Genomic DNA, 72,089 nt, shown 5'->3' on the forward strand with positions numbered 1-72,089 from the left:
ACAATTGCGAGGCTAAGAGATTGGCAGAACCTCCCTCGATACCATGCCCACCTTAGCCATCTCAATAGCATCATCAAAAGCACCCCTATACTCCCCTTTGTCAACAGCATGCTCCAACCCTTCTAATTCTAACACTCTATTCCCACTGCAAATAGGCTCAAGGATAGGAAAAACATCTGAAAACTTTCCCTAAACATTTTCGATCATATTATCAAAAACAACATTAACAATGTCTACTGCTGCAGGAGAATGGATTTGAGAAACATCCTTCACAGCCCCAACCTTGTTACCTTCCGAAACAGACGGACCATTCGTTCCTAAATACTTTCCAAGATATAACGCCTTTGTGCTCTCAGCCTTCCTCCTATTACCAATTCCCACTTCGGAATCATAATATTGTTCTATGCTATCCGACGAAAAAGCTGACTCACTCCCTAATTCGTCGTCTAACAATGCATCTGAGCAACCATCCTCCGATTCAGAAGAAACCACAGACTTTAAAGTTTTGGATGATGAAGGGCCTAAACGATAAGCACCAAAATTATCCTCCCTATGAATAAGAGGGAACACCTTATCATCAATGATAGCCTGATAAACATCCGGGACAACAAAAGAAGTTGACACTTTCACCAAAATTCTCGCCACGTCCAGAAAATCTCCTTTTGACGTGTGTTTGTCTATACACACAAAGGACCCCAAAGAATCAGTCAGCCCCACAAAGAAGTCAGAGGACCAAGCATGCACCGATAATCCGTAGATATGCAACCACACCACCCTACTATCGTCTACCATAGTATCTTCCCATTTCTTAATTTCGGAGAATCAAGTCTTCCACCATGTTTCACCTTCTCCAATAAGATCTTCAATATAACCCTCCTCCATCTCCTCAAGCAAGCAAAGATTTCCTCCCATGGGGGTGACTTTAATCGTAAAGAAACCTTCCATCTCAAAGTGGGTCTATATTTTATACGTCGAACCCGACATTATAACCTTCCTTATATAAGCTTTACTAAGCCTCAATATATCTTCAACCTTAGAATTGAAACAAATAGACCTAACGTTCTCCTCCATATTTGATCTCACCTGACCCTTTTCCTTATGAAAAAACTCCGCAAAACTCCCATTATCCCTCCTTGTCACCTCCCTTCCCACGTTTTGATTGACAAACACTTCAGCTTTCTCTTTACCCTTGAAATCTCCATCCCGTTTTCTCTCAATCAAAAAATTATTCCTCTGATACCACGGTATATTAGCATGGATCTTCTTACCTACAATGATGACGTTATCCAATCGCACCGTCAACATTCTCTCATCACTCACTTCTACGAATCTAGCGAATCCAAATCTCTTGCCAATGTTGTTCCTCCTTGCAGCAATTGTGACCTCTACCACCTAGCCTATACATCCAAACATGTCAAACAAATCCTTAGACTTTATGTATTCAGGGAATTCAGAAAAGTATATAGAAGTCACAACACCCTCCTTCATCTCCTTAAGGTTAAAATTCCTCCCACCAAACGGGAACGTGTCCTATCGTGGTTTCCAGCTATTGAAAGCTCTTCTACTCCGAACCTTTGTACACCCTCCTCCCCTAGAAACATTCTGTGAATCTCTCATGGATAGAATCGAAAAGCAAAACCAGCCCTAGAAGTACTCTCCAACCTCTTCCAACGACAACAGAAGAAAAATCCAGAGAAGAAAACTAGAACCAACTACGACCGTGCAAGAACGAGAACAAAACCAGCGAATCCTGTAAATCCCTAAATCGGTATCTAACCACACCTCCTCAACAAGGCCCCTGAGTCCTAAAGCCAGGAATTTAAACCAAAATTGAGAAGATGGAAGTTACCTTTCTAGGAACCTATACAAGATCCACAATTTTGCAAAGAGTTTGTTGATTCATTCCGTGGGTTCACTGCGTTCTTCAGATTCGTCAGTTCTTCCCTAATAATCCGAATGAGATGAGAAGGGAAAAACTTCCACTACAACTCTAACCATCATAAATGTTAAGAATGAATTGATGAAATAGAATATGTTTTTCATATTCATTAACTCAACACCGAAAATATTGAATAGGTCTCTTCCTACCCAACCATTATTTCACTAGGAGTATTTTCTTAGCAATTTGATGATAATTGATAATTTATCATAAATAAACAGACAAGGACTCCAATAAACCTTAAACTAACCCTCTCTTTCCGCAATTATTGACTCTCTTTCCAATTTGTTATTTACTTTCTAACAGGAATGGAGGAAATGGAATTGATGGGAGAAGCAAATGTGTCTCGCCGGAGCAGAGCGGAGGGGAAGAAAAGTTGAATCAACTATGCCTCGTTCCTAATATTTTAGCATTTTTGACAGGTCTTTTCTTATTATACCACCCTAAAGTTGTGTATTCATTTTTTTATTCAAGTTTGTTTTTATTAATTATAAACTTTAACCTTTAGATTTCTTAACTTGACCCTTAAAATCACAAAAAATAAATATTTTTATAAGAAGATGTCATAGCTTGAATATAAAGTTATATTTTAACTACAATGCTAAATAATGCTAACTTGTAATATAAGAGTGCATTTTAAAAACTAAATGTAAAAATTTTATTTACAAAATTATGTATTATTTTTATTAAAACGAATTATTATAATGTTTAATTGTTTAAACATATATAAAAATTGAAACTTTATCTTGAAAATACTGGTCTTTTGCCTTAATAAAGTCATATTTACATTTTTTTCAAAAGTTGCATGATTTTCTGTGCACTATGTGTTATTAGTATTTTTATCAAACATTTATGCAAGAGTTTGACAAAAAAATCTCTTTGAAAAGTATACGAGAGTGTCTATTGATGTAATATCTCAACAAAAATATTTTGTAAGAACACTTTATCCGTCAATCAATGAAAATTAGAGAGTTGGGTATAAAATATTAATTTTACCATGGAGGGGAATATAGTACTTTTCAATGAAGCCACATGGTATTTTAAGACCAAGGAATATGCAATTAGGTTTAACAATGTGAGTAAGTATTCAAACCAAGATTTTGGAACTAAGGATATTAGTTGAATTCTCTAGACCAAGTAAAAGGGTGAAATGGTCTTTTAGGCCTTAAGATAAAACTGGTCCTTAAGAGAGAATCAAAATTTTTCCAACTTCCTAGTGAACAAGTAGGCACGTTGAAAGAAAAGGGAAAAGTAAGGAGATTTTCTCAAATTCATCATCCGCCTCTTACTCACAAGGCTAATTCTTGATGAACAATAATGGAGTTCTAGTTCATTCCATTCTCTAGCTCAAGAAAGTAAGAACTCTTAGTTCATACTCCTTCTCCTCTTCTTTAAACTTTATTCCTTTATTTTTCAATTCTTGCATGATCAATCCATCTAGTTGAAGACAAAGCTTTTGGCCTCAAATGTTGATGGAAATTAATGAGAACTTGAAATAGGAGTTACATGTGACTAGAAAGAAGGAAAATGGATTCTTCATCATCGAGTTCATCGCCTCCAATTTATGATTTGAGGTGGTTTACTTCCTGCGTAAGATTTGATTATCTTATTATTAAACCCTAATTAATGAACTATCCATTGCATGTTAGAATCTTAGGTTTCATTATGAGTATACGATATTTACACTATAATTGATGTACTAACAAACTTGTGATCATGTGTAATAGATTAATTGAGGGTTAGGAATGTGAGTGAGGTATTGAGTGTTGTGATTTGTTAAAAAGTTGCAGGATGATACAAAACACGTATAGATAGTTCTGGTTCGCTAGGGGTCGTAGGAAGTGCTACAGTGCGACCGTAGTAACATTTGGTTGTTTATACAAGGAGGCTTTGCATTCATGTTGGGGAGCTGTGCTAGACTTCGACAGTAGTGGACACTACAACCATCCTGCAGCACACCCGTAGAGCATAGGAAATCCCTAAAATTCATGTTGTAAGCTCTAATGGATATTATCCTCGATCCATTTGAAGGAAAATTGTGATACAATACGCAACAAATTTTTTTCCTTTAGTGATCCTTATGAATGAGCATGATTAGTGATAGAAACGGTTACCTCTTGTGGCGATTAATACCTTTGATGCATAATTGAATGAGTGATCACGAGCGTTAATGAAGAACAACGCCTCTACTCAGTCCATACGAACATATGCCTTCAATCTCAATGCTAGCTGATACAAATTAAAGCTTTGAGTGAGAGAGAAGGAAAATATGGCTAGGGTTTCACCGACCAAATTTTCATCAAATCAAAATGCTTATACATAAGGGTTCTATTTAAAGAACCACTTGTGTGGGATGCAAGCTAAAAAGCCCACTTAAGTGCACGCGCACCATACCTTATGGTGTACCGTATATCACTTAAGCGTGTGGTGCCTTACCATATTTCATATTCTAATTAACCGCACCATACCATATGGTGTTCTACGATTCAATTAGGTGCACCGTACCTTAAGGTATTCCTTATTTACCTTGTCTCTCATGAAGCTGCCCTTATGTGTGTAACCCTGTAGGTTATCGCGATGTTGACAATTATATTAAATCACACATATTTTCCTTATGAATGAGCATGATTAGTGATAGAAACGGTTACCTCTTGTGGCGATTAATACCTTTGATGCATAATTGAATGAGTGATCACGAGCGTTAATGAAGAACAACGCCTCTACTCAGTCCATACGAACAGATGCCTTCAATCTCAATGCTAGCTGATACGAATTAAAGCTTTGAGTGAGAGAGAAGGAAAATATGGCTAGGGTTTCACCGACCAAATTTTCATCAAATCAAAATGCTTATACATAAGGGTTCTATTTATAGAACCACTTGTGTGGGATGCAAGCTAAAAAGCCCACTTAAGTGCACGCGCACCATACCTTATGGTGTACCGTATATCACTTAAGCGTGTGGTGCCTTACCATATTTCATATTCTAATTAACCGCACCATACCATATGGTGTTCTACGATTCAAATAGGTGCACCGTACCTTAAGGTATTCCTTATTTACCTTGTCTCTCATGAAGCTGCCCTTATGTGTGTAACCCTGTAGGTTATCGCGATGTTGACAATTATATTAAATCACACATCTAACATAATAACATGGTTTGACCTCTGTCTAAGTAGGTCAAATCTTTGGATGTGGCTATGTCCAATCTCTCATTTTTGTTTCTTTGCATTCCTTTATATTTCATGGTTTGTCAGCTCCCCACTTCCCGCCATCTACCTTCAACTAGTGTTCTTTTGTCTTCTCTATGTTGTTGCCATCATGCTCACATTTTTATCAACTATCTAGCCATTAATATAACATACCACCATTCATCCCTAATGTGCCCTTTTATGTTTTAAAAATTACAAAGCAAAAAGGTTATTTTTGTCTATTCATAAACCAATCAATTTTATACATTCCATATCAAACTAGTTACTGCCATGTGTCCTCACCTTTATACACTTTATACTAGATTTTTCTGTTTCGTTTTCTCTCACTCACCAATACCATACTTCAAGACTCAAATTCTAGAAACCCTTTCTCTCTTCTCTCTCTCTCTCACGCTTTCTATCCCCAAATTTCCTCAAACCCTAATCTGCCGCCGCCCTCTTTCATCTCATCAACCCCTAAATCTATCGCCGCCCTCTTTCCCACTCACAACAACATACCTTTTCTTTTCTCCTTCTTCATGTTTTTTACTTCCTCTCCCTCCCAACAACTTTGTCTCTCTCGGAACAACTCTCTCTCTGAAAATACAGAAGCAAACTCACCCACTTACTTCTACATCTTGCCTTTGAACCCGGGTATTTATCAGTTTCATTTTCGTCCCTTCCAAAGCCAAGTTAATTTTTGTGTTGGAGAAAATATTTATTGAGTATTCCATTTTTGTTTTCATGTTGCTTCATGGTCTTTGCTTTGTAATGACTTTTTCGTTTTCGTTTGCTTCATGTACTTTGCTTTGTAATGAGTTTTTCGTTTTCGTTTGCTTCATGTACTTTGCTTTGCTTCATCTTTATTCTACTTTTTTCATTATTCATCAATGGGAATACACTTGAGAAAGGTATGTTGAATCTATTTTAAGTAATCATGTGTTTCTGCATTTCGTGTAATCCATTTTAATTTTTGATTTTTCAATTTTTTCCAAAACTCATTGTTACTGCTTTGATTTTTGACAGTTCAAACATCCAAACTCATTCCTCTCTCTTGTCATGTTCAAAATTTATTTCCTACGGGACATAAAGAGGTAATGATAATTTATTCTTTATACTTCTCATGAACTCCATTTTTTATTTTTCTAATTTGTAGTTTCTTTGTTATAAATAGATTTACACACTTTAATTTCTAGAAAAGTATGTTCATGTTTCAGATTTGATTTCATTAAAGTCTGATGTTCTTTGTTTCTCTGCTATATATAGTTGGTAATAAGAGGATAAAGTTATTACCTCATTTTCAAGGTGTATGCTTGATTTTCCTATATTTGGATGTGTTTGAGTAAAATTGATCAAAGGGTTGGAAAATGAATGTTCATGATAATTTAGATCATTATTACTACTGAGGAATGTTCAGGTGAAAATTGTTTGTCAGGTGTAGTATAAACAATATCATAAAGTTGTTGTTCTTATACTTTCTATTGCTGGATTACAATTTTTTTCTTCTGTTGAATGTTGTAGGTCACTTTTTACGTTTAATTTATTAGAGAGTATTCAGACTCTTTTAGAACAAATGCGAGTGGATGAAATCAGGATTTTAGGTTGCAACACTCTGTTCGCATGTGTATCAAAACTAATTGTCCTAGACTATATTTGAAGAAGAAGGAACCTTCTGCAAGTTATTATTATGTGTACTGACCAGAGTGGAAAAATATATGAAAGTGAGAGTTATGGAAAAAGAAGGGAGAAGCTTCAAGAAATAGTGCACCTACTTAAAAACTCTCACTTTCATGTCAATAAATTTTAATTTTCATTTCTATTTGAGGTATTCCTTAATGGGAATGTAGTATACCTTTTTCTTTGTTTGAGTTGATCTATTAGGTCATTTTTCCTGATATGGTTTCTTGATGTTCACAGTATGATTTTTAATTCTTCTCTTATGATTTTTAATGCCACTGCATTTCAATGTTGAAATCATCTCATCCAAAAACTTTGGGTGGTTGTTTTATTAATTTAATAATTATAGTTTTACTTATACATGTAAATGAATTCCTTGTTGAACAAGTTGGAAATGTTGGAAAAAAAGTTGTTTACTCATATACTTATCCAAAAATATTATCACCAAGTACTCTAAGGAAAAAAAGAGTTCATTCTCACTATCAACACAATAATAATACGGATGAGAAATTACCAGAAAATACAATAATAAAATGCTTCGTATAATAGGTCACTATCTTTACATTAGCTATTTTATTATAATAAACAACTGTCTGTAAGTCCATATTTTCAACTATCAATTTTTTTATCTCATGATTTTTTTTCATATTTACAATTGCATTTAAATACATTATATACATTATCCAATAAATTTACCTACATTTAAATATATTATATACATTATCAAATAAATTTATAAATTTGGTGGCTCATATAATAATTAAAGCAATTGAATTTTAGTGGCCCAACTATATAAATTTCTTTTGTTTTTATACCCTCTTAAAAGTTTTTGTGCCTTCTCATTTCACTTATTATTTTGATGAAGTACGATTTGTAAATTTATCGATTAATACTCAATTCTCTAAATATTTTTATTATTTACTTTTATTCATATCATTCAAATAATGCTATACTAATTTTTGTATACCCATGCGGACGCACGGGTATGTTATTAGTTATTGTCAAAAAGACTACGCAATTTAAATATTGCTCACAATTTCCCTTCATTAGGATCTAGAGAAAAAGAGTGGACTTTCCCTGAAAAAACATCTTATCAGAGCAAATGATTGAAGGAGAAACCTTACATAATATAATCATGTCTGCTAGGGAGATTATCATGCACAAGAAGGTTTTAGGTTCCTGACACCTTAGAAGCACTTATAAAAGAAAAGACATCACGTCAAATCAAGATACACATTTTTTCTTATCTCACTAATGATAGTGTCACTAAGTTGGACGTCAGATTGTTTACAGGTTCAACGAGCGCTTGACGTTGGACTTAACATTGGAATACAATCCAAATTCCCTGGAGTCACCCCCTTATCCGACGTATCTCGCACATGTGGGAGTAACTTCAATCCACATAAGATCATAAACTAATCACTACAAACTTATTTCTTCTTTCACAATGAAAAAGGAATAAGTTTAAAAATGAAATTGTTTTAATATCTATACACATTAGCGCAGAGTTTGAACATGATTAAGGTAAAAATAATGCTCAAAATATCTTAAATTATAACGATAAATATAAAATATCAATTTGTAATTAAATTTTAGCGATACATAACTATATGTTTTCACTTTTAAACAAACTTTCAATCCAATAAAACAAACTTCACACATGACATATTTTCTTTATTTTAAGTAGAACTATAATGCATATTAAAACTAAATTTCTCCCTCAAACTAACACTGGATCTACAAGCAATAGTTAATGAATGTTTTCACATCTTTCCAGGCCCCATCAATTTTCTTTCGACCTTCTTGAATGGCAGCTTCTCTTAAAACTTTATGTTTCTTCATATAGCATTCCAAGAATGAAGAAATATGATCTCTTTTTTGTTCAAAATATATATAAAAAAATAATTTTTGTAGTTGTTTACATTGTATGAATTAAAAAAAATATTTGTTAATAGAAACTTATTCGAACTTTTATATATGTACCTCATTGGATACAATGTCGTCCATTAGTCTGCCAATGACAATAGATGCATCATGCATTGACAATTTTTGCCTCATTTGCTACCCACTTCAAAATGTTCTCTATGACTATTTCTCTCCCATACCCATGAAACAAGTTATCAAAAACACATAACCTGATGTTTCTTTTGATAGTTGCATGTACTCATCTAATGTTGGTTTATAATTATCGTCTAACCATCATTAATAACATTACCGATTTCAGTATTGGTGCTCTTCCTTTCAGGTACTTGGGTGTGCCTCTGTCTAACAAAAAGCTCAATAATAACCAATGTCTCGTCCTTGTGTAGAAGATAGGAGCAAGGATTAATCACTGGAGCGCGCACCTTCTTAACTATGTTAGTCGGCTCCAGCTAATAAACAGTGTGATTTTCAGCATCACTAACTTCTGGCTGTAGTGCATTCCATTGCCCAAAGGAATTATCAAGAGGGTTGAAGGCTTATGTAGAACCTTCTTATGGACTAGCAAGGGGGTGTTATCCCGAAAAGCTCTGATTGCTTGGAGTAAGGTGTGCGAGTCTAAAAGCAAAGGGGGTTTGAATGTGGTTAACTTGGCCAGTTGGAATAAGGCTTGCATCCTTAAGTTGTTGTGGAATCTGTGTAGGAAATCTGATAGTTTGTGGGTTAGGTGGGTCCACGCCTACTATGTAAAAACTGATTAAGTGATGAATGTCCCCATTAAAGAATCTTGTATGTGGATCCTGAGGGAAATTTTGAGAGCAAGGCATGTGGCTAATGGTTGGAATCACTGGCAGCAGATGGTTAATTAAGGTATGTTCAAAACTAAAAAGATTTACTACAACCTTGATGACGAGAAACCAAAAGTGTCATGGAGGAAGTTGTTGTATGACAATGAAGCTTCTCCAAGAGCTCTGTTTATTTTGTGGATGTCTTATAATAGACGTCTTGCCAGTAAAGATAGGTTGAGAAATCTCGGTTTCATTCAAGAGGATAAGTGTGAATTCTGTCTAGGTAAAGAGAACTTGCAGCACCTGTTTTTTGAGTGCAGCATTATGAAAATGATTTGGCTTGGTGTGTTGAATTGGTTGGATATTTCTCACTCCCCCTTGGTTGGGATCAAGAGGTGGATTGGATGATTGAGAATACTACTAAAGGTTGGTGCACTGTTTTGTTGAAAACTGCTTTTACAGAAACGCTTTACAAGTGCTGGTTGTATAGGAACTCTAGAGTGGATAGAGAGAAGAATATAGTGGATACAGATGACAGGAATATAGAAAAGGATATTATAGATGGAATAGTCCGTAGAGTTTGGAGGAAACCTAAGTTGCGGAAGCATGTTGGTCCGTATTTGATCTAGTTTCCATGGGTTTTTTTGCTGGACCCTCGGGGTCGCGTTGTACTTGATTGTTTTTTGGAAATATATATATATATATATATATATATATATATATATATATATATATATATATATATATATATATATATATATATATATATATATATATATATATATAATATCTTATTTCTAAATAAAAATTATTGTTTAACCATCTAGCTTCGGTCAATATAAGCTTGAATAAATTTCTTGAACTGCCACCAGAATATAATATATAAGTAAATATCTTCTTGTATTATAAAAAATAATATGTAATTGTCTTTATGTTTTGAGATAAAAATATATTAGCATTAATTATCAATAAATGTTAATATAATATTTTTTTATTGAAATCACCTTTTTTTTTAGATGTCAATAACATACCCTAATGAATGAAAACTTATTTAACATAAAATCTGATAAGTATATAATACAATAATAATAAAAAAGAATAATGAGAAAAAGACAAGAATACATACTTCTTTTGCATCGTAGTTTAAGGCATATTGTTTTCCTCTCATCTTCATTTCTTGATTGATTTCTTCAAAATGATCTAAAATTATTCTATAGAGAAACTTCATATAAGTTGGAAGATTATTGTTATACCCCAAAATTTGCCCGCATCTTTTTTCAAGAAAAATCCAATCTGGAAATTAAGAGTCTCATATAATCATGGATTTTTATTTCAACAAATATCCTGACATATGAAATACTTAGTTTTTAGAATTTTTCTTATACAATAATTTGGCTTGCAGTTGAATTTATTCTTACGCAAACGCCAAATACTGTTTATTACTTCACACATGCTATTTATTTATTTACAGATAAATAGTACTGACACAATTGGTACAGAGTTAAATCTTTTTGCAGGCGCAGAATCAGGAAACTCAGACTGTACTGGTAACAAGCAGATTATTATTATCTTTTGTTTCCCACTAATTTTTTGTACTATATTCCATTATTTTCAAAAATCTTTTCAAATCTCTTTTTTCAAAAATCAAATCCTAACTTTATTCTCTACATCTCTCTTTTTCCCAACACTATCATACACTTTCTTTCAAATCTCACTTCCACTCAAATTCTCCTTTTGTACAGAATCACATCATTCCCCAATGTCTCTATCCTTCTTTCCACTCTATAAATACCTCTCATTTTCTCATAAAAATCTCACATCAAATTCTAATTCATCTCTCAAATTTCTACTTCATAATCCATCCTTTCTTCTTTCCCGACAAATTGGCGAAGCGGTAGGAAACGTGTTTTCTTATGGTCATCACCATTGCTACGGTGATCATGTCTTTCTTCTGTCTACATAGCCCGGAACACTGTGGACCTGGGATGCTTATGCTCCCAATCATCTACATGTTACTATTTGTAGCATGGGTTATCAATCGTCATTCTTAAAATTTGCCGTATTTCTTATTTCTTAAATGTACCGTTTATTCGTCGTACTGTTCAATATAGTATGTAATATTTGTACTGTCAGTATTAAATGTTGTACTATTTGTCATAATATTGCTTAATTACTCAGATAATATTTTATGTGTTTTCTGCCAGTCAAATATTCATTTTTCTGTGCATTAAATGATTTTCAGGGTTATTATCGGTAATTTTGCTCGCGTACAGTAAATATTAGTTATTTATTATGTCTGTGTTTTTTTTAACAAGTCATGTAAATAAACTTTAATCTTTCACATAAAACAAAAACAAAAAAAAATAAAATTAACTTTGACTGTTGATTTTTCACTCTAATTACTACGTCAATACCTGAACAGCCAGTTGACAGCCAAACTGCTGGCAGTACAATTCTCAGTGTTTTGTACCATGAATCAAATCAATCTTTTACAATTCAAAATTCCAAGATTTTTGTTCTAGAAGTCTTCTGAATATCACGCGATTAACAGAGACTCAACACTGCACAAAAATCAGGTACGCTTAACTGTCTCCTACACAAACAATCCCTGACTAGGGTTTTCTTGTTTTTACAGGAGAAACAAGCTTTTGAGACCTCAAATGGATTTCATGCACATCCATATATCTCAAAGTACCATCATACAAATTTTCAAACTTCAATTCACTCAGACGCACCGTCAGCAGCTTAAACAGTCAACAGACGACCCGTTTGACCAAAAAGTCAACAGACAGTCAAAAATGAATTTTTTTTGTCAAAGTCCATATTTTGTCAAAGGATTCATCATTTGATCATTGGATGATCATAATTCATCAAGGAAAGATCAAAAATCAACAAAACCCTAAGATTCAAAATTAGGGTTTTTGCCTGAAAAGTCAACTCAACTTTGACTGATCATAACTCTCTCATCCTTCATCCAAAAAATTCAAACCAAAGCTCATTTTGAAGGAAATTCAATTATCTTTCAAATGCAATTGATCCCATGGTCATTGCATTCACCATTTGAAAAATATGACCAAAGACATTACAGGTCATTTTCAAAGTCAACAAAAAGACACTTTTTTCAAAAGGACACACAAGGAGCATCAAAAATCATTTTGACATGAGACCAAAGACATTGGTTAGAGGACTCTTTGAGGTTTCCAAAAAGTGCAAGAACTCCTTCATATGACAAAAATTGAGGGATTTACACCTTGTTGAAGTTGGCTAAATTTGGGAAAATGCATGAAATCAACATGGCTCAAAAATGTATTTTTTCCAAATGGGGCCAAGTTTTCATGGTTCAAACATCATTTCCATAATATTATGGGCCTCCCACGACCAAGACAAGGCCCACACCTTTTTTTATCCATTTTTTGCTTAATTTTATCTTATTTTAAGATTAAATTAAAATAAAAATGAATGGATAATGGGTAGCTTACAATCCAAGCATGACTCACCCAAGGAATCTCTGATTTTCTGCAGAGAATTGAAGAGCAAGGCAAGATCATTGAAGAGAAGAAGACTTGGTCAATAATTCAAAGATTTTTAATATAAAAAAATCAAGAATTCCACAAAGGCAACTAGATGCTTCTTGGCTTCAATTCTAAGCACAACATAGTCTATATAAAGGCTATAACACTTCACAATCAAAAGAGACAGAAATCAGAGCCTCTTATGCTTGTACCATGCTTGTAACCACTTAAACTTTTCAAAGAAATTTCAAATTCGAATTTTTAATTTCAGTCAATTTCAATACAAACTAAGCATTCAAACATCATCTCTGAGCTTCACTGAAACTATTCCAATCAATTGCAAGTCTTAAACCTCACTGAATCGAGCTACACAGGTCACGATTTGCTCAAACTAAAACTGACTTGTATCTCATAACACAAGCATATCTAGCACGATGTAGACATATATTTGAACTTGGTGTGGTGTGTAGATCATTTCTGGAACTTTAATTGAGTTTTAGACGCTTACACACGAAGTTACCATTCTAGGGTTCATAATCTCAAAATTAGGGCTTTCTGAAATAGGCAAAATTAGAGGATCTAAGTGGTACCATTGAGTTCGTATGGATCAGACGAGTTGAATGGATAGGTCGCGCCAAATTTATTTTTAGGTTTACCTCTATTCGTTATTTTGCAGGTCTGAAGCTCATCAATTACAGCGCTCTTTTCATAAAAGCGCTGTAAAAGGTCCTAGCGAGAGGTTGAAGATGATGAGGTGTCCCTACCTCATTGGACAGCCAGCGCGCGCGTTCTTTTGAATTTTCCACTAATCCAGTGCTTTGCAGGTGTATTGATGGCCATGTGTCTCAATATCTGAGCCTTCAGATTCACTTTCCAGCTCATCCAACGCACCTGACACGCCAGTCCATACCATGGACTCTCCAATCAACCACATCTGATTAGTATCCTTTTATTTTCTATTTTATTTTAATTTTCTTTGCAAAATTAATTAAAAATAGTTTTAAAAATCCAAAAAATACACAAAAAATATTTTTAGACTTCTAAAATAATATATTATTTTCTGAAATAAAAATATTTTATTTTTCTTCAAAATTTCAATATTTTGCATAATTAATTAGTATATATTTATACATTTGCTTTTTTAATTATTCTAACCAATCAAAAATCATAAAAAAAAAATTGTTCTTTATATAAAATATTGTTTATATATTATAAACTAATTTTGTACATATTTTGAATAATTTTCTCTTTGAGTTTTAATTATTTATGTAATTATTTGCATAATTATGTATTAATTAGCTTAATCAATATCAAATCAATTTCAAAAATTCCAAAAAAATTAGTTTTGTTTTAAAATTAATTGACAAATATTTTGTACATATTTTAAACTTAATTTCTAGGTTTAAATCTATTTTCATCTTTTTTCTTCATTTTAATTTAATTAATCATGCATTAATTATAATTAAAATCAATCATAAAAAAATCCAAAAACATGCCTTTTATTTTTCTTGCAATTTAAATTCCTAGATAAATGTATAGGATGTCAAATTCATGTAAATAGGCTAGTTTACATTTCCTGCACAATCGATGTAATAACGTAGATTTACTTTCCGCACTTTACATTTCCGCATTTTAATTTCCAGCAAATATAAACTGCGTGTATGTCAAAGATAAAATTGAACCGTTAGATCACTAACTTCAAAGATAAAATATCTGAATACAAACACAATCACACTTGCACCTTTTAAGGTAATCCCTTCTCATTCTTTTCAAAATCAAAGTCAAAATTCCACTGTTTCGAGTACAAAATCGAACCTTTTGTTTGTATCCGGTGAAAGGATAGATTTTTAAAGGAAATAAGGATAAAGACCTTACAACTCAGGGTAGACCTCCTAGTTTGCTTGCTCAAATCAAAACAAACAAAATTCTCATACACTGTTGTTTTTCAAAACAAAACTTTCCAAAAAGACAATGCTTTGTATACATCCAAACACGGATCATTACAAAGTTAACGTTCTTTTCAAAACATCTTTCGAAAGATAAACAAACATTTTGTATACATCCACACAAGGATCATTACAAAATTCAATTTACAAAGGTATTTGAAACCACATATGAGCATTCTAAAGCAATTGAAAAGTAATCGAAAAACAAGTGAGCTAAGCAAACTTAAGAGCCCATGGATAACCATGGATACAAAGGGTGCTAACACCTTCCCTTTGTATAACCTACCCCCTTACCCAGAATTTCTTAAAGGTCTTTTTTCTGTTTCTTTTATAAACCTTTCCTTAATTGGATAAAATAAAAGGTCGGTGGCGACTCTGTGAATTTTCAAAAATGCGAAAGCATAAGCGATAAAAAAGAGTCAGTTCACGTATCTCTCCCGCTCAGAGGTATGGCCCGAGAAAAAACGGAGGTCCACCATTATCTTAGCAGTTCCACCTGAAAAACAATTTCATATGGTATGTCCACTAAACTTATTATTATACAGGTTCATTATCACTTAATCGAAACATAAGCCAACATGCATTGTTCAAGAATAATGAAAAGGTTGCGCAATGCCAACCAGCTAGCATAAGAAAAAGAAATGTTTCTACTGAATTTTAGAAACTTTGGTTTATACTTTGGTTTATACTGATGTCCCTTGAAAACGATCAAGGAGTATATTAGGCTTCCGAAATGTCATTAAACACTAATTTGTCTTAGAACCTTTTTAGTTGAACTTGACTTGTGGCCTATTAAGTGGCTAGCTTTGAAATTGATCGAAGTTAGTTATCCTCGAGGAATATTTTGATCGGCCGCTCGAGCGCCGTATTGAGATGTTACTTCCAAGGATCATAGAACCCGAATACTATTCTAAGAGAGGTTTTAACCAACTCAACTTCAGTGGGGAGGGTATCACCTATCAGCTCCATGCAAGCCTTTAAACCTAAGGTTATTGATTGATTTGTTTTTGTGTGCCACATGTTTGCATCATAAGCATATCATTTTCTAACAAAACACTTCAAGGATCAAAGAGTTTACCTTTGTTTTTGCAGGTAATGGCTCCCGCCACCCGAGATTACATCCGAATCAACATCTCAACGGTACCATCTGAACTAAAAGACTTAGTGTCAGAATTCCCCAGGAATGTTCAATTCACCGAAAGGCATGGTCACCTACTCCATTTGGTTACCTCAAAATTTGAAGAAGATATGATACGGGTCCTGTTCCAGTTCTTTGACCCTGAACATCATTGCTTTACCTTTCCTGATTACCAGTTGGTACCCACTTTGGAAGAATTCTCTGAACTAATGGGATTGCCTGTTCGAAATCAATTACCTTTCACTGGTTTAGAAAGGATTCCAAAACCTGAAGTCATTGCTGCTGCTTTACATCTGCGAAAATCAAAAATCGAGTCCAATTGGGAAACAAAGAGTGGAGTTAAGGGTTTGCTTGCCAAGTTCTTGTTGGAAAAGGCTCGACTACTACTAGAAAACAAAAGTTATCCAGCTTTTGAGGAGGTTATGGCCCTTTTGATCTATGGGTTGGTTTTATTCCCAAATCCCGACCAGTTCATAAGTGTACACATCATCAACCTTTTCCTAATCCGTAACCCGGTACCAACATTACTGGGAGACATTTTACATTCTCTACACACTCGTACCATGAAGAAACGAGGAACTCTCATGTGCTGTATACCACTACTGGCTAGGTGGTTTACATTTCATCTTCCCCGATCAGTGTTGAGAAATGAACAAAGAATGCAATGGTCTCGCAGGATTATGTCTTTGTCTCATTCAGATATCCGGTGGAACAACTTCTTTCAAAGAGACATTACTATCATTGATCATTGTGGAGAGTACCCTAATGTGCCACTCCTTGGCATCAAAGGAGGCATCACTTACAATCCCTCTTTGGCTCTACGCCAGTTCGGATATGCAAGGAGCAACGGTCCTCATGACATGATTATCCGTGGCATTGTGTTTGATTACGAGAATGATTCTCATAGACACCGACGAAGGTTCATACGGGCATGGGACAGTGTCTATAGAATAGAAAGCAAAACTTTGGGGCAATGGAATTCTATCCCTATGGAACCTTACCTCAGATGGGTCCGCACTCATGCTCAGAAACTCATTATGCCATATCCCGCTATTCTACCTGTGACTATTGAACCAGAGGTCGAAGGATACGAACCCCAAGTTATTCTACACCCGGATATGCCAACTGACCTAGAAGAGTTGCAAAAATCTTGGGTTCAACTCAAAGAGGAAAGAGACACCTTCAAAGCACACTGTCAGGACTATGAGAGAAGGATATTGGAGCTCACCGGACAGCTTCAAGAAGAACAGCAGATCAACACATTCCTGGGGGCAAAGAGAAAGCGTCCAAGGGAGACCTGAAGGATCATTTATTTTATTTCTGTCTTGTAAGCCCAAATGAGGCAAAGAAAAAAAAAGAAAAAATTGATTAACTAACGTTTGTTTCTTCTTTAACAAATCTAAACTCTAAGATCCTTGAAACATTGCACACACATTTCATTTCATGCATTGCATACATTGCATTCATATACATTGCATATACATTTCATACATTTGCATATACATTGCATCCGTACATACACATTGCATAATCAGGTTCACATGACGGATTTCTCATCTCCTCGCTGTTTATTTCAGTCAGAAGAGATGGAATCTGAGACAAGCATCAAGAACCTCGAAGCACAGAATGCCCAAGTTCAAGTGGCAATTCTGGAACTGGCAAAGGGGCAACAAGAACTGAAAGCCCTGATAATCAAGAAGAAAAAGAAGCCCAAAGGATCTGTAGGCTTGAGTCACCTGAAAAGGAAGATCAAAATCCCAGTCAAAAAGTTCGAAAAGCCACCGATCCCTGAAACAGTCGGTGATGGTGAACAAGAAGACAATCAAAGCAACCAGGGTTCTGCTAAACCCTCTCTCTCTTCAAATGAAGAAGATGATCATTCTGGGGAAGAACCGGGTGATGACAAATACCAACAGCTGGAAGACCGTATGAAAGCTATGGAGATACATAAAGTACCTGGTTTAGATTTCAATGATCTGGGGCTCATCTTGGATGTTGTTATCCCTCCAAAATTCAAAGTTCCTGTCTTTGCAAAATATGATGGAGTTTCTTGCCCGAAACTACATCTGAGATCCTATGTGAGGAAGATACAACCTCATACAACAGATAACAAATTGTGGATTCACTTCTTCCAAGAAAGTCTGTCGGGTACACAACTCGAATGGTACTACCAGCTGGAAAATACCAAGGTTCATACTTGGGAAGAATTAGCTGCTGCTTTTTACAAACAGTACCAATACAATGCTGATCTTGCACCAACCCGTAATCAACTAAGGGGCATGTCTATGGGACCAAAAGAAAGTTTCAAAGGATATGCACAAAAGTGGAGAGATATGGCTGGAAGGGTTCAACCACCCTTATCTGATCGCGAATTAGTCGACATGTTCATGGGCACTTTAATTGGCCCTTTCTATAGCCATTTGCTGGGAAGCTCATCATCAGGTTTCACTGACTTGATACTGACCGGAGAACGTGTCGAAAGTGGCATTCAAAATGGAAAAATTCAAATAGGTTCCTCCTCTGGTACTACAAAAAGGCCCATCAGCGGGAGAAATGAGGTCAATGCAACGCAAATTCAGAAAAGTTGCAAAAGTGAGCAGCATCAATCTGTAGGGGCAGTTCTGATCTCCGCATCTGCACCTCAAAAAGATCAACAACCAAAATATACGCATCGACCAGATGCACCAAGAAGAAATTTCACCAGAATCAACATGCCAATCTCTCAGGCATTGCAGCACTTGCTAAAAGCAGATCTGATCACATTAAAAGGTCCTCCGAAGAATGTCAACACTTCCTCTCCGAATTATCGCCCTGATGCGACATGTGCCTATCACTCAAACTGTCCAGGACATGACGCAGATCACTGCTGGGCCTTGAAAAATAAAATACAAGATATGATAGATGCTGGGGAAATTGAGTTCGATCCTCCAGAAACTCCAAATGTCATCACTGCACCTATGCCAAAGCATGACAAAACTGTTAACGCTATCCTGGACACTGTTTACATCTATGATGTGAACGAATTATCAACTCCACTCCGCGAAGTCAAAGGAAAGCTAATCCGAGCTGGTTACTTCCCAGGATGTGACCCCGACTGCTTTTACTGCTCCTGCCTGCCCAATGGTTGTGAAAATCTGAGGATGGGAATTCAAAAATGGATGGATCGCCGTATCATTATGTTTGAAAGGCTCCCTTCTATGGACGTGCTGTACGAAGTCTTTACAAACGGGATGAGAATAGAGGATGCCTCAATGATCTCCAGCTTACCATTCAAAATCTCTGCCAAGGCTCCATTCAAAATTTCTGCTACACTCAAAGTGGCATCAGTAGTCATTGCTAGTCCAACTCCATTTCCATACTCCTCAGACAAAGCTGTCCCATGGGGATACGACACTAATGTTTACGTTCATGGAGTTAAGCAGGGTACCTCGACTGAAGAGACCGCAAAGTTAACTACTCCAACTGTGGGTAATATTGTGGGTACCAGCAAGATCACGAGAAGTGGAAGAATCTTTTCACCAGAAATTTCTCCAAATGTAGCTGCTGGTCCAGTCCGAGTCCTAGTTCCTAATCAAGATAACAGCACTCGAGGCAAAGAGCCACAAGTTGAACAAGTTCAAACCCCGGTGGAGATCACTGTTGAGGATCCATCAAAGCAAGAAATGGAGGAAATATTGAAAGTCATCTGCAAGAGTGATTACAATATTGTTGAGCAACTGGGGCACACCGCTTCAAAAATCTCAATGCTATCTCTGCTAAAATATTCAGAAGCTCATGCCAAAGCTCTGATGAAGTTCCTTAAAGCTGCGCATGTGCCTCAGGAGATATCAGTCGACCAATTTGAGAATTGTGTTGCCAATCTAACCGTGAACAATGGTCTCGGTTTCTCTGATATGGATCTAACCCCTGCTGGGAAAAATCACAACAAGGCCCTACATATCTCCATTGAATGTAATGGCACCACTCTATCTCATGTGCTAGTAGATAACGGTTATTCTTTGAACGTGTTACCGAAAACAGTACTAGAAAAGCTTGACTTCGAAGGAATTATGTTACAACCAAGCGATGTTGTGGTAAGAGCCTTTGACGGGTCAACAAGAACGGTATATGGAAAAGTGAATCTCCCAATCAGAGTGGGTTCTCAAATCTTCGATTCTATCTTTTACGTAATGGAAATTCACCCAGCCTACTCCTGTTTACTTGGACGTCCTTGGATACAGGGGGCAAACGCTGTAACTTCTACCCTGCATCAGAAGTTAAAATATCCAGTAAAAGGAAAGATTGTCACAGTCTATGGCGAAGAGGAATATGTGGTTAGTCACCTAAGCAATTCCAAATATGTTGAGTTGGAGGACGAATTCATCGAAACTCCATGTCAATCATTTGAGATGGTCTCCCCAGATGTCTCTACCACCAAGCATATTCCTGCTACTCCAACTACAACTATGGCTTCTCTCAAAGATGCCAAAGCCAGGATTGAACAGGGTGATTGCACAGTATAGGGACAACTTCCCGATATACCCTACAAGTCTGACAAGCTAGGCCTGGGCTATGATAGTGAAAATCAAAAGAATGATCAAGGTCCTCGTTCTGGAGGATTAATGTCACACTTCGTCAGCCAAGAAGTAAATGCTATTGAAGATGAAGGAGTGTTCTTGAACCATATCATTCAGCCATATCCAGAGGAGATTCCACCCATTTCCATGGGAATGTGGGATGCTGTGGGAGAACCAAGTGAAGGGTATAATTATCAGTATACCACACCTCAGAATTCTTATATTGCTTTGGAAGACATTACCCCGACTGGATGGGGTGATCAAATTGAAAATGACGAAAGTTTCACAAGTCCCGTCACTGAGCAATATCAAAATACACCCAAAGAAGTATGGGACACGCTAGGAGAACCCAGCGGCAAATATGACTATATGGTGAAATATTCCGCTCCTCCGAGCTCACAAATTGCTATGAAGGACATTGTCCCAACTGGATGAGATGAACAGTACGATGACAATTTCGCTCTTGAAGAAGCCAGGGAAATACCAAATAACGAGGGTTGCTTTCTATCAGCATACACTCCTCATCAGGATGCACAATTCTCTATCCAAAACATCATCCCGACTGCATGGGACGGCCTTATCGAGCATCTCGCTCAGCCAACAGAGATATCTCAGCCTGGGCTCTCGTATCCAGCAGAGTATATCCCTTATCCCGAAGGATCACCGGCTCATTTTCCCACTAATGAAATCAATGTTGTGGAAGATGAAGAAGACAACTGCAACTGGAACAGCTGGATACTCCCTGCTCACAACAGTGGATTGAACAACTGAAAAGCTGAGAATGTGATCTCCTTTGACCAGGAGTAAATGCCATTTCCTATTTTCTTTGTGTATATTGTGCAAAGATAAAAATGGTTCCTGAACAATCGAACCATGAGCTTGAAAGCCGTGTGCCTTAGCACACTGGTCCTTCTATAAGGGCTTATCATATCATGATCATGTGCATTCAATAAAATCATGGGACGCTTGCATATTTAAATTTTGTGATCCTTTTTCTTTCTTTCTTCGTTTTCAAATAGATATGTTTTTTCTTCACACACACTCACATAACTAACATGCAGATTCACATACACTCTGGATCCAGTCAACAACGATTCTGCTATTGCCCGTCATGACTTTGAAAGTCCGATCTACCAAACTGAGGACGAAAGTGAGGAAGATTGTGAAGTGCCAAGAGAAATTGCAAGGCTGCTAGAACAAGAAGACAAGGCCATACAGCCTCACGAGGAGCCAATTGAGGTCATCAACTTGGGCAGCAACGAAGAAAAGAAATAAGTCAAAATAGGGGCTGACTTAGAACACAGCATCAAGCAAAGACTGATTTAAATGCTGCGAGACTACGTCGAGATATTCGCCTGGTCCTATGAAGATATGCCAGGCCTTGACACGGACATTGTAGTTCATCGCCTGCCAATCAAAGAAGGTAGCACTCCAGTCAAACAGAAACTACAAAGGAGTAGGCCTGATATGTCAAAAAAGATCAAAGACGAGGTTGAAAAACAGTTCAATGCCGGATTCCTAAAAGTTGTAAGTTATCCTCCTTGGATAGCTAACATCGTGCCTGTACCTAAAAAAGACGGGAAAGTCAGAATGTGCGTGGACTACAGAGATCTGAACCGGGCAAGCCCCAAAGATGATTTCCCTTTACCACACATCGATGTACTGGTTGACAATACCGCACAATGCAAGGTATTCTCCTTTATGGACGGATTCTCAGGGTACAATCAAATCAAGATGGCACCCGAAGACATGGAAAAAACAACCTTCACAACACCCTGGGGAACCTTTTGTTACAAAGTAATGCCCTTTGGTCTGAAAAACGCAAGAGCAACCTATCAACGTGCAATGGTAGCGCTATTTCATGATATGATTCATCAAGAAATAGAGGTGTATGTCGATGACATGATTGCAAAATCCAACACCGAGGAAGAACATCTGGGTCATTTACACAAGTTGTTTGACAGACTCAAGAAATACAAGTTGCGACTGAACCCAAATAAGTGTACCTTTGGAGTAAGATCCGGCAAACTCTTAGGTTTCATCGTCAGCAGCAAAGGTATTGAGGTTGATCTCGCCAAGGTTAAAGCCATTCAAGAAATGCCTATACCTTGTACCGAGAAACAAGTCAGAGGATTCTTGGGACGTCTAAATTACATCGCCCGATTTATTGCCCACATGACTACTACTTGTGTGCCGATCTTCAAACTGTTGAAGAAAGATCAAGTGGAAAGGTGGAATGACAAATGCCAGTTATCCTTTGACAAAATCAAAGAATATCTCCAAAAACCTCCAATCTTGTTGCCACCTGTGGAAGGAAGACCTCTGATAATGTACCTAACTGTGTTAGAAGACTCAATGGGGTGTGTACTAGGACAACATGACGAATCCGGCCGAAAGGAGCACGCAATCTACTATCTTAGCAAAAAGTTTGCCGATTGTGAAACAAGATACTCACTACTCGAAAAAACTTGTTGTGCCTTAGCTTGGGCGGCTCGCCGACTAAGACAGTACATGCTAAATCACACCACTTTCCTAATCTCCAAGATGGATCCCATCAAATACGTGTTCGAAAAACCTGCTCTCTCTGGAAGAATAGCGAGATGGCAAATGATCTTAACAGAATATGACATTCAATACACTTCACAAAAAGCAATCAAAGGAAGTGTGGTAGCTGATCATCTGGCTCATCAAGCAGTGGATGATTATCAAGCATTGAACTTTGACTTCCCAGACGAGGACATTATGCTAGTCAATGACTACAAACAACCAGGACCAGAAGAAGGACCCGAGCCAGGATCCCGGTGGACTATGGTTTTTGACGGAGCTTCTAATGCACTTGGAAATGGCATCGGAGCTGTGATCATTTCCCCCGCAGGAGGTTATACACCATTCACTGCCAGATTATGCTTCAATTGCACTAACAATATAGCCGAATACGAAGCATGTATTCTGGGTCTCAAAGCTGCAATCGATCTAAGAATCAAATTCCTGGAAGTCTACGGAGACTCGGCCTTGGTAATCTACCAAGTCAAAGGGGAATGGGACACAAAGCACCCAAATCTAATTCCTTACAAAGAATATGTGCTGAGTTTGATTCCTTACTTCGAAGAAATCACTTTCGAAAACATCCCACGCGAGAAAAATCAACTAGCTGATGCTTTAGCTACCATGTCATCCATGTTCAAAGTCAGGTGGGACAACGAGGCGCCTATGATCACCATTTACAGGCAAGATGAACCATCATATTGCAATGAGATCAATATCGAGGGAACAGAAGAAAAACCATGGTTCCATGAAGTAAAAAGATATCTCGAAGCTCAGGAGTACCCTGAAGGGGCATCCATTAACGACAGAAAGTTTCTAAGGAGATTTGCTGCCAAATTCTTCCTAAGCAATGGAACTTTATACAAACGCAACCATGACTCGACTTTACTTCGCTGTGTAAACAAGAAGGAAGCAGAACAGATCATGGAAGAAATACACAATGGTGCCTTCGGTACTCATTCCAGTGGACATACAATGGCTAAAAAGATCCTGAGAGCAGGTTATTACTGGTCTACCATGGAAACAGACTGCCATCATCACTCCCGAACATGTCACAAATGCCAGATATACGCTGACAAAGTACATGTACCTCCAGTTCCATTAAGCGTCCTGACGGCTCCTTGGCCTTTTGCAATGTAGGGTATTGATATGATTGGAGAAATCAAACCTACTGCCTCCAACGGACATCGCTTTATCCTGGTCGCTATTGACTACTTCACAAAGTGGGTAGAAGCAGCTTCATTTGCTTCTGCCACCAAAAATATGGTGGCCTGATTCATCAAATACAATCTCATTTGTCGGTACGGCATTCCTGAACGGATTATCACGGACAATGGCACAAATCTAAACAACAGAATGATTACTGAACTTTGCACACAGTTCAAGATCAAACATCATAATTCTTCTCCATATCGACCAAAGATGAACGGCGCGGTGGAAGCTGCCAACAAGAACATCAAGAAAATCATACAAAAAATGACAGTAACCTACAAAGACTGGCATGAGATGTTGCCTTTTGCTCTTCATGGTTATCGCACATCTGCGCGTACTTCAACAGGGGCAACTCCATTCTCCTTAGTCTATGGTATGGAGGCAGTTCTTCCAATTGAAATTCGGATTCCTTCCCTAAGGATTATGAAAGAAGCCAATCTAGACGAAGACGATTGGATTCAAACACGGTTGGACCAGATAAACTTGATTGATGAGAAAAGGCTCGCAGCTATTTGTCATGGTCAGCTATACCAAAAGCGTATGATCAAAGCCTTCAACAAAAAAGTCAAAAGTCAAGCATACCAAACTGGTGGCTTGGTTGTCAAACGCATCATCTTACCACAAGGTGATCCCAGAGGCAAATGGACTCCCACCTACGAGGGACCATTCATAATCAAGAAAATATTCTCCGGCGGAGCCATGTTGCTTACCACCATGGATGGCGAGGATTTCCCACACCCTGTGAATGCTGACATAGTCAAAAAGTACTTCGCTTAAAAAGAAAAAACAGCTCGCTAAGTTGAAAACCTGAAAGGGAAACTTAGGCAAAAAATGAGCGTCTCGGTGGATTGAAAACCCAAAAGGGCGGTCCAGGCAAAAATTAGAGACTAAACGAATACTATCCCGGTAGGCTGAAAACCTGAAAGGGCAGCCTAGGCAAAAGTTAGGGAATGAAGCATACAACTATGAAGAGTCAGTCCAATCACTTTCTTCCAACAAGTGAGGGATGAGATGCTCGAAGACAGATTGGCAATAGCAGAGTTGAAACTTGACTGGATTGTTTTCACATAGCTATTTATCTTTATAAATATTTTCCAAAGCTTTCTGACAATTTCCTACTTCTAGGATTGTTGTCTCCCTGTGCGAATCAGCCTATCATGGCTCTTTTTCAAAAATCAATGCAGCTTAGGCTCAAAATCACTATTTTCACTTTTTCTGTTTTGAATACGTAAACGTCCCAATGATAATTTTGAATGAGCATGTGCATTTGAATATGATTGATGTTTACCAGGAAAAATAGGAATAGCATTCAGGAAATGTCCCAATTATCTGGACATCATTCCATCAGAAGAAAATCCCCAAGAGAAACACATTGCTCAGCAAATTCCTCAAAAAGATTTTCTCTTCAAAAGAAGTCTTATCCCCCAGCAGGGTTGTTCCAGATTACTATCTTCAGAAGGTGTGATCCCCGCACCCGGACTTGGTCAGATAGTGCATCGGAGGATTATGCATCTTCCTCATTCCCACTTGAAAGGGCATCAGAACTTCCAGCTACCTTTCATTCCCAAGTGATAGTCAAAGGTCCTTCAACAGAGTACCGTGGTTCTCAAAGAATTTCCCCAGCCGAGGGTACTCAAACAAGACAAAAGATCATCAACAATCACAATATAGTCATATCCAGATGACTGACGGAAATTTATTTTCCCAAATAGAAGCTTGACATTACATTCATACATTCATACATTCATACATTCATACATCATACATCATACATCATACATCATACATCATACATCATGCATCATGCGCATATTCATACACAACATCACATGCATATTTTTTCGGGAATATCTCACATTTACATGCATCATAAACATTGCATATCACTAACTTGATTTTTCAGGTAGACGGATATCTTCAACAAAGATGTTCTCAATCACATGCAGTGTTCACCTGAATTCCATGAACGGTTCTCTCAGATATAATCAAGCCGAAGATTCATTCTGATCACTTACCAACTCAAAAACAAACATTGCAGATCTAAAGTTGATACCTCAGACGGTTCCAGAACGATCTAACGTTGCAGATCTAAAGTTGATACCTCAGACGGTTCCAGAACGATCTAACATTGCAGATCTAAAGTTGATACCTCAGACGGTTCCAGAACGATCTAACATTGCAGATCTAAAGTTGATACCTCAGACGGTTCCAGAACGATCTAACATCGCAGATCTAAAGTTGATACCTCAGACGGTTCCAGAACGATCTAACATCGCAGATCTAAAGTTGATACCTCAGACGGTTCCAGAACGATCTAACATCGCAGATCTAAAGTTGATACCTCAGACGGTTCCAGAACGATCTAGCATCACAGATCTAAAGTTGGTACCTCAGACGGTTCCAGAACGATCTAACATTGCAGATCTAAAGTCGATACCTCAGACGGTTCAAGAACGATCTAACATCAAAGATCTAAAGCTGATACCTCAGACGGTTCCACAATGATCAAAATCTAAAGCGGAAAAAATTTGGACAAGTTCCGTAGCAATCATCCTCCTAGACTTAAAGCGGTAACCTTGGACGGTTCCGAAACAGTCAACACAAAGACTTTCAAATCCTTCATCAAGATATAATAAATGGATTCATTCTGATGAACAAACCGTCAACACATTTACCAGGTGGCATCTGAAAGCCCATCTCAGGTAATGTTTCAATCTGCCAACAACGTTTTGCAGACGACATTCAAATGCAACTTCCAACATCTCTTCTGATCAAGGTAAGTGCAAATTTTCAGGGCATCTAAATATTCAATCATCTTCTACCTTCAGATTTCAGACAATCTCTTCAGGTTTAAGAAGATTGAATAGGGGCAACTGTTATACCCCAAAATTTGCCCGCATCTTTTTTCAAGAAAAATCCAATCTGGAAATTAAGAGTCTCATATAATCATGGATTTTTATTTCAACAAATATCCTGACATATGAAATACTTAGTTTTTAGAATTTTTCTTATACAGTAATTTGGCTTGCAGTTGAATTTATTCTTACGCAAACGCCAAATACTGTTTATTACTTCACACATGCTATTTATTTATTTACAGATAAATAGTACTGACACAATTGGTACATAGTTAAATCTTTTTGCAGGCGCAGAATCAGGAAACTCAGACTGTACTGGTAACAAGCAGATTATTATTATCTTTTGTTTCCCACTAATTTTTTGTACTATATTCCATTATTTTCAAAAATCTTTTCAAATCTCTTTTTCAAAAATCAAATCCTAACTTTATTCTCTACATCTCTCTTTTTCCCAACACTATCATACACTTTCTTTCAAATCTCACTTCCACTCAAATTCTCCTTTTGTACAGAATCACATCATTCCCCAACGTCTCTATCCTTCTTTCCACTCTATAAATACCTCTCATTTTCTCATAAAAATCTCACATCAAATTCTAATTCATCTCTCAAATTTCTACTTCATAATCCATCCTTTCTTCTTTCCCGACAAAATGGCGAAGCGGTGGGAAACGTGTTTTCTTATGGTCATCACCATTGCTACGGTGATCATGTCTTTCTTCTGTCTACATAGCCCGAAACACTGTGGACCTGGGATGCTTATGCTCCCAATCATCTACATGTTACTATTTGTAGCATGGGTTATCAATCGTCATTCTTAAAATTTGCCGTATTTCTTATTTCTTAAATGTACCGTTTATTCGTCGTACTGTTCAATATAGTATGTAATATTTGTACTGTCAGTATTAAATGTTGTACTATTTGTCATAATATTTCTTAATTACTCAGATAATATTTTATGTGTTTTCTGCCAGTCAAATATTCATTTTTCTGTGCATTAAATGATTTTCAGGGTTATTATCGGTAATTTTGCTCGCGTACAGTAAATATTAGTTATTTATTATGTCTGTGTTTTTTTTAACAAGTCATGTAAATAAACTTTAATCTTTCACATAAAACAAAAACAAAAAAAAAGAAAATTAACTTTGACTGTTGATTTTTCACTCTAATTACTACGTCAATACCTGAACAGTCAGTTGACAGCCAAACTGCTGGCAGTACAATTCTCAGTGTTTTGTACCATCAATCAAATCAATCTTTTACAATTCAAAATTCCAAGATTTTTGTTCTAGAAGTCTTCTGAATATCACGCGATTAACAGAGACTCAACACTGCACAAAAATCAGGTACGCTTAACTGTCTCCTACACAAACAATCCCTGACTAGGGTTTTCTTGTTTTTACAGGAGAAACAAGCTTTTGAGACCTCAAATGGATTTCATGCACATCCATATATCTCAAAGTACCATCATACAAATTTTCAAACTTCAATTCACTCAGACGCACCGTCAGCAGCTCAAACAGTCAACAGACGACCCGTTTGACCAAAAAGTCAACAGACAGTCAAAAATGAATTTTTTTGTCAAAGTCCATATTTTGTCAAAGGATTCATCATTTGATCATTGGATGATCATAATTCATCAAGGAAAGATCAAAAATCAACAAAACCCTAAGATTCAAAATTAGGGTTTTTGCCTGAAAAGTCAACTCAACTTTGACTGATCATAACTCTCTCATCCTTCATCCAAAAAATTCAAACCAAAGCTAATTTTGAAGGAAATTCAATTATCTTTCAAATGAAATTGATCCCATGGTCATTGCATTCACCATTTGAAAATATGACCAAAGACATTACAGGTCATTTTCAAAGTCAACAAAAAGACACTTTTTTCAAAAGGACACACAAGGAGCATCAAAAATCATTTTGACATGAGACCAAAGACATTGGTTAGAGGACTCTTTGAGGTTTCCAAAAAGTGCAAGAACTCCTTCATATGACAAAAATTGAGGTATTTACACCTTGTTGAAGTTGGCTAAATTTTGGGAAAATGCATGAAATCAACATGGCTCAAAAATGTATTTTTTTCCAAATGGGGCCAAGTTTTCATGGTTCAAACATCATTTCCATAATATTATGGGCCTCCCACGACCAAGACAAGGCCCACACCTTTTTTTATCCATTTTTTGCTTAATTTTATCTTATTTTAAGATTAAATTAAAATAAAAATGAATGGATAATGGGTAGCTTACAATCCAAGCATGACTCACCCAAGGAATCTCTGATTTTCTGCAGAGAATTGAAGAGCAAGGCAAGAGCATTGAAGAGAAGAAGACTTGGTCAATAATTCAAAGGTTTTTAATATAAAAAAATCAAGAATTCCACAAAGGCAACTAGATGCTTCTTGGCTTCAATTCTAAGCACAACATAGTCTATATAAAGGCTATAACACTTCACAATCAAAAGAGACAGAAATCAGAGCCTCTTATGCTTGTACCATGCTTGTAACCACTTAAACTTTTTAAAGAAATTTCAAATTTGAATTTTTAATTTCAGTCAATTTCAATACAAACTAAGCATTCAAACATCATCTCTGAGCTTCACTGAAACTATTCCAATCAATTGCAAGTCTTAAACCTCACTGAATCGAGCTACACAGGTCACGATTTGCTCAAACTAAAACTGACTTGTATCTCATAACACAAGCATATCTAGCACGATGTAGACATATATTTGAACTTGGTGTGGTGTGTAGATCATTTCTGGAACTTTAATTGAGTTTTAGACGCTTACACACGAAGTTACCATTCTAGGGTTCATAATCTCAAAATTAGGGCTTTCTGAAATAGGCAAAATTAGAGGATCTAAGTGGTACCATTGAGTTCGTATGGATTAGACGAGTTGAATGGATAGGTCGCGCCAAATTTATTTTTAGGTTTACCCCTATTCGTTATTTTGCAGGTTTGAAGCTCATCAATTACAGCGCTCTTTTCATAAAAGCGTTGTAAAAGGTCCTAGCGAGAGGTTGAAGATGATGAGGTGTCCCTACCTCATTGGACAGCCAGCGCGCGCGTTCTTTTGAATTTTCCACTAATCCAGTGCTTTGCAGGTGTATTGATGGCCATGTGTCTCAATATCTGAGCCTTCAGATTCACTTTCCAGCTCATCCAACGCACCTGACACGCCAGTCCATACCATGGACTCTCCAATCAACCACATCTGATTAGTATCCTTTTATTTTCTATTTTATTTTAATTTTCTTTGCAAAATTAATTAAAAATAGTTTTAAAAATCCAAAAAATACACAAAAAATATTTTTAGACTTCTAAAATAATATATTATTTTCTGAAATAAAAATATTTTATTTTTCTTCAAAATTTCAATATTTTGCATAATTAATTAGTATATATTTATACATTTGCTTTTTTAATTATTCTAACCAATCAAAAATCATAAAAAAAAAATTGTTCTTTATATAAAATATTGTTTATATATTATAAACTAATTTTGTACATATTTTGAATAATTTTCTCTTTGAGTTTTAATTATTTATGTAATTATTTGCATAATTATGTATTAATTAGCTTAATCAATATCAAATCAATTTCAAAAATTCCAAAAAAATTAGTTTTGTTTTAAAATTAATTGACAAATATTTTGTACATATTTTAAACTTAATTTCTAGGTTTAAATCTATTTTCATCTTTTTTCTTCATTTTAATTTAATTAATCATGCATTAATTATAATTAAAATCAATCATAAAAAAATCCAAAAACATGCCTTTTATTTTTCTTGCAATTTAAATTCCTAGATAAATGTATAGGATGTCAAATTCATGTAAATAGGCTAGTTTACATTTCCTGCACAATCGATGTAATAGCGTAGATTTACTTTCCGCACTTTACATTTCCGCATTTTAATTTCCAGCAAATATAAACTGCGTGTATGTCAAAGATAAAATTGAACCGTTAGATCACTAACTTCAAAGATAAAATATCTGAATACAAACACAATCACACTTGCACCTTTTAAGGTAATCCCTTCTCATTCTTTTCAAAATCAAAGTCAAAATTCCACTGTTTCGAGTACAAAATCGAACCTTTTGTTTGTATCCGGTGAAAGGATAGATTTTTAAAAGAAATAAGGATAAAGACCTTACAACTCAGGGTAGACCTCCTAGTTTGCTTGCTCAAATCAAAACAAACAAAATTCTCATACACTGTTGTTTTTCAAAACAAAACTTTCCAAAAAGACAATGCTTTGTATACATCCAAACACGGATCATTACAAAGTTAACGTTCTTTTCAAAACATCTTTCGAAAGATAAACAAACATTTTGTATACATCCACACAAGGATCATTACAAAATTCAATTTACAAAGGTATTTGAAACCACATATGAGCATTCTAAAGCAATTGAAAAGTAATCGAAAAACAAGTGAGCTAAGCAAACTTAAGAGCCCATGGATAACCATGGATACAAAGGGTGCTAACACCTTCCCTTTGTATAACCTACCCCCTTACCCAGAATTTCTTAAAGGTCTTTTTTCTGTTTCTTTTATAAACCTTTCCTTAATTGGATAAAATAAAAGGTCGGTGGCGACTCTGTGAATTTTCAAAAATGCGAAAGCATAAGCGATAAAAAAGAGTCAGTTCACGTATCTCTCCCGCTCAGAGGTATGGCCCGAGAAAAAACGGAGGTCCACAATTATCTTAGCAGTTCCACCTGAAAAACAATTTCATATGGTATGTCCACTAAACTTATTATTATACAGGTTCATTATCACTTAATCGAAACATAAGCCAACATGCATTGTTCAAGAATAATGAAAAGGTTGCGCAATGCCAACCAGCTAGCATAAGAAAAAGAAATGTTTCTACTGAATTTTAGACACTGAACAATATGCAAGACTCTTTCAGCCTGGTACTTATTCATCATCTCTTTATCAAAATATTAAAATTAAAGTCCATGAATATAATGAAAGATGTGACTAAACATGTGTACAATTTCATCATCACTTAATCGAAACACAGTCCAAGATGCGTTGTTCAAGAATAATGAAAAGGTTGGGCAATACCAACCAACTAGCATAAGAAAAAGAAATGTCTCTACTGAAATTTTAGACACCGAACAATATGCAAGACTCTTTCAACCTGGTACATATTCATCATCTCTTGATCAAAATATTAAAATTAAAGTACATGAGCATTATGCAAGAGCTGACTAAACATGTGTACAGACTCATCATCACTTAATCGAAACACAAGTCAACATGCGTTGCTCAAGAATAATGAAAAGGTTTTGTAATGCCAACCAAATAGCGTAGGAAAAAGAAATGTCTCTAATGAAATTTTAGTATCTGAACAATATGCAAGACTCTCTCAGCCAAGTACATATTTATCATCTCTTGATCAAAATATTAAAATTAAAGTCCATGAACATTATGCGAGAGAAGACTAAATATTTGTACAGGTTCATCATCACTTAATCGAAACATAAGCCAACATGCGTTGCTCCAGAACAATGAAAAGGTTGTACAATGCCAGCTAGCTTCTTCGAATCTAACTGATATGGTGAATTCAGTTTTGGGAACAAGTCATCAAAAGCGATTAATGAGACAATATTGTATGCATATTATTATTATTAATATATTGATTTATTATGTTTCTTAAAATTTTCAACGTAGTTCAAATTTCTTAAATGTTGTAATTAATTTAAAGTTTCAGGTGAAAAAAGTTCTAGCATTTAGCAACAAGGAGAAAAAAAATTATTGACTTGGAGGAAGAAAAAGATGATGAAGATGATGATGATAGAACAAATTCTACATCTGAACTTTTTAAAGTAGCTAGGCATATGCAGGTAATATAGTTTATAACTCAATTAATTTTACTTTGTCCTATGAAAGTAAAATTGAGAGTTGTAAGGCAAGAAATAAAGTAAGTACATATTTGAATCACATGTTGTGTATGTTTGAGAGATTTTAGGATCTAATTGTTCTAAACTCTATTCTATAAAAAAATGTTACTTTATTTTATATGTAATGATATATAGGGTACTTTGCAGGATGATAGCTTATTTGAAGATGAATTGATCAATCAAGTTACTAAATGCTCCAGAAAATTTATATTAAACTATAGTGCACAATTGGTAAAGTTGGATGATATTGGCATTTTAGATGATTTTTAAGTTTTGGTTGAATTGTTATATTTTTTTTTGAAAGCAAGAATCTATTAAAGGGTGCCAAAACTCCAAGAACCAAACAGAAGAAAGTACAATACAAATCGAAAAGAAAATTACACAACCAAATACACCTATCCTAAGTATAGCAAAGAGTTTTTGTTAAACTCATAAAAATTACAGTTGGATTGTATAATTTTCCCTATAAAAGTCCATCTCCAAACCAAAGCTTTACAGCTCCACACCATATCTGACACGTTCCAAACATTGTTATATTAATAGCTTTAGACTTTGTTTCTTATTAAACAAATTTGGATGTTTTTCTTAGTTTATTTAAAAATGATGAATTAAATTTGTTTAAATTTAATATTGTTGGAGCCTGATTAAATTATTATGTGTGACAATCTTTAAAGTAAGATGGTACATATTCCTTGTTTATGGAAAAGAAAAGGAAAATGTCAGGATGAATTAAAAAAGGTAAAAAAAAAATTTCTTATTTTGAAAGAATATTTTTTTTTGTCAAAAGAAAAAAACTATACTTTTTTTAAATCTAAATCTCTTTTTTTTCCTTGTAGTTTTTTTTTTCTATTTTATAAAAAAATTTAAATAAAAATAAATTTACGTTTTATTTGTAAGAAAACGTAAATTTTATTTTGTAGTCATTTTGTAATATCGTTTTTTGCCGGACTTGTTCCGTTATTGTGTATCAAGGTTGGAGAACCATTAGTTCTCCCATTAATATAATTTTTTCTTACACAAAAAAAAAAGAGATAATAAATGCATATTTACCCATTTACTTCATCTCTCATTTTTTTACACAATCACAAAAGTTTAGTCTTTTATAATATGTCTTCAGCAAAACCAACAGTGAAAGACACTAAGTAGGGTAACTTTTACATATAATATTTACTATTGGTCTTCATGAACGTTCTCTTACATACTCATGTTTGTGAAAGTATTTCACTATAAAAAATATCTTGCTAACGAGTGCTTAGGAGACATTTTTTAAGGATTCCCAGATAACAAAAAATATTTTAAAAAAAAATTGACTATTTCAATTTTCAATGCATTAAATAAACATATTTTTAATTTTTTTTTACTATTTTAAAATTTGAATGAGTGTCATCGAAACACTCGTTAACATTTTCCTAAAAATAATACATATCTCCTTTTATCTCAAAACGTTCACAGTTTTACAAATCATCCTTAATTTTATTTTTATCTTCTATTTTTTGACAGGTCTTTTCTTATTATACCACCTTAAAATTGTGTATTCATTTTTTTATTCAAGTTTGTTTTTATTAATTATAAACTTTGCCCTTTAGATTTCTTAACTTGACCCTTAAAATCACAAAAAATAAATATTCTTATAAGAAGAGGTCATAGCTTGAATATAAAAGTTATATTTTAACTACAATGCTAAATAATGCTAACTTGTAATATAAGAGTGCATTTTAAAAACTAAATGTAAAATTTTATTTAAAAAATTGTGTATTATTTTTATTAAAACTTATTATTATAATGTTTAATTGTTTAAACATATATAATAATTGAAACTTTATCTTGAAAATACTATTCTTTTGCCGTAGTAAAGTCATATTTACATTTTTTTTAAAGTTGCATGATTTTTTGTGCACAATGTGTTTTAAAATTTTAATAATTCTTTAAATGTACGTGTTATTAGTATTTTTATCAAACATTTATGCAAGAGTGTGGCAAAAAAATTTCTTTGAAAAAATACGAGAGTGTCTATTGATGTAATATCTCAACAAAAATATTTTGTAAAAACACTTAATCCGTCAATCAATGAAAATTAGAGAGCTGGGTATAAAATATTAATTTTAACATGGAGAGGAATTTAGTACTTTTCTATGAAGCCACATGGTATTTTAAGACCAAGGAATATGAAATTAGGTTTAACAATGTGAGTAAGTATTCAAACCAAGATTTTGGAACTAAGGATATTAGTTGAATTCTCTAGACCAAGTAAAAAGGTGAAATGGTCTTTTAGGCCTTAAGATAAAATGAGTCCTTAAGAGAGAATTGGAATTTTTCCAACTTCCTAGTGAACAAGTAGGCATGTTGAAAGAAAAGGGAAAAGTAAGGAGATTTTCTCAAATTCATCATTCGCCTCTTACTCACAAGGCTAACTCTTGATGAACAATAATGGAGTTCTACTTCATTCCACCGTCTACCTCAAGGAAGTAAGAACTCTTAGTTCATACTCATTCTCCTCTTCTTTAAACTTTATTCCTTTTAACCTTCAATTCTTGCATGAAGAAGCCATCTAGTTGAAGACAAAGCTTTGGCCTCAAATGTTAATGGGAATTGTAATACGGTGGGAGAACTGACTTTTTACAAATGTGCGGATAGCAAGAGTCTCCACCGACTTTTATTTTATCCAATTGGAAAGGCAAAAAAATAGGAAAGACCTTTTAAAAGACTTTGAGTTCGGGGGGTAGGTTATACAAAGGGAAGATATAAGCACCTTTTGTATCCATGGGTGTCGCGGGGAAAAATCGTATCTTTTTCGGGATGAGACACCTGATGCCTTCACTGGGCTCGAGTGCTCAAAAATGATTTTTCTTTTGTTTCGACCAAACTTTTTATTGTTTCCAAAGTAGGAAAAGGAAAAAAGCTGCAATAACCTTAAAAGTGGGGGATGAAGGATAGAAAAACACTTAGAAAGGGGGGGGATTGAATAAGTGTGACTTTAAAACTTGAGCGATAAAAATAAAATGCACAATTATTTTTATCCTGGTTCGCTGTTAACGAAGCTACTCCAGTCCACCCCCGCAGAGATGATTTACCTCAACTGAGGATTTAATCCACTAATCGCACGGATTACAATGGTTCTCCACTTAGTCCGCAACTAAGTCTTCCAGAGTCTTCTGATCACACACTGATCACTCCAGGAACAACTGCTTAGTTCACTCCTAAGACTTTTCTAGAGTCTACTGATCAACACGATCACTCTAGGCTTAGTTCACTCCTAAGACTTTCTGCTCAGCCAACTGCTAAGACTTCCTAGAGTATACTGATCAACCGATCACTCTAGTTCCTTACAACTTAATGTAATCAATTCAAGAGTTTACAAATGCTTCTTAAAAGCGATAATCACAACTGTGATATTTCTCTTACAATTTAAGCTTAATCTCACTAAGATATTACAACAGCAATGTAGTGAGCTTTGATGAAGATGAAGATTCTGAGTTTAGGTTTGAACAGAGTTTCAGCAAGTTAATTTGAATTGTATTGGTGCGAAATCGTTAACCTTGCTTCTCATCAGAACTTCATATTTATAGGCGTTGAGAAGATGACCGTTGAGTGCATTTAATGCTTTGCGTGTTCCGTACAGCTTCGCATTTAATGTTATACGCTTTTGTCAACTACCTCGAGCCTTGTTCACGTTGTGTCTACTGACGTTGCCTTTAGTAGCTTTAACGTTCCTTTTGTCAGTCAGCGTAGTCTGCCACGTGTACTTCCTTCTGATCTGATGTTTGTGAATACGACGTTTGAATATCATCAGAGTCAAACAGCTTGGTGCAAAGCATCTTCTGATCTTGAAGTGCTTCTGTTGCGTGATACCATCTTCTGATCTTCAGTGCTTCTGATCTCTTGTTCATCTGATGCTTCATAGACCCATGTTCTGATGTTGCATGCTGAACCATTTGAGACACATCTTCTGAGCGCTGAATTATGCGTACTCTTTATATATTTCCTGAAAGGGAAATTGCATTGGATTAGAGTACCATATTATCTTAAGCAAAATTCATATTATTGTTATCATCAAAACTAAGATAATTGATAAGAACAAATCTTGTTCTAACAATCTCCCCCTTTTTGATGATGACAAAAACATATATAAATGATATGAATTTGCGATCAGAAAGAGTAGACGGCAAAAGACAAATTACACAGCTATAGCATAAGCATATGAATATGTCTCCCCCTGAGATTAACAATCTCCCCCTGAGATAAATAATCTCCCCCTGAAATAAATACTCGAAGAACTTTGATAAAAGACTTCCCTGATTATTTCGGTAGAGACGATCATATAAGCTTCTGCCTTCAGAGAATTCATAGCTTCTGACTTCTGCTTCCATTGGACAGCTTCAGAACTTGAATTTCTTTGATCTTCAGAACATTCATAGCTTCTGACTTCTGCTTCCATTCAGGACAGCTTCAGAACTTGAATTTCTTTGATCTTCAGAACATTCACAGCTTCTGACTTCTGCTTCCATTCAGGACAGCTTCAGAACTTTGAATTTCTGGATCTTTTGGAGCATTCACATCTTCTGATTTCTGCTTCCCTCGGATAGCTTCAGAACTTTGAATGTCTACCAACATCACTTCATGCTAGATTTGTATCAGAACATTGTTGAATGTACCAGAGCATCATCTGAGCATCTCTACATCCTGAAATGTTACAGAACAAAAACTAAACGACAAAAGTCAGCATGAACGAGTTAGAACATAAAATGTATATTCAAATACATGATATGTATCAGAGCCAAATGTATCAGAGCATTTAGGCTAAAAACGTGTATCAGAGCAAATAATGTATCAGAGCCATAACATTATATGTATCAGAGCAAATAGAATTTTGTCATAACAGGATAGACAATGATATTCAAATTCTATTATCAGTGCTTCTGATTCATTCTTCTTTCTTGCTTCTGATCTCTGAAGCTTGATAGCACTCAGCTTGCTTCAGTTTCCAAGAGCTTATTCCTTTTACAGAATAACGCTTCTTATGGTTTTGCTTCTAGTGTTTGCTTCTGAAGATTCACTTCACTTCTTTGTACCTGCAAAACACTTAAACTATGTAGAACTTGCAGTTCTTGTTAGTGAATGTGTGGGAGCCTTTACCCAGCAACTGATAGATTTAATCAAATCATTTATCATTTATCTTCTCCCCCTTTTTGTCATAACATCAAAAAGAATATTTAAAAAGATACAGATGTATAAAACGACAAAAGAAAAACATTTACTGGAATGTAAAACACAAGGAAACTTTTCATTGATAATCAAAAGATATTACAAAAGGTTCCTATGTTTAACAAGATGAGAAACATTCCTAGCAAATACAAAGTAGAGTTTCCAAAGAGGAAATCACTACAAAAATTAAAAACAGAGCCCTAGCTAGACACGCTCTGTGTCAACCCATCAAGAATCCCGGAGGACTTCTTGTCTTCCAGACTGAAACCTCCACTGTAGGAGAGATCCCAGAACCAAGGAGGAAGTGAGGGACAGTTCACAGACAGAGAGCAAATGTTGCAAACGGGGCTTTCCCTCAACATAGACGTTGAGCCTATCTTCCCACAACTCAAGAAAGTCTTCTGTCTTTGGATGAAAGTTGATAACAACATCAAAGAAGAGTCTGACTTGAGTGGTATTAGAAGAGCCATCCCGAGATGCACAGAGATCTGTCGCCTTTGAGTCATGGAGCTTCAACAGACTTAGGGTGAATCGCTAGGTTTTGAGAGAAGAAATGAAAAACGAGAGAGAGAGAGAGAGAAAAAAAAAAAAACTTTAAGATGAAAACAAAGAGATAGGAAACCGAAAACCATTTTGAAGAGTATTTAAAGGAAAATAAAATGAAACGAATGATGACTAGCATTTAATGTTACGTGACGTGAGGAGAGATATAATAAAGACAAATGAGGTGACTAGCACAGTTACCTATGGTCGGCGTCCCTTCAACTGCACGCGCGCATATCCATGAATAGAAATGACAGGTTTACCATCCCGAGATAAAGCGTAACAGCTGTTTTGCTTTAGAAGAGGTTCTGAATCAACTTAGACAATGAAACGTTAGTAATAACCGAATCATAATTTCTAAAAGAATTCAATCAGAACTTCTGATTAAAAAAAATGTTCCACATTCATTTCAGAAGATACTCATACATGAGAACTTCTCATCTTCTCATTCTGGGCATAAATCCATACTGATGTTCTTCAGAATGAACTTAAACCTATCTTCAGCTAGGGGTTTTGTAAAGATATCAGCCCATTGATGGTCTGTATCAATAAAGTTTAAAGATATAACACCCTTCTGAACATAGTCCCTTATGAAATGATGTTTTATCTCAATATGTTTAGCTTTTGAATGAAGAATAGGATTCTTAGATAAACATATAGCAGAAGTATTATCACAGAATATAGGAATGTTACTCTCAAATATCTGATAATCTTCTAACTGACTCTTCATCCAGAGCATCTGTGTACTACAACCAGCAGCTGCGACATATTCTGCTTCTGTGGTTGATAGAGCAATGGTTGCTTGCTTCTTGCTGTACCAGGAGATTAAGTGACTTCCAAGAAATTGGCAACTTCCTGAAGTACTTTTTCTTTCAATTCTGTCTCCAGCATAATCAGCATCGCAGAATCCTACTAAGTTGTATTCTTTAGATTTTCTGTAAACTAAACCAACATTAGTAGTACCTTTCAGATACCTTAGAATTCTCTTAACAGCAGTTAAGTGAGATTCTCTAGGATCTGATTGGAATCTAGCACACAAACAAACACTGAACAGAATGTCAGGTCTAGAAGCAGTCAGATATAGAAGAGATCCAATCATACCTCTGTATAACTTCTGATCTACCTTCTTACTTACCTCATCCTTACCTAGGATGCATGTTGGATGCATAGGAGTTTTGGCTTCTTTGCAGTCCAGAAGATTAAACTTCTTCAGAAGTTCCTTCACATACTTGGTTTGGTGAACATACGTTCCTTCTGATGTTTGATTTATTTGTATTCCAAGGAAGTACTTGAGTTCTCCCATCATGCTCATTTCAAACTCAGCCTGCATAGACTTAGCAAACTCCTTTCCAAGTGTAGCATTAGATGTTCCAAAAATAATATCATCCACATATATTTGACAAATTAAAATATCCTTTTCAAAGGTTTTACAGAAGAGAGTAGTGTCCACTTTTCCTCTAGTGAAACCATTATCCAGAAGGAAAGAACTTAAGCGTTCATACCAAGCTCTGGGAGCCTGTTTCAATCCATACAATGATTTCTTAAGTTTAAAAACATGATTAGGAGACATAGAGTCTTCAAAACCAGGAGGTTGATGGACATAAACTTCTTCATCTATATACCCATTTAAGAAGGCACTCTTAACATCCATCTGATAGAGAGTGATGTTATGTTGAGTGGCAAAGGAAATTAATAGACGAATAGACTCTAACCTGGCCACTGGTGCAAAGGTTTCTGTATAATCAATTCCTTCTTGCTGACTATAACCCTGAGCCACCAGTCTGGCTTTGTTCCTTACCACTTCTCCTTTCTCACTGAGCTTGTTTCTGAAGACCCATTTTGTACCAATTATATTGAATCCATCTGGTCTAGGAACAAGATCCCAAACATCATTCCTTGTAAACTGATTTAGTTCTTCTTGCATAGCAATTATCCAGTCTGGATCTTCTAGAGCATGATCAACAGAAGTTGGCTCGATCAAAGATACAAGACCTAATTGACAGTCTGCATTGTTCTTAAGGAATGCTCTTGTTCTGATTGGATCATCCTTCTTTCCAAGAATGACATCTTCTGAATGACCAGAAATGAGTCTGGATGATCTTCTGACAGATGGTTCTTCAGATATGCTTAGATCCTCCAGAGAAGCTGATACTTGGTCTTCAGATTCCTTGCTTCTGAGAAGCTCTGCTTCTGATGCGTTGCTTCTTGGCTCAACAACTTCTGAGATGTCAATATCATAACCTGCAAAATTATCAACCTGCTTTGGTTTTTCAGAACCAAGCTTATCATCAAACCTGATATTGATTGATTCTTCTACAACCAATGTTTCAGTATTGTATACTCTGTAGCCTTTTGAACGTTCAGAATATCCAAGAAGGAAACACTTTTGAGCTTTGGAATCAAACTTACCAAGATGATCTTTAGTGTTCAGAATAAAGCATACACATCCAAAAGGATGGAAATATGAAATGTTGGGCTTTTTATTCTTCCACAATTCATAGGGAGTCTTATTTAGAATAGGTCTGATAGAGATTCTATTCTGAATATAGCATGCAGTGTTTATTGCTTCTGCCCAGAAATGCTTAGCCATATTGGTTTCATTGATCATGGTTCTGGCCATTTCTTGAAGAGTCCTATTCTTTCGTTCTACAACCCCATTTTGCTGTGGAGTTCTAGGACAAGAGAAATCATGGGCAATACCATTTTCTTTGAAGAATTCTTCAAAGGATTTGTTCTCAAATTCACCACCATGATCACTTCTAACCTTTATGATTTTACACTCTTTTTCAGATTGAATCTGAATGCAGAAATCAAAGAACACTGAATGAGTCTCATCCTTGTGTTTTAAGAATTTTACCCAAGTCCAGCGGCTATAATCATCTACGATGACTAATCCATATTTCTTTCCTCTGACAGATGATGTTTTGACTGGGCCAAACAGATCAATGTGCAAGAGTTCTAATGGCCTTGAGGTAGAAACAACATTCTTAGACTTGAATGCAGGTTTGGAGAACTTGCCCTTCTGACATGCTTCACAAAGAGCATCTGATTGGAATTTCAGATTAGGGAGTCCTCTGACAAGATTCAGTTTGTTAATTTGAGAGATCTTTCTCAAACTAGCATGACCTAATCTCCTGTGCCAGACCCACTGCTCTTCAGAAACAGACATAAGACAAGTCACCTTTTGACTCATAAGATCTTGCAGATCTGTCTTATAAATGTTGTTCTTCCTTTTGCCTGTAAATAGGATTGAGCCATCCTTCTGATTTACAGCCTTGCAAGACTCTTGATTAAAGATTATATCATAACCATTGTCACTTAATTGACTGATAGATAAAAGGTTATGTGTTAATCCTTCTACAAGAAGTACATTAGAGATGGAAGGAGAGTTACCAGATTTTATAGTTCCAGAACCAATTATCTTGCCCTTCTGATCTCCTCCGAACTTGACTTCTCCTCCAGACTTAAGTACCAGGTCTTGGAACATAGACCTTCTTCCTGTCATGTGTCGCGAGCATCCAGAATCCAGGTACCATGACATGTTGTGCTTTGTCCTTCTTGCAGCCAAGGATATCTGCAATAGGAATAATCTTATCCTTAGGTACCCACATTTTCTTGGGTCCTTTCTTGTTAGATTTTCTCAAGTTCTGTTTGAACTTGGATTTAACATTGTAAGCAATAGGAGGAACAGCATGATAATTCTTAATGTGAGTTTCATGATATTTCCTAGGTTGTGTCACATGCTTCTTAGTGTGTGTAATGTGAAAACTTTGTGCATGTGAAGTGTGCCTAATATCATGAGAGTGGCCATACTTGAACTGATCATACAATGGCTTGTATGTGAGTTTCATTTCATCAACAGGTTCAAGTTTGTATGGGGTTTCACCCTCATAACCAATGCCAACTCTTTTGTTTCCAGATACGGCATATATCATAGAAGCTAGCTGACTTCTGCCAATACTTCTAGATAAGAACTTCCTGAAACTTAAATCATATTCCTTCAAAATATGGTTTAGACTGGGAGTGGATTTTTCTGAATCAGAAGGAGATCCAACATTATTGGATAGTTTTAAAAGTTTATCTTTCAATTCAGAATTTTCCAATTCAAGCCTCTTTGTTTCAAATTCAAATAGCTTTTTCAGCTTTTTGTATTTAATACAAATCTGAGACTTGGATTCCAGAAGTTCAGTTAATCCGGAAACTAACTCATCTCTAGTAAGTTCAGAAAATACCTCTTCAGAATCTGATTCTGATGTAGATTCTGATCCGTCATCTTCTGTCGCCATCAGCGCACAGTTGGCCTGCTCATCTTCTGAATCATCTTCTGACTCATCCCAGGTTGCCATAAGACCTTTCTTCTTATGAGACTTTTTCTTGGGACTTTCCTTCAGAAGATTTGGACATTCATTCTTGTAGTGTCCAGGCTCATTGCATTCATAGCACATGACCTTCTTCTTGTCAAACCTTCTTTCATCAGAAGATTCTCCACGTTCAAATTTCCTTGAACTTCTGAAGCCTCTGAACTTCCTTTGCTTGGTCTTCCAGAGTTGGTTTAGCCTTCTGGAAATCATGGACAGTTCATCTTCTTCTTCAGATTCTGATTCTTCAGGATCTTCTTCTCTAGCCTGAAAAGCGTTAGTGCATTTCTTGATATTGGATTTTAATGCAATAGACTTACCTTTCTTTTGAGGCTCATTTGCGTCCAGCTCAATCTCATGGCTTCTCAAGGCACTGATAAGCTCTTCCAGAGAAACTTCATTCAGATTCTTCGCAATCTTGAATGCAGTCACCATCGGACCCCATCTTCTGGGTAAGCTTCTGATGATCTTCTTTACATGATCCGCCTTGGTGTATCCCTTGTCAAGAACTCTCAATCCAGCAGTCAGAGTTTGAAATCTCGAAAACATCTTTTCAATGTCTTCATCATCCTCCATCTTGAAGGCTTCATACTTCTGGATTAAGGCTAGAGCTTTTGTCTCCTTGACTTGAGCATTTCCTTCATGAGTCATTTTCAAGGACTCATATATGTCATAGGCCGTTTCCCTGTTAGATATCTTCTCATACTCAGCATGAGAGATAGCATTCAGCAAAACAGTTCTACATTTATGATGATTCCTGAAAAGCTTCTTTTGGTCATCATTCATTTCTTGCCTTGACAGCTTCACGCCTCTGGCATTTACTGGATGTTTGTAACCATCCATCAGAAGATCCCATAGATCACCATCTAGACCCAGAAAGTAACTTTCCAGTTTATCTTTCCAGTATTCAAAGTTTTCACCATCAAATACCGGCGGTCTAGTATAACCATTGTTACCGTTGTATTGCTCAGCAGAGCCAGATGTAGATGTAGTCTTTTCACTTTCATCAACCATCTTTTAAATGAAGCGTTTTTCTCTTCCTGAATCTTTTCTAAACACGGTTAAGTGCTTGCACCTTAGAACCGGCGCTCTGATGCCAATTGAAGGATAGAAAAACACTTAGAAAGGGGGGGGATTGAATAAGTGTGACTTTAAAACTTGAGCGATAAAAATAAAATGCACAATTATTTTTATCCTGGTTCGCTGTTAACGAAGCTACTCCAGTCCACCCCCGCAGAGATGATTTACCTCAACTGAGGATTTAATCCACTAATCGCACGGATTACAATGGTTCTCCACTTAGTCCGCAACTAAGTCTTCCAGAGTCTTCTGATCACACACTGATCACTCCAGGAACAACTGCTTAGTTCACTCCTAAGACTTTTCTAGAGTCTACTGATCAACACGATCACTCTAGGCTTAGTTCACTCCTAAGACTTTCTGCTCAGCCAACTGCTAAGACTTCCTAGAGTATACTGATCAACCGATCACTCTAGTTCCTTACAACTTAATGTAATCAATTCAAGAGTTTACAAATGCTTCTTAAAAGCGATAATCACAACTGTGATATTTCTCTTACAATTTAAGCTTAATCTCACTAAGATATTACAACAGCAATGTAGTGAGCTTTGATGAAGATGAAGATTCTGAGTTTAGGTTTGAACAGAGTTTCAGCAAGTTAATTTGAATTGTATTGGTGCGAAATCGTTAACCTTGCTTCTCATCAGAACTTCATATTTATAGGCGTTGAGAAGATGACCGTTGAGTACATTTAATGCTTTGCGTGTTCCGTACAGCTTCGCATTTAATGTTATACGCTTTTGTCAACTACCTCGAGCCTTGTTCACGCTGTGTCTACTGACGTTGCCTTTAGTAGCTTTAACGTTCCTTTTGTCAGTCAGCGTAGTCTGCCACGTGTACTTCCTTCTGATCTGATGTTTGTGAATACGACGTTTGAATATCATCAGAGTCAAACAGCTTGGTGCAAAGCATCTTCTGATCTTGAAGTGCTTCTGTTGCGTGATACCATCTTCTGATCTTCAGTGCTTCTGATCTCTTGTTCATCTGATGCTTCATAGACCCATGTTCTGATGTTGCATGCTGAACCATTTGAGACACATCTTCTGAGCGCTGAATTATGCGTACTCTTTATATATTTCCTGAAAGGGAAATTGCATTGGATTAGAGTACCATATTATCTTAAGCAAAATTCATATTATTGTTATCATCAAAACTAAGATAATTGATAAGAACAAATCTTGTTCTAACAGGGGAGAGATTCCGGGTAAGAGGGTTGGTTATACGAAGGGAAGGTATTAGCACCCAACGTATCTATAGTACTCTATAGGCTTCTTTGCTATGTTTGTTTCATTCTATGTTATGGTGGAGGTTCTGTTGTGAGATAGGTGGGACCTAGGGTGTTTGTTTGTTTATGCTCGCAAAGATCATCGCGATCCTCTGCATACATATCCCTTAGAGGGAATCAGAGCATCTGTAGCTCGGGGTCTACGGGTGCTAAGGTTTGAGTGGTTTGAGGGAGAAGCTTTGCTCGCCAAGGATACGACCTTGTGCCTACGTATTCTCAAAGGGATGTTGAGGAAGTCAGAGCAATCGTAGTTCCCACTTATGCTAGTGGAAGCAAGGGGTAAGAGACAAATGTCATCTAAACGTTCGATGTATCTAATCTATATCATCAGATACATCTGTTTGATTTTGTTTGAAAATCTTTTCATTATAAGCCCTGGGCCATGCCACTTATGGTGCTTAGAATGATAAAGATGTTTTTTAGCCAGCCTTGTGGCAAAAACTTTCAATGAAGTCAGGCTTGTGACAAAAAGTTTTGATTAATCAGCCAGCCTTGTGGCAAAAGTTTCAATGAAGTCAGCCTTGTGACAAAAACTTTGATTAATCAGCCAGTATGGTGGCAAAAAGGTTTGATTGATTAGCCAGCCTTGTGGCAAAAAAGTTAACTTGATTGATTGATTTGTGATGATATAGAAGATATACTCCTATCATAGAGATGATAAATGTATAATCTCCTAGGGTATTTGTTTTGGATATTGGGGATGCTTATAAGAAGCCCGTGGGTCCTTGTACGAAGCCCAAGAGGAGGCTATCCGAGGGTCTTTGCATTGTAAGCCCAAGAGGAGGCTATGGGAGGGACAATCGAGGGTCCTTGCATTGTAAGCCCAAGAGGAGGCTATGGGAGGGACAAGTCGTTTGTACGAAGCCCAAGAGGAGGCATGGTATAGTTGGTTTGAGCTCTTAGAGCGATTTCACCGGGAAACCATACTCTATGTCCTAACCTAAACTAAGGAGATTCTTTGCACGAAGCCCAATAGGAGGCAATGGGGAACCTAGTGTTGTACTAAGTTGAACAAGCATATATAACATGAACAAACACATGAACAAGTATGAACAAACATGGACAAACATGAACAAGTATGAACAATTACATATATATATATGTCAAGGTGTGTGTATATAATGGAGTTTATGAAGGAAATATACCTGTAAGTATGGTCCATTTGTATACACGGGGGCTCGGGACTTATACTCGGGGAGAGGCCCATTGAGTTCATTCAGAAGTTATGTAAACAAATATTTACAAGAGGGGCTTGGGACTTATACCTACATGGAGGCCCATGGTATTTTTGGGAAGATTTAAAGAGAACCTTCATTTTTGATTTGTTATTCGAGGTTAAAAATTAAATTGATCGAGGTATGTACAAAAAAGTGTATGTACAATGAAATACCTAATTTCATGTAAGGGAATGAGACTTATACCTATGTGGAGGCCCATGTTTTATTTTATAAAACATGGTTGATTGTTTTGTTAACAGACGCAAGATTTCGTCATTTTGAAAACAGTTTGAAAGTTTTGTTTTGAAAGAAGTTTTCTGTTTAAAGAAAAACTGTACAAAGAAAAGGAATGGGACTTATACTCTCTAACATTCGAGAGGCCCAGTTGTTTTGAAAATCAATTGATCAATCCAAAAAGATTTGATCAAGAGTTTTTTTGAAAAGAAAACCAAAAAGAAATGGTTTATTGTTTTGAAAAACTTTGATCGTTTGTTGAAAACAGTTTGAATTTTGACAAAAGTTAACTTAATTAAGATAAAAACAAATTTTATGCTTAATTAAGACCTAAGAGATTAGGGTTTGATCACAAAAATAATTACAAGTGATTAAGTTTGAAAAATCAAATAAAAAACCATATTTAAAGTATCTAAAATACTTAAAAACATGTCATTTTAAGCCTAATAAAAATATATCAAATAATATATATTTTTGTGATTTTTTTGAATATTCATAAAATATATGCATTAAATGAGAAGTGTACAAAAAATGAAGTAAAAATGATGAGTTTTGATTGGTTGAATGAATGGTTGAAGTTGTGTAAAAAACCAAAGAAAACAAGTGATAAAAAATAAGGGATGGGCCAGCCAAGGCTTGAACCCACGCCCTTTTGGTTTCAAGTCCAAAAGCTTACCAACTGAGCTGCGCGCGCAGCTTGTTATTAAGACACATTCAGTGAAATATATAACAAACAAATATTTGAATTTTTTTTTTAAAACACGTGCCACTATTCATCATCATCATCATCATCGTTATTTCTGAAACAGAGTTACCCATGGCTATCCCAAGCTCATCCACGGCCAAATTCAAACTCCATCAAAACTCAATCATTTTTAACAAAGTAAAGATGCATCTTGCTCGAAATTTAACCACGAATTCAATGATGTAAGCAATTAAAGCTAATAATCAGAGATGCTCATGAATTTTGGAAATCCCAAATTAAACCCTAACTGAACAAACTCAAAATTCTCGAGCCACAGTCAATTTGAATGCAAGTTATGGATTCAGTTAGCTTTAGCATGATCATATGAACAATTCACTTTTCAAAATTTATGCTAAATATGCATGAATCATGATCTCCAAAAACGTATAAAAACTTACCTTGGCTGGAATTTCCAGAACTCGAGAGAGTGCTTCCAGATGCAAACTTTTGATCCTATTAGCTTCCTTGAGTGTATTTGAGTGTGTTCCAACCCTCACAATGTTTTGAAACTTGTTGAAACTCCATGACCAAATCAAAGTGCAACTTGCTGATTTTTGAATGAGAGAGTTTGATTGGCACGATACCAGAAGCTATTTTATGGTTTAGATGATTTCTATATGATGTATATGAGGTGTTGGAAGTGGAAATTTGAGGGATGCAGGAGTGGATTTTGTTTTGGCAAATTTTGGCTCACTTGGTGCATAAATGGAGGTTGAAGAGTGATTATGTGATTTGGGTGTTTTTGAGAGGTGTGAATGGTTCAAACAACTTCCATATGATGTTTAGGAAGTGTTAGAAGCATCACTTTGCTTAGAACTTCAAAGGTTTAGAAATTGGCATTTCTCCCTCTTTGAAAACTCATGAAACTTACAACTTAAGAAAGAAAGAGAAAACCAATTCTTTGTAAGGTTTTGGTGTCCTTTTGAATGTGATTTGCATCTCTATTTATAGGCCATGAAATCTGATTACAAGCCTTGGCAAGTTGAGAATGCAATGATGATTTTGGCTTAAGAGATAAAAGAGAATATTTTCATTTAATGCTTTAGGTTAAAAACCTAAACCATGGTTAAAAAACTCAAGTTCCATGATATTCTCTCCAATCTGATCTTTACAGATAAGAACCTTGCTGTCTTCATTTTATTTGGTCATTTCTTGCATTATAGGTCCATAAAGTATAAGAACTTTGTGAGAAAATGGTGAAAATTCAAGCATAATGGTCACTAATGTCAAATTTCAAAACCATAGCTACACTCCATATTTTTTCATGCTCTTGGACATTTTGGAAAGCTCATGTTACACACTTCAAAACCCTAGTTGAAAGTTTCTTCAAGACCTTTAAGGAAATGGGTGAAAAAGATCCATGAACTTTGAAGAAAGTGAGATTTTAAGTGAAATTTTCAAAAGATACCAACTTTGAAGCTCCATATCTCTTAAATGGTTGATCTTTTGGAAAATCATTTTATGTGACAAAGTTGTTCATTGGATCAAAATCTACAACTTTCATGTTGGAAGTTTTTTTCAGTTTGTAGGTGAAAGTTTGAGTTATTCCCTTCCAAAGTTTGGAAAAAACCATTGAAAAACACTTTGAATTTTTCTAAGCATGGAAAGTCAAACTTTTGACTTTTTGATTCTTGATTGATTTTCTTGATTTTCCTTGATCAAATGACTTCATATATCATATATTGATGATTTGAAACTTCAAAAGTCATGGTTGACCAAAATTTCCAAAAAGTCAATGGTGATCTTGTACAGTTGACTTTTTCAGACGAATCGCGTTTCTGGAGATTTCAACTGAACCAAGCTGTCCTCACCAAATGAATGGTATGAATGGATCATGTTGAGTTATTAGAGGACCTTGAGCCATTGTTTAAGTTGTGGCACCATGTTCTGATTAAAAAGTCAGTGGTTCAAGTGAATTAGGTCAAAAACCCTAATTGTCGACATGATGAAATTGATGACTGTGGGTCTTGAATTGAGATGTAATTTACATTGGATATTGTCATAGGGATTATTTAAAGATGATTGAAACCTTTGAGTGATCCCCTGGAGCTTTTTAGGGTTTCCCAAATGTGATCCCTGATTTCAGTCCCTGATAGTTCAAAACCCTAATCTGATGATTTGAAATTTCACTGTTGATCAATCCTGGTGTAGGAGATGTCCTGAGCCAATGGATTAGGTCAAAATGATGTACTTGGGGTCTTGAGGTCATGTCCCAAGTCATTAGGTCAAATCCTGAGCAAAAGTCAGGGGTATGCTATCTTCAGTCAAAACCCTAATCTGGTTGATTCAAAGTCTCTAAGCTTGTTGAAATGAATCTTTGAGGACCAAATGTTGATTGTTGATGAAGATAATCCATTTGAGATGACGGGAGAACCAAACCCTAGTTGATTGTTACTTGTACTGATGAATGATTTCTTGATTAAACCCTGTTGAGTCACAAGTGGCAAACACAAGCTATGCAATTTGTTAGAGATGCAAATGATGCATATGCAATGATATGAGGTGGTATCTTAGGTCAAAAATTGGGGTATGACAGATGCCCCTATTTAAGTTTCTTCAACCTGAGATATGAAGATTGAAAATCTTCGTTTATATAGGGTGGAAGAGACTTAAATATCAGAAGACGCGAATTTTGGACCTAAGATACCAAAATTGCGAATGATGCAAGTATGTCTTTATCGAGGGGACATCAAGAACTGACTCCATTGGGGAAAAGAGATCGGGAAGGATGTCTCAATCCGTTTTAGGAAGAGAATCCGTTTTTTTCTTTTCGGAAAGCAAGTGTATGCTTCACCGGGGAATGATAGCTTTGTAAGAAAAGCTTACCTATCGACATTATCGACTATCAGCACAGGGATAGACTTGTTAATAATGAGACGGTGAAAGGTATGAAACTGCATTACCGACTATCAGCATGGTGATAGACTTGACATGGTAAAAAGAGTTTCAAAGGTTCGGTTAATATTACCGACTATCAGCAGGGTGATAGACATGTTAAATAATATAACCAGAACAGAAAGGTTACCGACTACCAGCCTCGTGATAGCGGTTTTGAAGACATGATCAATTATCAGCCAAGTGATAAAATGATTCTAGAGACTTTGCTAGGGAAATTACTGGTTATTCAGCCTTGTGAACAGTAATAAGGCCCTGATTGTCAAATGGTCTTCATGATTGATTTCCTTGAGAGGAAAAGTCTTTTGAAAAAGACATAAGCTGCTCAGATGATGAGGCTATTGCTTATTGTCTGTTTGTCACGACTCTGTTTAGGGAATCGGAATTTGAATTTCTGGTAAAGACAGGGTTCTATCCAAGAATGAATTGGAAAGAAACGGTCAAACAAGACTTTGTACCCATGAGGAATGAACTCAACGGGATTTTCTCCTTCGTTTTGAGAGGAGAAGAATGAAGCAACCTTCTTCCACGAGGAATGATCTCAGTGGGGAACTGGAGAAAGAAAATGTTCTTTTTGCTTATGGGTGACAACCTACTGGAGAGATGACATGCCCATACCTGTTTCTTTTTTTTCTTCTTTCTTCTTTTTTTTTTTTTTGAGGATAGATATATCCTAAACAAGTGATTTCGAAGCAAACATTGAAAAATGCAAGAATGCATAAATGATGCAAATATGTATGAATGATGAATGTCATGAATGTAGCATGCATACTGACGAAATTGACGGACAAAGAAGTGTATACTGGAGACGGACCGACGTCGCAATACAACCAGATACTTGGCAAATGTTCTTCAACACGGTGCAGATAATACAGTTGATGAATGGTGCTGCATGTTTTAAACTTCTCTGGGGAAGACAAGCGTCTTTTCTCACTAAGATGGAAGAACTTCTTCACTGGAGATAGAAAATCTTCGTTATTGGGGATAAAAGACCTTCTTCACTGGGGATAGAAGAGCTTTTCCTATCATAATCTTTGATTCATCCTATGGAGATAGCTGTTGATGTTCCTTCTGTTGTTCGCAACTCAAAGGAAAATTTCGCTTTTATTTTGAAAAAGAAAAGTAAATTCATTTAAAACTTCTTTTTTCCTTTTCTTTCAAAAGTGAATAACACAATTAAAGCGTCATTTTGCAAGCTAGAAGAAATCAAGAAATTGCAAACAAATGGGCACAAGGCTCAAATTTATTTAATAGGATGGTAACCAGCTAAAGGCGTGATTCCATAGAGTATTTACAAAAGTTGGAAATGGTAATTATGCGGAAAAGGCTACATTGAAAGCAATAACCACTATTCCCCCTAACAACTTTGAGTTCCAACTGTGCTTGTCGCTTCAGATTGACGATGATTTGATTGAAGATCCTTTGATGAAAAAGACTCCTCAGGTGACGAAGTACAGACTGATGCAGTTACTTTGTCATAAATCCTAAATTTTTGCCTAGATTGCCCTTTCAGGTTTTCAATCTACCAGGATGAATTTTTTCTGTTTATTGTCTCTAATTTTTGCCTGGACCGCCCTTTCGGGTTTTCAACCCACCGAGACGCTCATTTTCGCCTAAGTCGCCCTTTGCGGGTTTTCGACTTACCGAGCTGTTTTTTGTCTTTTTTAGACAAAGTATTTCTTGACTGCATCAGCATTCACAGGATGTGGGAGTTCATCACCATCCATGGTTGCAAGAGTCATGGCGCCGCCAGAAAATGTTCTTTTGACAACATACGGGCCTTCGTAATTAGGAGACCATTTGCCCCTAGAATCTGGTTGAAAAGACAAGATCTTTTTAAGCACAAGGTCGCCTTCTCGAAATTCACGAGGTCGAACTTTTTTGTTGAAGGCTTGTTTCATCCTTGCTTGGTATAACTGTCCATGGCATAGAGCAGTCATACGTTTTTATTCGATTAAGTTCAACTGATCATATCTGCTTTGACACCATTCAGCCTCTAATAACTTAGTCTCCATGAGGACTCTCATTGATGGGATTTCAACTTCTACGGGGAGCACAGCTTCCATGCCGTATACTAGAGAAAAGGGAGTTTCCCCTATTGAAGTACGCACTGAAGTACGGTACCCATGTAAAGCAAATGGAAGCATTTCATGCCAGTCTTTGTAAGTGACGATTATTTTCTGGACGATCTTCTTAATGTTCTTGTTGGCAGCTTCAACGGCGCCGTTCATTTTTGGTCTGTAAGGAGAAGAGTTATGATGCTCAATCTTGAATTCCTCACATAATTCTTTCATCATTTTGTTGTTCAAGTTCGAACCATTGTCAGTAATGATCTTGCTGGGAACACCATATCGGCAAATGATGTTATTCTTGATAAACCTCACAACCACTTGTCTTGTAACATTGGCGTAAGATGCTGCTTCGACCCATTTGGTGAAGTAATCAATTGCCACTAAGATGAAACGATGACCGTTTGAAGCTTTTGGTTCGATCATCCCAATCATGTCGATACCCCACATGGAAAAAGGCCATGGAGATGAGAGAACGTTGAGTAGAGTCGGTGGCACATGGATCTTATCTGCGTAGATCTGGCACTTGTGACATCTCTTCACGTGTTTACAACAATCAGATTCCATTGTCAACCAATAGTATCCTGCTCTTAAGATCTTTTTGGACATTGCATGCCCATTTGAATGAGTTCCAAAGGACCCTTCATGCACTTCATGCATTAACATGTCTGCTTCGTGTCTATCCACGCATCTGAGCAAAACCATGTCAAAGTTTCTTTTGTATAGCACATCTCCGTTCAGGAAGAAACTGCCAGAAAGTCTCCTTAGAGTTTTCTTATCTTTGTTTGATGCCCCAAGCGGGTACTCTTGAGTTTGAAGGAAGCGTTTGATGTCGTGGAACCACGGTTTATCATCGATGACTGCTTCAGTTGCAAACACATAGGCGGGCCTTTCAAGGCGCATAATTCTGACTTTAGGCATATCATTCCAATGATTGACTTTGAACATGGAAGATAGAGTACCCAAGGCGTCTGCCATTCGATTATGATCTCGGGGTATATGATGCAATTCAACTTTGTTGAAGAAAGTCAACAGACGTCTTGCATAATCTCTGTAAGGAATCAAGCCAGGGTGGTAAGTTTCCCACTTGTCTTTGATTTGGTTGATCACAAGGGCTGAATCTCCATATATGTCTAGGATCTTGATCCTTAAGTCAATGGCTTCTTTGAGACCCATGATACAAGCTTCATATTCTGCGATGTTGTTGGTGCAATGAAATAGCAGTCTGGAGGAGAATGGGATATGAGTACCCTTGGGAGTGATGATGACTGCCCCAATTCCATTACCAAAAGCATTAACTGCTCCATCGAAAATTAGGCCCCATCTTGATCCAGGATCAGGACCTTCTTTAGGTAATGGTTCGTCACAATCTTTCATCTTCAAGTACAAGACATCTTCATCAGGAAAGTCAAACTTGAGAGATTGATATTCATTAATTGGCTGATGTGCCAAATGATCGGCGAGAATGCTTCCTTTGACCGCTTTTTGAGCACGGTACTCAATGTCATATTCAGATAACAGCATTTGCCATCGGGCAATCGTTCCTGTTAAGGCAGGCTTTTCAAAGACATACTTGATTGGATCCATTTTGGAGATTAACCAAGTAGTATTGTTGATCATGTATTGGCGTAGACGTTTTGAAGCCCAAGCCAAAGCACAACATGTTTTTTCGAGCATGGAGTAACGAGACTCACAATCTGTGAATTTCTTACTCAGGTAATAGATGGCATGCTCCTTCTTACCGGTTTCATCTTGTTGTCCAAGCACACAACCCATGGATTCTTCTAACACGGTAAGGTACATGATTAGTGGTCTTCCTTCAACTGGAGGAATCAATATTGGTGGTTCTAACAGGTACTCTTTGATACTGTCGAACGCTTTCTGGCAATCTTCAGTCCATACAACCCCTTGATCTTTGCGGAGAAGCTTGAAAATTGGCCCACAAGTAGCAGTCATTTGAGAGATGAATCTGGAGATATAGTTCAATCGTCCGAGAAATCCTCTTACTTGCTTTTCAGTCTTTGGTGCAGGCATCTCTTGAATAGCTCTGACTTTGTCGGGATCTACTTCGATACCTCTTTGGCTGACAATGAAACCCAAGAGCTTTCCAGATCTAACCCCAAAAGTACATTTGTTAGGATTCAAACGAAGCTGATATTTCCTTAGTCGTTGAAACAACTTCAAAAGGTATTCAATATGTTCTTCTTCTGTGATGGACTTGGCTATCATGTCATCCACATAAACTTCAATTTCTTTATGCATCATGTCATGAAAGAGAGTAGTCATTGCCCTTTGGTAAGTTGCGCCTGCATTATTTAATCAAAACGGCATCACTTTGTAGCAAAAGGTACCCCATGGGGTGATGAAAGATGTCTTCTCCATGTCTTCAGGAGCCATCTTGATCTGATTATAACCGGAGAATCCGTCCATGAAGGAAAAGACGTTGAACTTAGCGGTGTTATCAACCAGCATGTCGATATGTGGTAATCGAAAGTCATCTTTTGGACTGGCTTTGTTCAAGTCACGGTAGTCAACACACATTCTAACTTTACCATCTTTCTTCGGAACTGGCACAATGTTGGCCAACCATTGAGGATTTCTGAGGTGACAAGAAAACCTGCATCGAGTTGCTTTTGAACTTCCACTTTAATCTTGTTAGCCATATCAGGGTGAGTCGTTCGCAATTTCTGCTTAACCGGCGGACATTCTGGCTTCAATGGCAAGTAATGCTGAACAATATTGGTATCCAACCCAGGCATGTCTTGGTAGGACCAGGCAAACACGTCAACATATTCTTTGAGAAGGTCTGTCAACTTACTCTTGATATCAGCATCAAGCAGCGATCCAATGGTCACTTCTTTTTTGTCTTCTTCAGAACCCAAGTTGATCTTTTCTAGAGGCTCTTTGTGAGGCAGAATGGCTCTTTCCTCGTGCTTAAGTAATCGAGAGATCTCGTCCGGGATCTCTTCTTCTTCCTCTTCTTCGGCTTCGAACACAGGAAACTCAAAGTTGGGAGAGGGCATAAGGTTATTGCATTCAATGGGTTTATTAATAGTTAATCTGCACATATGATTTATATTTATTTCAGAAAAAACTGTGAACGCAAGAGTGTATGCAGATTATTGAAAAAGTTTTTTTTTTTTTTGGTTTTTTAGGATTACCATTTCCAGAAAAAAGCAAAAATAAAACATATAATGTAGGGAATTCAAAAATGACACTTTATTTATGATTCATTTTTTAAACAAAGCCCTAAACACAAACTCATTTGTCTTGGGCAAGACAAAGAGGGAAACTTTTAAAACAAAGCCCTATACACAAATTTATTTGGGCAAAACAAAACATTTAAAAGCAAAGCCCTATAAAACATCTCTCTGCTTTGGGCCAGGCAGGAGGTCAAAATAACAGCGAGGTGATTACTTTGAGCGGCGAACAACATTCGGAACGTCGACAGCTTTCCAGTAGCAACGAACTCCTCTGTGTATTATGTATTCAGGAAAATTCCCCTCAGAATTATCTTCAGTATTTACATTGACCGCTGGTCGAGCAGGATTTGAAGGTCCTGGTTTATCAACCTTGTTCTTTGTAGAGTTGAAACGGTCTTCTTCTACTTCTTGAAGAGCATAAGATGAGTCACAATCTTCAGAATTTTCAGGATGTAATTCCCAGTCCTCAGGATGAAGAGACTCATTGTCAGAGACACTTTCCGAGTCAATTGCGGGGCCATCTTCCCCTTCATCTTCAAAAATGGCATTTATGTGATAATAACCATCTTCGGGATTATAAATCTTGGTAGCTGCGTTGAAGCCGAAATCTTCAGTAATTTCAGGCTGCTGAGAAAATTGACAGGGCTGATAAGCCTCTTCTGGTTGACTATTATATTCAAAGGAATCTCCCAATCCAGTTGGTTGGATATCTTCAATCGCAATCTTTGAACTTTCAGGTGCAGTATATTTCACCATATAATCATATTTGCCACTTGGTTGTCCCAAGGTGTCCCAGACCTTTGCAGGAACAGGCGGAGTTTCTTTGGCTCTGGATCTCTGTGAAGGAGGATAGAACGGTGCATATGGTTCTTCCTGAGATATGTATCCCGAGTCATTGAGATAACATTTCCATTCTTCTTCAGGATCAGGTAGACCTTCTTCGATACATTCTTTGATAAGGACATTAACCTCTTGAGGAATTGGGTTAAGGAATCCTCCACTAATGAATGTTTCTTTGATCGGACGAAGGGTTTCATCCTTCTTGGTGCAGTTTGAAAATGTTGGTGAACATCCGAGACCTGCTCTAGTTTCATTCTTGGTCGGGATCACAACTTGCCCCCAGCCAGTGGTAGTTCCATCTTTCACTACTTTCACTGCCTCTTTGTAAGAAGAGATTGACGCTTTCTTTTTAGAAGATTCGTCTTCTAAAGAGAGACCTTGGAACTGAGTTCCTTCCACATCATCAGCACCAATGAAAGAGAAATTGGATAAATGACTCACCATTAAGGCTTGTTCTCCACTTATCGTCACCAATTTTCCATTTGTTACAAATTTTAACTTTTGATGGAGCGTAGAAGTTACTGCCCCGGCTTCATGGATCCATGGCCGTCCCAACAGACAGCTATAAGCAGCTTGAATGTCCATGACCTGGAAGGTGATTTGAAATGTATGTGGACCAATTGTCATGGGAAGGTTGACTTCGCCGATGACAGATTTTCGCGATCCATCAAATGCTTTGACAACTACACCACTGAACTTCATAGGCATTCCTTGGTAAGACAAGTGAGCAAGAGTCGTCTTTGGCATCACATTCAAGGAAGATCCGGTGTCTACCAACACATTGGACAAAGAGTCTGACTGACAGTTCATAGAAATGTGCAAAGCAAGATTGTGATTTCTGCCCTCCTCGGGGAGTTCTTCATCACAAAAGCTTAAATTGTTGCAAGCTGTTATGTTGGCTATTATCCCATCAAAGTGGTCAACAGTCACATCATGATCTACAAAAGCTTGATCCAAGACTCTCATCAGGGCCTCCTGTTGCACCCCAAAATTTGCCCACATATTTATTCCTAACTGGCTTCCACATCACATTCATGTACATACTTCATATAGGCCATCCACTCAATACATTCATTCATATCATCGTTACTGTTCAAGAAAACTGACAAAAAAGAGTTTCTATGTAGAAGAAATTCCTGATAAGAAAATAAGAGAAGATTTGAAGTCTGATTGTATGATACCACTCCCATGGAAGTCCTCCTAAAGATCAGGGTTTCATTCTCTCCAAGTCAAAGCTCAGGTTAAAGGATACAAGCTTCCGATCCATCAGAGTCTCCAAATTAGGGTTTTGACCAAAGTCAACCCTATTGACTATTTGGTCAATATTTAATCAGAAGATGATTTTTGAGTATGAAAATATGGTTGTCTGGAGGAAGTATTCATTGGAGCCCTTGGGTTGAAAATTGATTGAGAATCAGATCAGAAACGGATTAATCGGGAAATTCATTTGAAATCAGAAAAATCAGGAAATGTTGACTTTTGGTCAAAGTCAAAGTCAACTGTCAAATGTGGACTTTTGGTGGAAAATCGGTCAAAGAAAAGTCAACAAAATAAAGTAAAATCAAGAAATTGTTAAAGTTGCCATTTTTGGAAGCCATGCTAAAAAAGGAAAGTTCTCACACTTAGAAAATATTGACACTTTAAAGCATGATGATCAGTCCACTTCAGCACCAATTTACACGTGGCATATGGAAGAATTTCAAGACAAGCTCAACATAGAAAATGTTCTATTCATGGCCCTCAACAATTTTGTAATTGGGAGTTTCTCCATTTGGATTCTCAGTCAAAAGTTATGAGGGTTCGAAGTTGGTGATTTAATGCTGGAAGACTTCTAACACTTAGAAATTTTTCGAATATCTTTCATATTGCGCAAGGGTCTGACTTCGAGGATGTTTTCCATAATGTTCCAGCCGCCAATTCGAGTTTGCTCCAACTACAAGTCTGCTCCTCTCGTGGTAATCTATAGCTTTCTAGAAGGAAGTTTTGTCAAAAGATGCTTGGATGCGAAGATATACAGCCTGGAAGTTGGCGTTCCAACAGGTTCGTTGAGCATAGCAGTTGACATAATTCTTCGAGAAGCCGCGTGAATGATCAAGGGTGGAACTTTGAGGACAATTTTCATGGCAATCCAAGTTCCGATTCAAGACGAGTTCAATTACAAAGTTTTTATCCTCATTGTCGTTTGTAACTTTGCTCAAGGAATCGAGTCCAGATGAAGTTCGAATCAAGAGATATGGACGAGAGAAGTCGGTGCCTCGCTAAGCATGACGGCTTTTGAATGCAGAATCATGCTGGGAATTTCTTGAACATTTCAAACGCCGAACATCAAAGCCGAATTACATAAGGATTCAAGCTCCGACTCGAAAGAGGACTAACACGAAACTTGTTCTACTATGTCTCACCTTTCTACTGAATACGATAACTCGACGTTTGAATAAATAGGTGATGAGATCTAATCGTTGGAAGTGGAACATTCGACGCTGCAGAAACTCTAATGCTTGCCAAAATCTATGCGCTTATAATTCAGCCACGAAGAGCAAAGTTCAAAGAACATTTTGAACATGTCACAAGCAGGTTCTCCGTAGAAGTTCGACATAGAACCTGGCCTACCATGCGTGATCTGTGTCTTGAATCCAAGAAACAAGTGTTTGAGTGTATGGACGACAAGATCGCAACTCAAAGTGGCTAGCAGTGCAAGGCTGTCCGGCAACGTCGAGTCAGTGGTGATCAAGTCCCTTGGAGGCTAGTTTTCACGCAGCTAAGATCTTTATCGCGAGAAACGGGCAACGTCAACTTTGTTCGCGGTTATGTAAGCTTTCATTTAAACCCAAGGGTGAGTCGAAAGGAGCGTCATGACTCGAGCTATATGGCCATAAAGTCGTTGTGAGATCAAGACCGGTCTTGACATTTATGTTTCAATCCTGTTGTTAACATATGAGGGAGATTTGTTGTGATACAAGAGTCACAGTATCATGCATTCATTACCTCCACAGGCCAGGCAAAAAATAAAGAACTCTATCTCCATGCATGAAAAAACAAAGAGCCATGGATAAAAAAATCCTTCACACACAAAATAAAAGAGGACGTGCTTGTTAAGTCCGAAAGAACTAATCCACTACATGCTCCGCACCATAACACTATACACACTCACACCTCACTATATAATCTAACATCTTTTCACAAACTGAACACACACTCACTTCATTTTTTCGAGTTTCATGCAAACCCTTCACTCTCTCACTCTCAAAACTCTCTTCGTTCTCCTCTCTCTCTCTCTCCTCATCTTCATCTAACAACCATGTAACAAACTATAACCACCACAACCTCCACCATAACTAACTCCCTTCGATCAAAACACCACCACCAACTACCTTCATCCCAGCATCATCACCGCCACTAACCTTACAACAATCATCTCCGCCGATCAGCATCATCATCATCATAGCCGGCAACTACCATCAACCTCCATAACCGTTCTCCTCTGCATTCAATCTCCACCAACATCATCACTATCTTGAAACTCTCAGCTTCTACCATCCCTCATCATCATCACCTTTCCTTTGGCTCAAGAATCAAAATCATCTTCATATCATCTCCTTTTCGGCAAGAACATGAGCATGGAGGACTGAGTTTATTTCTCAGACTGATTAAAGATCATCATCATCAAGATCTCGTGAGGACTTTTATTTTGGTTCAAGATTCACAGGTAAGTTCATCAAGACTCACTCACATGTAGCACTATAGATTCAGTTGAATATTGCATACGTATGAGATTTTTGTGATTTCTGAATGTGGTTTATTATGTGTGAAATACTTGCTGCTTACATGGTTGGATCGTGTATTCAAGTTCTATGAGTGCTTGCGAACGCGTAGACATGTTGAGATCTCGTTTTAGTGATTTTGCTTAAAGCTAGGGCTTAGAAGTTTGGTTCGGTTATGACTTTGGAGAAAGAATTAGAAGGAATTAATGCCATATTTGGATTCAGGAAAGAAAATCGAGTGGAAACGTGCTCCTTTTTTCAAATTTTGGGCGTGTTCATGCTAGCGCCGGTGAGCTCCAATCGGAGAAGACGACCGGAGAGAGAATCTCCGGCGTCTACGTTATCTTCCATTTCCATTTCCGTCGTGCTTAGGTGGCACGCTATGACTGGTTTAGATTCCTATCCGTTAGCGTTTTGTCTTTTTCCAAATGATGAGGCAATGTGTTGTTATGCTGTTATTGGCTGGGGAGCATTTTTGTCATTTAGTCACTTAAGTCCTCCATGACCAATTGATGTTGAGTGTGTTTATTTCCTCTTCACGTTACATAATTGCACATGCTGATAATGAAAAATGAAACAAAATAAAACAAGTAAACCTGGGCCCCGCTTTGATCATGGGCCTAGAGCCAAAATCATTTTCGCACCTCTAATTCTGAGGCCCACGCGCCAGTTGTACATGAACTTAGTTCAATCAACATTTCTAATTCACCCCCTGCTGGTAATGATAAGAAAACAAATAAAAATAGTTCCCTTTTATTTTTGTTCCATTGCTTGTTGATTGATTTTTGAAATATAAAATTGATAAAAAATATTTTCTTAACCAATTAGAATTTTAGATTTGTATAGATTTTATTTTAGAATTTAATTGTTGATTTTCTTCAAATTGTGATTGGTACATAATAGTAGAAATAAATAGTTTTTAGTCTTAATCAAAATAATTTCTACATGAATAAGAATAGCATTGTTTGTGAACATTTTCATTTTTTTAGTTTAGATTTTATTTTCTATATTTTGTGAATATTTTCATATTTTGAGAAATGTCTAAAGTGCCCCTAGTTGTTAAACAATTCTCTTCTTAGTTAATTTCCCCTTTAGATTTTAGTTTAGATCTTTAATAGAAATTAGAATAACATTAGATTAGAAAATAGGTTAGTTCCCATTTTTTTCTTTCTTTTTCTTTTTACAACTTTAATTCACTTAACAACTACTTGACTAATTTCCCATAAAAAACACCAAGAAAACCTTCATAAAAAATGACTAATAAATACTTTGACTAATAAAAAGGGAATGGAAACTCGGACTTCCCCTGCTTTGGGGAATCGTTCGAGAGCTTGGATCTCCCTTGCTTTAGGGTCCCATTCAAGCGTAAGTTCCCGAATGTTAAAAAACACAAACCAAAGAGTAACTCGAGTTTCCCTTGCTTTAGGGATTTCCTCGAAACGCTCAAACTCTCTTCTATCTCTCGCCTTCGTGGCATTCTTAAGAACATGTTGAATCCATTCCATAATTAGGCGTATAAGTCTCCAAAGGTCGAGCATCGTGGAGTGCGACTTTAACCTCTATTCAACTAAAAAACACAAAAACATAGAAAATATGGAGCCGAACTACGGTCGCTCTGATTCCTTAATGGGATACGTAGGCATTGGGTCGCGGGGCCTAAGCGAGCACACTTGTAAATAATTCCTTCTTTTCCCCGTATTTCTTTTTGCATTCATTCGCATTTAGGTTTAGACATAGATACACCCTTTAGATAGAAACGAACATAGGTGGATACCATCGAGTACGATGGGCGTGAGGGGTGCTAACACCTTCCCCTTGCGTAACCGACTCCCGTACCCTGTTCTCTGGTAGAAAGACCTTGTTCTTATTCTGAGTTAGGTTTTCTGATATTCCTTTCCCTTTTGGGATAAATATATTAGTGGCGACTCTGATTCCATTTTTCGCGGTAGCGATACCTCCCTGTGGGCTTCAGAATTTAAAAGCAATGAAAGTATTGAGATCTTTGAAGGAGTCTGCATAAGCTGATCCACAATCTTGTATTCACTTCTTTTGATAAGCTTCAAAATTTCATCAAAGTCAGGATTGACATTGGTTCCACTGGATTGACCAACATCAGTGCTTGTATTACTGATAGGAATTTCCACAGGATTCCCCACTGGTGTATTAACAGGATTTTGCGTGGTTGCGGGAGCAATAGGCTGCTTTGGAGGTAGTGGAATGTACACACGTCCACTTCTTGTTACTCGACTCACATCAGCGATGTTCACGACAGATGAAAGAGTAGGTAAAGGAACTTCTTGTCCATTCTTTATCATTGTTGCGTTGTAGTTGTAGGGAACTGCCTTGTCAGAGTCATAAGGAACAGGTCCAGGTAGACAAATGATCAAAGGAGCAACAGGAACCTTTGGCTTGTTGTAGGTAACTTCTATGCGCTCAGGCATGTTGAAATGAGGAACGATGACGTTAACTTTAGGCATTTCCGAGTTGATATCTGAGACTAAAAGCTCATGTGGATAACATCCTATCATGTTAACTTCATCTTCATTCCTATTTCTGTAGATCTGAATAGTACCATTATCTAGCAAGACTTGAAGATCTCTTCTCACAATCGAACATCTGTGAGGATCTATGCAACATATGCTACAGGAACCGTAGTAATGTTGGCAAAAATTCTGCCCTTGACAGAGAGTGGCGTGCATTTGTACCAAATCTGCTCTTGAGAAATTGATATTATAGACTCGATATGGACCAGGACATCCATACACCATGTTTACAACATGCCCTCCATGATTGGGCAGCGGATTTGCTTGCACATTTGGATTCAAATTTCTGAAAGAGAGGAGATTAGATCTAACCAACCTCTGAATTTCATATTTCAAAGCTATGCAATGCTCAAGATCATGGCCAGGTGCTCCTTGATGATAAGGGCATGAGACCTCAGCTTTGTACCACCATGGGAGTTTCTCAGGTACTGGTGGTGGTGCTTTAGTTTGAACAAGACCTCTTTCAATCAAAGCAGGGTACAACTCTATGTAGGTCATTGGAATCGGATCAAACTGTGGAGCTCTTTGTACACGATTCTGATTGTTGTTGAACTGCTGAGGCTGTTGTTGTTGAAACTGCGGGGTAAATCCCGGATTTGGTGCTGTATTAACGGCTGGTGCGATAGCAGCAATCTGTCGTTGACGATTGACATTTGCTCTTGGCTTTCCTTGGGATACCATGTCAACACTTTGTTCTTTCTTCTTTTGGAACCCACTTCCAAACTTTTTGGTTCCGCTTGAAGATCCACCTTCTTTAGTTAGACGTCCGGTTCGGACTCCTTCTTCTAGACGCATTCCCATGTTTACCATTTCGGTGAAATCACATGGAGCACTAGTAATCATGCGTTCATAATAAAATGGGCCAAGAGTATTCAAGAAGATCTTTGTCATCTCTTTCTCTTTTAACGGTGGATTAATTTGAGCAGCAGTTTCTCTCCATCATTGGGCATATTCTTTGAAAGCTTCATGATCTTTCTGAGCCATGGATCGGAGCTGATCTCTATCTGGAGCCATATCCGAGTTGTATTTGTATTGTCGGACAAAGGCCTCGCCTAGGTCGTTGAAAGTTCGAATGTTAGTGCTATCCAATCCTGTGTACCACTTCAGTGCGGCACCAGTCAAACTGTCTTGAAAGTAATGGATGAGCAACTGATGATTATCTGCATAAGTAGACATCTTCCTAGCATACATCACAAGATGGCTTTGTGGACAAGAACTACCTTTGTACTTCTCAAAGTCTGGGACCTTGAATTTAGCAGGTATTTGTACACTGGGAACCAAACATAGCTCCTGATCATTCTTCCCAAACAAATCTTTCCCGCGAATAGCTTTGACTTCCAGTTGAATCTTGTTGAACTGTTCTTGGAGATCTCCCATGAGGTTTCGTTGATTTGTGCTATCACCTTGATCATGATAAATCTCGTTGTCTCCATAAGGAACAGTGTGAACCATAGGAGTAGCAACCGTCATAGTGGGTTGAGAGAGTGCCATAGTGATCTGAGAAAAAACTACCCCCTGATTTGGAGTGAACAGTGAACTTTGTGCAGCGGGCGCTTCAGTTGTGGATGTTGGAATCCCAGAGAAATTATGGCGAAAACCCGTACCAAAGCTGAAAGGCGTGCCCCAACCTTCTGGCATAGAGAAAGATGGAATGCTGAATGTAACTGTAGAAACTGGAGTAGTGACTTCAGATCTTACCGTTGCTTGACTGTTGGGTGGCGGCTGCTGATTCTGTGCGGCCATTAGGGAGTCAACCAGAGTAGTGAGACTTTCCAATTTTTCGTGAAGGGTGGTCACTGTACCACGGAGCTCAATATTCTCTTGTTCAGAGTGTTCCATTACTCTTCTTCTGCTTGAACGAGTATTGTATCTGTGATCTGATTGCGAGCGCAGTCGAGAAACTTTGAGACGCGACAGCTTGACGATCTAATAGAGGAAAATCCAAAAGATAAGACTCTAGACAACAGACTCGATATGCAGAATGATGTATGCAAAAAGAAGTTTATGATTTTTCCAAACGTTTTAAAGAATATTTTCTTGCAAACATTTGAACACAAATTGTTCTTTTATTTTTATTTTTATTTTTATTGCAATAATGGGAAATGTTACAACATTGGAGCGCAGCTCCTTACAGAAGCAAATGATAAATAAAAAGCTAAACAAATCCTAAACATCCTCATCGGACGAAGAACCAAATGCGTTATGCAGCTTGAGCTTCATGATTTCTTTCCCATAATAAGCTTTCAACTCGGCCTTTTCGGTCCTCAGTTTGTCAACAACATTCTTCCAATTGTCAGGCATCGGAGCGTTGCTTGTTGAACCTTTAAGCTTTTTCTTGCTTTCTTTGATGTATCTCCTGATTGCGGCGTCTTTCCGACGGATTTTCTCATCTTTGCTCATGAGCCATCCATCTTGATAATAGAGAGTTTCTTCGTGATCTTTCACTCTTTTCTTCAACTTTCTGTTTTCCATATCAGTTTTACAAAATTTTTCTTCCCAAGCGTCTTTTTCTAACCTCATCTTGGCCAAAGTCTCTTGGTATTCTTCTATAGTGTCAATGGGAATATTGGGCAGTTGAGACACCGCAGGGAACATGGGTTTTTCATAATCATAAGGCATTTGAAGCTCCCTTGCTCTTTTCTTTACCCAACAAGTATAGGCGTCCATAGCAATGCAGCTTCTTATCCCACCTTTTTCTTTTCTTCGGATGTCGTACCAAGCTCTTATCATTCTTGTTTTCAACCCTTGAGGATCCTCCCCTTCTTGGTAGAAGTAGTTTTCAACAGCGAGACTGTCGCACCCCAATTTTTGCCCTACAAATTTCATTCATTTTTAGTCATGTCGCATATGTATTTTAATCGTCACATTTTTGCATATTTTAATTCGAGTTACCTTTTTTTCGAAGTTTCATTTTAGACTCCATAGTTCTTGTAATCATAAAAAAAATGTCAAAAAAATGTGTGTTTTAATCTTTTTAGTTTAATTTTTAATAAAAAAATTATTAGTTTTAGATCATTTAGTTTATTTAGGGTTAGTACTATTTTTTATCATTTAGTTTAGATTTATTTTAATCTATTATTAACCAAATAAAAAATGTAGAAGTTTAAGTTCATTTTTTTAATATAGTTTAGACCCATTAATCTTTTTATGTGGTCCAAGTTCTTGAGCTATTACAAGCAAAAATCACAAGTCTTTTTTGATGCCATTTTGGACTATATGCCTTTTGTTTGTCTCTTGGTCCCCACAACAGTGTTGTCTCAATCCTGCTTCAAAACACTCCAAAGTGCTGCAAAACCACAGAGGTAATTAGTCCACAAACTGCTGCCTCAAACGGTCAAAAAACTGCTGCATATATGTCCAAAACTTCTGATGCCTTGCACAAAAATGGACATCCACAACCTGCATAACAAAAGCACAAAATCAGAGCTCAAGAAATGTTCAAAACCCTTTGGATTTTCCCCCCTAAATTCTATCATTCACTTCTATAAAGAGGTTTTTCTAACAGGAAGAAAAGGGGGGATTCACAACAACTTCTAAACCAAAATTCCACTCATACAAACTCTCAACCCACCTCACACTTGAACCTCCATAAACCGCAAAAATCACAGCACTTCAACAACAGATAATCCTTGCCCATAACTCTCATTCACAAGCCACCCCAAAAACTTAGATCAACATCAATACCATTTCAGCAGCAAAACGATAAACAACATCCATCAACGTTATCACCGAAACCTTCATAAACCTGTCACACATAACCAACATTAAAACTGAATCAGAGCATTTACAATCATCTTCAACTCCATTCAATCACTTTCACAGATCTAAATCAACAAAAACGCAACACCATTTGGGCCACCACACCGACCCTCATCATCAACATCGCAGATTAGCCACGCTCCTCAACATCGGCGTTCACCCACAGCAACACTTCAACGATTTGTGCCAACGCGAACAACAAGCTCAGCTCCCCGTGGATTCTTCACCTCCGAGAACGATCGGAGTCGGTACTCTTCATTTTCTTTGATCTCTTTAATTGGATGTCGATCTTGTAATGGATTTTGGATGGTTGTTTTCATCGACTTTATGTAACTTGGTTTTGCTGTGACATTGTTGTTTTTTTTGTTTCAATAATGAGTTGATATCGTGAGAGATAGAATCGGGAGAGATAAGAGAAACAGAGGGAGTTGTTGTTTTCGATTTCGTGTGAGAACAGAGAGAGAATCGAGAAGAGAGGCTAAGCTTTGTTGCTTTTCTGAGCGAGAGAGTTTGAGTAAGTCGTGAGAGAAACGTGAAAGCATAAAAGAGGAACGTGAGGGAGAGGCTGGATGATTCCTCATGTCTTCTTCACTAGGGTTTTGTCTCAACGTTAATGTTGGGCCGAATTTAATTAAGCCCGTTTAGTCTTATTGATCTTCACATCGCTATTGTGGACCGACACCCCTCCTGTAGTTTGTTTGTTTGATTTTAACTTTGGGCCTTATTTGAGCCCAACATGTTTTGTTTTATTTTTATCGTTTTGCTATTTTTACTTCATATGATTTTTTTTTAGTTGTTAGTTTTGTTTTGTTTTCATGAAAAAAAAACACCAAAAATATGTTTTAGACTTAAGTTTTTTTAAAGATTTTTTTTATAGAAAAATGAATGTGTTTAGATGTATAGTTTTGATTCAAAAAATTATTAAAATATCAAAAAAAAACATTATATTTATCTTAATCCAAAATAAATAAACCTTGGTCCAACGCCAAGTTGTTACAAATAATTTCTCGATCCAACGTCGAGTTCCTTCTTTTAAACTTTCTTTAAACCATATCGAAAGATCGAGTGACAAGAAGTGTACACCTCTTGAATACCTCGATTCTTTTGGATTAACACTTTTTTTTAAACCTTTCTTTAATTAAATCGAAAGATCTTGTGACAAGGGGTGAACACCTCTTGAATACCCTGATCTTTTTGAAGCTAAAACACATTAATAAAATCAAAGTGATCAAGTGACAAGAAGTGCACACCTCTTGAATACCTTCGATCCTTTGAATCAAACAATAAAAAACTTTCTTAAATAAATCGAGAAATCAAGTGACAAGAAGTGCACACCTCTTGAATACCTTGATTTTCTTGAACCAAAACTCTTTAATTAATCAAAGTGATCCTGTGACAAGAAGTGCACACCTCTTGAATACCTTGATCCTTTGAATCAAAATACATCAATCAAACCAAGAGATTGAGTGACAAGGGGTGCACACCTCTTGAATACCTTGATCTTTTGAAACTAAAACACATTAATCAAACCGAAAGATCTTGTGACAAGAAGTGCACACCTCTTGAATACCTTGATCTTTTGAATCTAAAACATATTAATAAAACCAAGAGGTTAAGTGACAAGGGGTGCACACCTCTTGAATACCTTGATCTTTTGAATACATTAACTAACAAGGACAACAAGTGACAATGGGGCTCGCTCCTGTTCAATACCTTGGGTAAAGACGCGCTAGGTGAACACCTATGCTCAATCCTTTGCTAAACGTCCGTAAACAAAACAATCTCAATTTCATTCAACCTTTTTGCCTCATGGCTTTTAAAACTCTTTTCATAAACGAGACACTTATCCAATTTTCAATACGAACATACTTCCACATGTGAAGATCGAACATCTTCCACTCGAATGCGATGATGGCCAAAATCATGTCTTATCTTGATTTAGTCATCCATTCTTGTAGTGATATCATATCCATGTGCGCGTAGTATTTCCATTTGAAAGCGATCGAGTACCTCTCGCTAAAATCAACCAACAAACTTTTCGTGGTTCCTAGCCCGAACTACGATTGCTCTGACTTTCCCATTGCACTAGGGAATACGTAGGCACAAGATACAAACGTCTTGGCGAGCATAATAATAAAAAATCTTTTCTTTTCCTTCATAATAATAAAAAAATATTTTCTTTTTTCTTCATAATAATAAAAACCCTAAAAATATTTCCTTTTATCTTTTCTCGATTAATAAGCTAAAGAACACAAACATAACACTAACACTCAAACACGAAACTAACTAAATGGGTCCCATCGAGTACGATGGAGGTGAGGGGTGCTAACACCTTCCCCTCGCTTAACCGACTCCCGAACCTAAAATTTGGTTACAACGACCATCTTATCCGTTTCTTTTCTCTTTGTGGGTTTTATCGATATTTTCCCTTTCCTTCTTGGAATAAATAAAGTTCGGTGGCGACTCTGTTGTACTTCGAATGCGCGAAAGCGCGTTGAGTCACATTTTTACCGCTACAGAAAGCGGCGACTCTGCTGGGGAGTATCCTAAGAGAGTCAACCCTAGTTTAGTTTGTTTTTATTTGAGTGTTTGCTTTTGTTTGTTTATTCTTGTGTTTTTTATGCTTATGTTCTTTATATTTATTCTTGTATTATTTATGTTTCTTTACTCTTGCTTTACCGCTTTTTATTTATTTCTGTATATACTCATTTGTGGGTATGGGAATGATACTTGAGTGAAGCTCTCAACCCGAGCTTTTGAAAAACAAGAGAAAAACATAAGTTAGGAGGTGGTTGTGTAGTGCTAGTCCCCAAGGTGAACACCTTGAATGGCTAATACGAGAACCCCACTTGGAGGAGACTTAGTCATGAAATTTGTCATAAGATGGTTCGCCCATCGCATGGCAGAAATCTGATTTCGTCGCTAACTCCAAGGACCTTTAGAACCCGTTCCATATAAAGAAGTTATGCATCGATCCCCAAGGTGCACTCCTTGTCTGATTGGTACAATAACCTCGCCTAGAGGTTGCATATTCATGAAATTCGTTATAAGACGGTTCACCTGTCGCATGATGAAATTCTGATCATGCTTGGATGCCTCTAGGTACCGTTATATCCAAAAACTTTAGAGCTAACCTTGTGAGGGGATTTTTGGGTAAAGAACTTAGAACTGTCCTAACTTAGGGAGCCTTCCTCAATAGGTTGTTTTTGTTATCACGCTTTGCATCAAAACATTGCATGACATTGCATATCATTTGCATCATGCAAGTACCTCATTCCAACTATCTCTTTCATTCAGTTATCTGTCAACTGTCAAACTGGTTCCTCCACACGAGTACGAGACTAGGGCCAACGTCAGACGAAGAATGGCGGACCAAGAGCAACACAATCTTGAAGTTAGAATGGAGATTGAAGATTTGAAGTCAGGAATGACTAAGCTCACCGAGATGTTGCAAGTTCTGATTGCTAGAGGGGAACCACCTCAAAGGACTGTTATTCAAGAGGTCGCCGACGATGTTGAAGACCCTATTCCTGTTCAGAGGCCTGCCACTACATGGCATGAGTTTGGTTTACCTCCGGATTATTCTCCACCTCACGCCACTGCTGCTATGGTTGGTCAATCTTTACGACCAATGTTCCAAGCTCCAATCATGACTGAATGTCAACCAATTGTGCACGCTGATGGACAAACCACTTATGAAAATCCTCTCTTTGAGCGCCAAGCTGGTGACATTGATGAAGTCAAAGAACAATATCAAATCCTGGAGAAAAGACTAAGAGCCATGGAAGGTGCTGATAATTTTGGGGTTGCTGCTGAGAACATGTGTTTGGTTTCTGACCTGGTTATGCCTGCAAAGTTCAAAACTCCTGAGTTTGAAAAGTACAAAGGGTACACTTGTCCAAGAAGTCATTTGACCATGTACTACCGCAAGATGGCTGCCTACACCAAGAACGACAAATTGCTGATTCATTGTTTTCAAGATAGCCTGACTGGTGCTTCCCTGAAGTGGTATATGGGACTGGAGAAGAGTCATATTCGTTGCTTCCAAGATCTGAATGATGCTTTCATGAAGCAATACAAGTACAATCTGGACATGGCTCCTGATCGCCGTCAACTGCAAAACATGTCTCAAAAAGAAAGAGAGTCCTTCAAGGAGTATGCTCAACGTTGGAGAGAGCTAGCTTCTCAAGTGGAACCTCCTTTGGCTGAAAAAGAACTGACTGGAATGTTTGTGGACACTCTCTCACCTTTCTATTGGGAGAAGATGATTGGAAGTATGTCCTCCAACTTTACTGACTTGGTGACCATTGGTCAAAGGCTAGAGGAAGGAATTAAGAATGGCAAGGTTGCTAATGCTGCAGAATCCTCTAATGGGGCAAAGAAACCCTATGGAAACTTCTATAAGAAGAAAGATGGTGAAACCAACGCTGTTTCAAACGATGATAGAGGACCTCGTCAGAAAGCTCAACATTATGATCAATCCCAGATAGCTGCTGTTGCTTCTGTTGCCAAAGTGCAACCAGTTCAAGCTCCTCTCCAAAATGCTGGTCAGAATCAAAATCGCGCTGCAAGGTCTAGGACTCAGTTTGACCTGATCCCGACGACTTATACAGAACTGTATCCTCATTTGGTTCAACTAGGTTTGATTACTACAAGACCCTTGACTCCTCCAAATCCTCTTCCAGATAATTTCAGATCTGATCTTCACTGTGAGTTCCATCAGGGAGCCGCTGGTCATGATTTAGAACGTTGTTACGCACTGAAGGCTAGAGTACAAGACTTGGTCAGAGGAAAGGTGATAGAATTAAAGGCTCGTACTCCAAATGTTGTCGAGAACCCTTTGCCCGAGCATGACAAAAGTGGCTGAAGACTGAGAATGACAAGTTGCTTCCCCTAAAGCCAAGTGTTTCAGACAGGATAGCTCCTCCTCGTCACTGATTAGTCACTAGGCCTTGTTTCTTTATGTTTGCAATTTCCTTGTTTTGTTTCATGTACTGCATTTAAACTTTGTTTGTCCTGAGTATTTGATTTTAATGAAATGAGCATCGCGTATTTTGATTCAATTCAATCCACTGTGTTTATCTTTATGTTTTATCTTTAAAAAAAAAATAAAAAAAAAACAAAAATATATTTCTTATTCACTTTCTTTATCAAACTTGTGA

Source organism: Vicia villosa, unplaced genomic scaffold, assembly GCF_029867415.1.
Source record: "Vicia villosa cultivar HV-30 ecotype Madison, WI unplaced genomic scaffold, Vvil1.0 ctg.001311F_1_1, whole genome shotgun sequence".
In the NCBI taxonomy this organism is placed as follows: domain Eukaryota; kingdom Viridiplantae; phylum Streptophyta; class Magnoliopsida; order Fabales; family Fabaceae; genus Vicia; species Vicia villosa.